This window comes from Pleurodeles waltl, chromosome 8 (genome assembly GCF_031143425.1).
Source record: "Pleurodeles waltl isolate 20211129_DDA chromosome 8, aPleWal1.hap1.20221129, whole genome shotgun sequence".
NCBI lineage: Eukaryota > Metazoa > Chordata > Amphibia > Caudata > Salamandridae > Pleurodeles > Pleurodeles waltl.
Window position 1 is genome coordinate 1,260,746,226 of NC_090447.1, and position 72,089 is coordinate 1,260,818,314.

Consider the following 72,089-nt stretch of genomic DNA (forward strand, 5'->3'; position numbering starts at 1 on the left):
AGGTGCTCCAAGAATTTCAATTCAGATGCTGAGTTGAGTAACGTATAATGGTAAGTTAGTAATGACCAATGATCGTATTATGACTGGGCATCCCAATTAGTTGTAGCAAATGCATAGGTCTCTTCACCTCAGGATGGAGCCTCCCTTAAAGATGATGGACATGCAATGAGACCTCAGGGAGACTTGATGCTCTGTATTTTGAGACAGTATTGATGAGTCTACCTGGACATATTCGGTCAATGGTGAGGGCTTGTAGTGCTATGAAAACATGTTTGGGCTGGACAGACAATGACAAAACACTCCTCCATTCTATAGTGACACCAGTAGAGAGGTTATTTACTTGAACAAATTTAAAACATAGGATGACATAGGCATCAGTATGTTAGAGGATACTTGTAAGGGGATAGAATGGCATCTTTTAAACTCCCCAATAATGAGTACAGGTAAGCAGACCATGTAATACATTGATACCTACAACATAGAAATGTTCTACAGGACGCCCAATTCGAGGAGGGTAGTTCCCCACTAGAAGACAGATTTTTTTTTTCTTTAAGTTTCAACGTTTTATTTGATCTTTTTAGTAATTATTTCTTTAGTGCAAAATCATCATTACTCAATGAAAATATCAATACAATACAGAACAAAGCATGAAATGCATTCCATATAAGTTGATCCCCATTCTATTCTATGAAGGGTATGGGAGAAAAGTGTCAGGTAGAATCCATGAAGAGTTCTCATTTTCTAGATGTGAAGGCATAACGCTTTAGTATAAGTTTCAGATCATAAGCAGCACTTCCCATAAAGAGAGGTTCAAGAATATTCAGTGGAGTATTGAGCAGCATAGTTTCAGGCAAGGGAAATAAAGTGTCTCTCATAATGGATCTGATAAGCATCAGCAAAGAGTCGGGGTCTGAAGTGGAAGGCTCTCAAGAGAAGTCTAAAAAAGATCTCTATAGTATGAAAGTGTCTCTTATGCTCTAGGAACATACAGTGATATAATTTCTTTAATATCAGCAAGTGCAACAAATTGTAGCAGTAGTCCATCATCTTGTCCAGTTAGGCAACAGTCTCATCATGGGAACAAGACAGCATCTGTCGACTAAGAAAACTAGACAAAGAGCTTCTCAAAAATAAGATACATATGTGGTAAAGATTATAATGCGACTAACAAATACATTTTGGTTACCTTCGCCCTTTGCTATAAGACAAAAAACAGCTGAAGATTAGAACATTACATTACTAGGTGAATTAATTCTCTTTCCCATACGCTTCCATTGACAAGATCTATTCATAAGAAAACATTCTGCAAAAATGCATCTAATCATATTTTTTTTGTGTTGTAATTTTTTATTACGTTTAACAGCAGGTAACATACTATGTAAAATACAGTATAACACAGCCTCACAGGGCAAGAAAATAAGCCATATGGATAAGGCTAGTAAACATCAGTTCGTGCACAATATGATCCAAAAAAGAAACGCATGAATGTCGAATGGGGTACAGCTGTAAAAACATGGCATGTACATCAATATCTGTAGAACCAAACGGTGTTGGGGAGAGAGAAAGGCGAGAGGGTCAAAAGAAAATAATAGTGAATAACAGTGAATAATAGTGATGGGGGCGACCAGCGACAGGGAACGAATCAATCAGTACTAAGAGAGGAGGGAGGGGGAGGGAAATGGGAGGTGGGGGGGAGATGGGCGGGGGATACAAACCTTTCAGAAATCTGCTGACAGAAGGTGGGGGGAAGGAGGGGGAGGATAGAAGACAGAATTTTATTAGAGGCGATAACATACATATACAAAAAGTAATTTACAACAGAATAGATACACTGAGAAAGCTCAAGGAAAAATGGATTGTGAATCTTGGGAAATTACAAGATTCACATTGAGAGGAATACTTTCAATAACCAGAAGAGGTAGCCATTAAGGCTAGGTAAAAGCAGGTTCTAATCAAAACTCTACATAGGATATACTATACAAGAACATAGATAATTAATTTTGATAGGGCTTGTTCTGACCTATGTGTCAGTGATGTTGGGGAAGGAGGCGAGACATCTAATATTGGATATATATATATATGTATATATATATATATAAAACAAGAAGAAAGAATGGAGCACTCACGGGTACTTTAGATCCAATTTATTGCGCCACAGACGCGTTTCAGCATTCTTTGCCTTTCTCAATGTGATTTGCGCAAAAATGAAAGAAAAACAGTCACCTGAGCAGCCTTTAAATAGATTACTTCATGCTTTAAGTGAAAAGACAGATGACGGACTTGCATTTTCTTCTTCAAACCTTGTCATCACGGTACCGCCATCACTCTCTGTGTTGTACTCATTATTTCAAATGTAATGCCTGTGCTTTGATATTCTGCAGTAGAGGTCACCCCTTTAAATGGGTACAGGTCATTACACAGTGCCAAGTTTACAAAAAGCCCAAAGAAATAATGCTTTCCACTTTGCCCAGCAGTTTGAGTTTTTCTTACTTGTCAATTTTCCTCTTTTGGAACATCACATGCCTCAAAGCGCCAATTTAGTAATCAGAGCCTTCACATTATAGTAATGTGTGACCTTATGTCAGTTGATATGGCATTCCTTTAGCAAGCGGTGGTTCTGGCATTGTTAATTTGAATTCCTAACCAAAGTCCACTAAATAATGACGAACTCTTGACGGGTGCATCCATTATGTGCAAGTGGCAGCACATTATTCATTTAAAACAAGAAGAATATATCCGTATATATATATTTTTGTTTAAAGTTTACACTACAATACTTTTAACGATAAGAAGTGGAATGCATGTCTATTTAAAGCCCTATGAATAGGCTGCATGCTTTGTATCAAAGATGATGTTAATTCGTATTTTTTAGTACTTGTGAAAATTAATAAAAATAAATGTTTTAAAGAACAGCGTATAGGTGTTATAAAGAAGGTGACAAACTCATGCAGTTATCAAATATTTTACAGTATCACCAGTATGGATTAATGTTTTTTGAAAGTCTGTAGCATAGAAAAGCCCATAAAAAGGCGTGGTAATATGAAGTTGACAATGAGAGTAGGGGGATCTAAACAGTTACTTAAATTCAGTACTAACTTTCCATTTTGTACCCATGTGGCAGAATAATGACCTATTTAGAAGTGGACAGTAATGGGAACCTCACCAAAACCAGCAGGATTTTCAAGCCTTATTAAGTGGTGGGGAACCTGCTCGTGTCCAATGAAGAATATTCAACCACCTCACCTCCACTATCGGAAACATTTTGGGCCTCATTAAGAGGCTGGTAGTTTTGAGACTGCCAGCTTCGCGGTGGTGGTCAGGACCACCACTGCTATGGTGGTCTGACCGCCACATTAAGACCCAGGCGGTCAGAACGCCAGGGTTCCACCATCTCTGCCTGGATTGCTGATCCCGACGGGTTGACAGCGGGTGGAGATCGCAATCAGCCAGTGGGGTGCTGCATGCAGCGCTACCCTTCTGATTATGACCCTGTTCTCTGCCAGCCATTTCATGTCGGTTTTACCACCATGAATGGCTGGCAGAGAACAGGTGTTGGGGGGTGGTGGCGGCCCCTTGCACTGCCCATGCACTTGGCATGGGCAATGCAGGAGTCCCCCTGCCAAGCACAATCGCAATGTTGACTGTCTGCTGTGCAGACAGTCAACATAGTGAAGGTGCTGGTGCACCCTGAGGCAGCAGCATTGCTGCTGGATCGGCAGCAATGCTGCCGCCAGTTTCAGTTTCCCACTAGGCTGGTGGGCGGAAACCTCAGTTTCAGCCCGCCCGCCAGCCCAACGGGAAACTCGTCATGGATCCGGCGGGGAGGAAGCCAGTGTGGTGGCAATCTCCACACTGGAAGTTTGCCGAACTGTTCAAACTGTCCGATGAACTCATATTCAGACCCTATGTCTGCAAGCCAGCTGACTCAGTACTGCCTGCACCAAGCTTCAGAAGGCCCTATTCAAGGCTGACTATTCTGTGGTCTTTTTCCATGCTGATGACTGTCCAATAAATATATGGTAATCTTGGGCAGAATAGGAGTAGCCTAAATGCACTGGGATAAAACTGAGGGTCAGAGTTACTGACTTGTCAGAACCAAAGCACTGTTTTTCAGTTTGTGTTTTTCTAATTTCTGAAAATCAAATGATTAGATCAAGCACTTTTAGGAATATTTTACAGCTTTTCAGCAGGGGATGAGTTGCAAATGAAAGGCTGCATTCAGAAATGTACGCAAAAATAGAATTACATCTATTACAGTGCTTATTCCCATTTGAGGGGTGAAATACATCAATCCAACCCTTACACAAATACAATGGGAAGGATAGGTATGCAAGTAAACCTACAAATTCACTGGTACTATAAGTGACATTATTGGCCTCATAACAAGTTTGGCGGTCTGAGGACTGCCATGTTGGCGGTCCGACCGCCAACAGGCTGGTGAAGAAGACCGCCAAATAATGACATTGGCGGTGATGCATACTGAATCCCGTCAAAGCACTGCCAGCACTACCAGTGCGGTCAGACCGCTGCTGTTGCTAGGAGCCACCATCAGTCCAGCGGAGACCATGTTTCTGCCTGACTTATTATGAGGTTGCACACTGCCAACATAACCACTGTGGTCGGACCACCACGGAACACCAGGCGGAAACAAACAGGATAAAAGGAGACACTCACCTCCAGGAAGCCATACTCATCTGGAGCCGCCATGGAACCTCTACTAGACATCATCCCACTGTTCCTTCCTGCCGAAAGACAACAGAATCATCGCTGAGAAGGACGACAACAACCGTAAGTATACACACTCACCTGTTACATTTGTAAAATACATGACTATGAACTTGCATATAACTTACCGTAGAAAGGGAAGCGAAAGGGTTACACGTAACAGTACGGTGACACCCACACTCACATACAGCAACAAATACACCAACACAGACACAGCACATGTCAATAACACACAGTTACACACTGCAACACAGAACAGGCAGAGCCGCACAAATACACATACAACATACGAACTTGTAACAACAACACCACAACCGCCCAAATATAAACATGTCAAACATTCACTACCAACACTGGCCCGGCACTTCACACACATACAACACAATGTACAACCATCTGTGATGGAACACACACAATTACACCATCAGACAACCTAGCAATCAACACACACATCACACACACAGTACACTAAACCTATCATGCCATGCACAATACTTGCAGACTCAAACAGTATAAACAGACAAAGCCACACAGCACTACAACAAACACATATTATCATTAACACAACACACCACCATGACAACAACATTTCAGCTACATATACATACCCATCACACAAAACACACCCTATCCCTGGGGGTTAAAAGCACTGCAATCAACCTCACAAACTGCTCAGACAATATCAGAAGCATCAAGCAGCACGCACACACGTATACTGGCACATAACCAATGTCAGCCAGGAATAACTTAGACCTAGGAAAGGAAATGCAGGACGAAGATATTTCCAAAAAAACAACTGATTGGTTATATTTATGGAAAATATAGTGAATTGAATAAGTCTTTTCAAGGCCATGGGCCAGTCCATTTTGCACATTAAAACAGCACCAAAGGCACTAAATGGTGCCCCTACTTGACTCCTGACTGCCAGTAACCTCCACAGGTAGGGGCATCAAGGGGGCAGGCTGGCACCTCAGGGGTTTGGGGGTTGTGGTGGAGGAGAGAGGGTTGGACTTAGGCTTGGGAGGTGGAGGTTTAGGCTTTGGCTTAAGAGGGGCGGAGTTTTTTGGGAGGGGTGGACTTCTTCTTGGCAGGGGAAGGGGGTTGGGCGCTGGCAGGGGGATAGGGGAGGCCTAGGAGGTAGAATGGATGTCCCTGGGAAGGAAAATGCTTCTCTTAGGAGTTTCATGGGGGAGGAGTAGGGAAAAGGTCAAACTCAGCAAGGAAAGTGTTTTTTGGAAATACAGGATTGTCATCAGAAGGGGGTTTGCGTGTGGAGGGTGGGAATGGTTGTATGATGTGTCAGTGTAGATGTTTTGAGTGTGTGTTTGTGGGAGGTGGGCTTGTGGGTGGTGGGTGTCTGTTTGGGTGGGTGAGTGTGGCCGTTTATGTTTTCTGGGCTGAGGGGGGGTGGAAGTGCTGGGAGATGCTGTTGTGGGTGGGTGTCTGTCTGTTGGGGTGGTGACTACAAATATGGTGGATGTACTGCTTATAGGCGTGTCAACGGTTATAGTGCCTGTGGATGTGGTGACTGGGATGGGTGTCTGAGGGTTTGCTGCGGTGCTATATGCAGATCGGATAGGTGTGGTGGCTGCATCTGTGAATGTTGGTCTAGTGTCTGCAGGTGTGTCAGGTGTTGTGTCTGTGATGCTGGGGGTGGTGGAGGTATAATTAACCAAAAGGGGAACCCTTTAACTCAACCCAGCCTAGGGTAAATAAAGCATCAACAAAACAAGCATTGGCGGGTAGAGACAGATTTAACCTAAGTTATAAGCACAGTCTTGAATTCTGTTACTATTGAGTTTATTTCTTACTCAGAATTATTTCAAAACCAATTATAATAGTCAAAAAACGATAAGGAAATTAGAAAAATGAAAAGGCTTGTATGCAATACAATGACTGAAAACACATAACAAATTGTACTTTACTAGGTATAACAATCGACCTACACAGACACAGGACTTATACAATCACAATTAATGGTATTACAGGAGGACAGAAACACAAACATAAGCCCTATACATTTAAATAGTGGTCACCGTTAACATTTCACATGTAATCCACTTCTGCATGCTAAGGTACTGGGCTTCTGCGTACACTTACTAATCTAGTGTTAAATATTGCTTTCACACTAGTGTATTCTAGTGTACCTACACTCTTTATATTCTCATCAATTATTTAATGAACCCAGTGCTCTTGCACTCTATAAAGTCAACGCGTTTCGGCCTTTCAATTTAAGGCCTCATCAGGACTGGAAAAGGGCAGAAGGAATTCTTAGTTCTTATAGCCCGCATCCGGGGAACCGAACTCGTTTAAAATCAATTCCTGTTCAGAGACGACTGAAGATGCTTCTAGTCGCCTTTCGTGACCGGCGTCTAAATTGGGAACGCTCGCGTTTAGGAACACGTGCAATTTTGAAGCCGTGTTCCGTGCAGCACTCGCTACTCGGCGGCAGGCTGCTCGCGTCCTTAACTGGCGTCTTTCCGAATACTGTCTGGTTGCCTTGGCGACCCCAAGAGGTGGCAGGGATGGTTGTGACTGTTTCTGTGTCTGCACATGGATGTTGTCTGTGTGCATGCTGGAGGCGAGTCTTGGATGGGCGGGCACGCCAACTGGGTGGGGAGTCACAGGGAGGGCGGTGATGGAATAGGGGGTGGCGGACAGAGATGGTACTGGGCTGGTCTCAGATGGGTCCGCCACCACTAGGGAGTGGCCACTGGAGGACGTTTCCGAAGAAGATGTACTGGATTCGGTCTCCCCTGTGGCACTCCCATCACCCTTTGGGCCACTAGGTCCCTCGCTGTTGGTGTTTTCATGACTGGAGGTCTCGTGGCCAGAAGCTGTGAATGTTGGTGTGGTGTCTACAGGTGTGTCAGGTGTTGTGTCTGTGATGCTGGGGTGGTGGAGGTGTCAGGGCAGGTCGTGACTGTTGCTGTGTCTGCACGTGGATGTTGTCTGTGTGTGTGTTGGTGGCGAGTCTTGTGGTGCTTATGTTTGTCTGTGCTACCCTTGGATATTGAGGTGGATGCATGGCTGTCTGTTTGTGTGCTTTCACTGGGTAAAGGAAGGGGGAATTCGCACTGGGAAGAGGAAGGTGGAGGGGGGACGGTAGACAAAGGGTAACTAGTTGCTGTCAGTGTGGAGGCCACAGCCTGAAATGATCTCTATAGGCCAACCAGTGCACCGTAAATGCCCTCCAGGAACGCATTGCTCTGTTGGATTTAAGTTGCCAGTCCCTGGATGGCATTTACGATGGTGGACTGACCCACAGAGATCGACCACAAGGGGTCAATACCCTCCTCACTGAGGGCAGCAGGGCTAATAGGGGCTGGGGCAGAGGTGCCTGTTGCGAAGGAGACACCCACCCTCCTGGATGGGCGGGCACGCCAACTGGGTGGGGAGCCACAGGGAGGGCGGTGATAAAATGGGGTGTGGCGGACAGAGATGGTACTGGGCTGGTCCCAGATGTGTCTGCCACCACTAGGGAGAGGCCACTGGAGGAGGATTCGGAAGAAGATGTACTGGTCTCGGTCTCCCCGTAGCACTCCCCTCACCCTTTGGGCAACTAGGTCCCTTGCTGTTGGTGTTCTCATGACTGGAGGTCTTGTGGCCAGAAGCTTCCCCACTCGGCTGTGCCCCATCTCCTTCGCCTGCAGGTGCTGATGCTGAAAAACAGAAAGTCTGGTATGGTCATCACATTCACAACTTAACACTTCCATCATGCAATACACATGAACCTCATTACATCCTGTTTACCAACCCCACCAGGTAGTGACAGTTATGTGGCAACATCATGTTGCAACAAAATATGAAGTTGATTCCTCAATATGAACATTGTTATACACCAGCTAAGCAATATGACACCTACAATACAAAGAATCAAGCAGACAAATCACACTGTCCATACCAAGACAAGGTGACTTTGCCACATGATATAGGTTTCCTATCCACAACCACATAGTCAGCACCAATCCAACAATAGTTTAGGAATGTATATTTGCTTATCACTATTAAAAACACATACTCAACACATCCAAATATTATACTCTGATGTAAAATACTAGGCTAGGACACATGTTGTAAAGCAAAGGCAAGCGAGTCTAGTATAGACTAGCCATAACTTCTTAATTTCACATTCTCAAAAAGCATACAACATGGACATATGGAAACCCTCAACTACTCAAATCCCCATTCATTCCAATTTTCGGTTAAGGAGTCAGAACACTTGGCACACACACATCCACCAATATTGATGCATCACTGATTGGAATTACAATGTGGACCAAGTCATCCAGCTCATTGGTTTTCTGTAAACAAACATTATCAGTCAAGTAAGGGCCAAGTAAGCTCAGACCTATATTCCACACACAACTACAAGATGTCTAAAAGACTGTACCTTACATATGGACTACTATACTGTACAGAAAGTTGACAATCAGACCTACCTATTCATGCAATTAGTCCATCAATAGGCCACTGACTGAGTGGGAACATCACTACACCCACATCAGACACGGCAAGCCTTACATCTGTTTGTGAAGGATTCTCAGAGCCAAAGCACTTGTGTTGCTAACATGGCAGGTACACCTACCATGATGCAAGCCACAAGCCTAGAAACACTTACAATGCAACTCACATGTGTATGTGAAACTTCACACCTGGAACACATAGGTGTCATTACCAACATTAGGTTACCAAACAGCCAGGGCTCAATTTCCACATCCTTCATGGCAACAGCAAGTACACATGACTATTTACACAGTTGATTCATAACTGAACCTTTCAAATGATACATGATGTTGACACATATCTGTCAAGAATTACCTGTGAATAGGCTATCATTGCCTATGGATCATGCCTAGTATAGTATGCACAAGGACAAAGCAGTGCGGCCACTTTTTACTAACAGAACATTCGGAAGGTAGTAGAATTCTTAGGGCCAGATGTAGGTAGGTTTCATGTTGTGAGTTGCAAATTGCGAGTCCCAGCGACTCGCAATTTGCAACTCGCAAAATGAAATGCAGAAAGGTGTCTCAGACACCTTCTGCGACTCGCTATGGGGTCGCAAAGACCCACCTCATGAATATTAATGAGGTGGGTCGCAGTTTGCGACCCCATAGCGAGTCTAGGCACTCACAGGGATGGTGGCCTGCTGGGGACAGCAGACCACCATGTCTGTGACTGCTTTTAAATAAAGCAGTTTTTTTTTTCTTTTTGCAGCCCGTTTTCCTTAAAGGAAAACGAGCTGCAATAAGAAAAAATAGTGAAACCATTTAGTTTTGTTTTTTTCGTTTTTTTCAGAGTAGGGAGTGGTCCATAGGACCACTGCCTGCTCTGAAAAAATATTTTTTTTTGCATTCACAAAGGGGAAGGGGTCCCATTGGGACCCCTTACCTTTTGCGAATGAGTTACCATCCACTTGAAGTGGATGGTAACTGCGAGTTGGTTTGCGACCACTTTCGTGGTCACAAATCAACTCTACATCGCGATGCGGTCGCAAATAGGAAGGGAACACCCCTTCCTATTTGCGAGTCGGAATCACATTTTTAAAATCGGTACCGACTCGCAAAATGTGACTCTGCATCGCAGAAGGCCTTTTGCGCCTCGCAAACTGCGTTTTTCGCCGTTTGCGAGGCGCAAAAAGCTACCTACATCTGGCCCTTAGCCTCTGATACCAATATATGTGTGACCATTGAAATGTTGCAACACCTCAATGTTATCCAAAATGCATGTTCTCTTCTCTGATGAGACTCCTCATATGTCTATGTACATCCCTCACGTACCAAGAGGGATAACCTTGTAGCAGGTGTGAAGGAGTTAACCTTGTAAGTTATGTGACATGTCAGACGGACATCACAGCCTCACATGCTGCTGTCACTCATCAAAAAGCATTAGAAACCTGAAGATGAGAAAAATGTGTATGACTCTAATTTGAACATGGGCAGGACTCTTGAGACATTGCAGAGGACAGAAATTAAGGAGCTACACAACTTACCACCATGATATTGGGAGGATTGACCTGTTGGTGGGTATGTGCAGTCACCACTGTAGGAAATGCAGTATAATGTTACAAATATGTCACAGTCATATGTGCACCATAAAATGATATTGTAATGAGGGGACTACATTGTTGAGTAACATACCTCCAAATACATAGGTATGTGCACACCTGAGTGCTATAGATGGCAATGTTACATCAATGTGTACACAGGAGATCTGTGACACTTTGCACTTACCACTTTCTCAGAAATGACATACTGTTCCCTAACTCAATCACCTGGTAAAGGGACAAATATAAGTTAGGCCTTTACTTACCCCTCAGTAGCTGCTGTGCTACCTTCAAACACCCAACCAACTCAGGGTAGGCCACCGCCAAAATGTGGGCCATTAGAGGGGTCATGGTCCGACAGGCAACCTGTCCTCGTTGGGAGGACATCCCCAGCAGCGCCTCTGTGGTCTTCCGGGCCCAGCGTCTCAGGTCCTCCCACTTCTTCCGACAGTGGGTCTGCACTTTCTTGGTGATGGCATGCCAGATCCTCTTCTTTTGAAGGGCGTTGACTTGCATGGATGACATAGACAAAAAAAGAATGTCATGTCCACATGTTCAATACTAAAACAGGCAGGTAAATAACTAGTTACTACAACTAACAGGACACTGACTTTCTTGAACATCCCCTTCACTGATAGATGAGCATATGCAGTCAGGCCAGAAGTGAGGTGAACACAGGTAGACAACATGGATCTCCAGCACCAGCTTTCATGTTATCACATATGACCAAACAGCAAACACATATGCAAATATGGCATTTCGGGAGGAGCCTGGTATACCAACTTCACTGCAACGGTAACAAGGTGGGTATGGGAACATACATCAAATACTCTCCACAATGTCTCAGGATTCAATCTCTGTCCCCAAACATGAGTACATGACTGGTACCTCATCCCATTCTATCGAAACTTTGGCACCCTACAGACCTTTAGGACACAATTGGTAACAATGCCCATCAGCCCTTGCTTAGTATTACAAAGTATAGTTGGGCTAAGGAACTTTTTTGTGCACATGGTGCACTTACCTGCTCCTCTGGTGCCCTATAGAGCTGTCCATACAGGGGTATGACTTCCTTCACCAGCTTCTCCAGCTCCTCTGGTGAGAAGGCAGGGTCTCTATCACCTGTAGGTTGTGGCATGATTGCTTCCAGAGGCAGTACACAGCAGCGCAAGTCATGGAGGCCTTGCTGGCAGCAATATCAGGAGTCAAGTGAGAGATGAAGTCTGAAATGGTGGTCATGTCCGCCACATAAGGCACTGTCACTGCCGGCGGACATCACCATTGGCCCAAGACCGCAAAAGGCAGCTATGTGTTCCAATGGCAATATCCACCGTGGTAGTATCCACTTACAACCATGACGACTTCCGCCGGCAGACTTTGGTCATTTCCTACTGTCCAGTACAGTAGGTCAGACAGCTTCCATTTTAAGGTCCTTATATGCTTGGAACAGTAAGAATAAAATGTGAAGTCAGAAACATATCTACGCCATAGTTGTCAGTGCTGGGTTTGTGCAACCATGTATTTGAAATCGGATTTAATACACATGTTGCAATGTTCATGATATGTTAGTAATGTATCGTTGGTGGCATATTCTGCACCCTCATGGCAATTGGATCAATGGTATTAGTGTCTATCATATGTGAAACATGGTAAGAATGTGATAATCACTGAGGCTTTATGTGAAATACGTATCTATTTCCTAATCACAATTGAAGTACGGGCATGACATTGCGGCAATAAGCCATTATTTCCCTAGTTATGTTCTGTGTACCATGCTTACCTTTTTCATATGGCATGACCAAGAATCATACATATGTGTGACATATATAGTTTAACACTTACAATGGATCCAGTGACTAATAGACATGCCTTCTTCTATTCCATCATCTAGCTACCCTTGAATGAGAAAGGGCAGACAACCTCCAGTGTACCGACCATTAGCAGACCTGAAGACCATGGAGTATTGACATGTCATCCAGATCTACCACCTGGATAGGCAGACAATCATGGATCTCTGTCTTCAGTTGGAGCTAGATCTGATGCCTGCCATTCATCATCTCAAAAGCATGTCAACCATTGTACAAGTTATGTCAGTGCTGCACTTCCTGGCCACAGGCTTCTTTCAAAATACCCTGGCCCTAACTGCAGGGATGTCACAGCCAATGTTCAGTTTGGTCTGGAAGGATGTCCTCTCAGACCTATTGAAACACCTGGACAGCTACATCTGATTTCCACAACATGAAGATTTGGCCCATGTGAAGGCTGATTTTTATACTTTGGCACACATCCCACATGTGGTAGGAGCCACTGATGGTACCCATGTGGCCTTAGTTCCCCCACATGGCAATTAACAAGTGCATCAGAACAAGGAAGAACTTCCACTCCATAAATGTCCAAGTAGTCTGTTTGGCAGACCTCTACATTTCCCAAGTATGAGCAAAGTACCCAGGTTCAGTTCATGATGCCTTCGTCATGCAGAACAGCAATATCCCCCTGCTGATGACATGACAGTACACAGGGAGGGCCTGGCTGGTTGTTAAGACATGTGATGTGTGTCAGTTTCTAGTGTCTGATGCCAAATGTAATGATGTCAAAGATTTATGTATGCACACATGTGATGATTCCTTTCAGGGGGCTTTGGCTATCCAAACCGTTCATGGTTGTTGACACCAGTGAGGTTCCCAACCAAGCCAGGGGAAGTTTGGTTCAATGAGGCCTACGGAGGGACAAGGCTTGTTGTGGAGTGGACCTTTGGGCTCCTAAAGGCTAGATTGTGTTTCATTGATAAGTCTGGTGGAGCCCTCCTCTACTTACCTGTCAAACTGTGTCAAATCATTGTTGCCTGATGCAAGCTCCACAACCTCGCCCTGAGACGTCAGATCCCATATATGCCAGATGAGGGGGAGCCAGCAGTTCCAACGGGTGAGAGTGCAGAAACGCCAAGTGAGGATGACAGTGATGATGATGAAGGAGGAGACAGCCGGTCAGATCTCATCAATCAGTACTTCAACTGGCTGTAGGTATGTGTTGTTTTGTTAAATACTTGCCTCAGTGGGTTATTGGGGGGGCTTAGGGATGTTTGAGAACGGTCTTTGTATGACAATCAGGCAGTTCATTAGTTGCTTAGCAGTACATTGCTCAGGTGTGTATGCAAGTTTGTTCTTGGAGTTGTGCTTATTGTGATGATCTCCTTTGTTAATGTTTGTCACACTACACAATCAGTGTTACTATTGTATTTAGGACATGTCTTTATTGGTCTTCATTACCATTACCTGTCTATACCTTTTGTATTACATTTATACTTTGCAGATTTCTTCACAAGGTCATCCTCATTTGGAATTGTGTCACATGCTGGTGGGATTTGCAGGTCTGACATGTAAAGTGAACATGGATAGTTCCAGGTACTGTATGGCATTTTGTTGGTGGTGTATGAGATCCATGCCCAGACTGTCAGGACAATGGGATGGTAGTGTACTGTTCCAGGCATTCGACCTGCGTGCCATGTTTACTAGGTCCAAGGGTGTCATATGTGTGGCCTTGCGTCTCTGACACATGTCATCCTGTGCAATCCAAAACCCTCAACTTTCTCATTGGTTTGATGATGATGCTATTTAACTTGTATGTAGCTGCCCCTGTGTTTCCTCATTGCAGGCCACTGTGCATGTGTGTCAAGTATGACATAGGTGAGTAACATGCCTACAGATACCTGTCCATGGTAAATAGAAGGTTCGTTGACTGGGGAAAGTTGTACTGACCTCAGTCTGTATTATGAGGTCTGGTCATTTGGGAGTTATGGTATGGGTATGTGATAAGGCTTTAGCTGATGACTAATTTAAACAATCGGGTTACCTTTTGTTATTGACAAAGACTGACATCCCTAACTTCAATACTCTGTGGGGTGCTTGTTAATCACACCTATGCTTAGGCATTAAAGTGTGAAGCTATGGGGGGGTGGAGCTTGCCTAGCCGAAAGATGGCCGTGCTTTAGCGGAGCTCCGCCAGCTACCAGAAAATCCTTTACAATCCTGCAGACCTAGCCCGAGCTCTTGAATTCCCTGGGGGAGCAACTGATGCCCGTGTGTCAGGGGAGAAGATTCTGCCGTCCAGGGGCTCCGACGAGACCCGGTGTGGGAGTCAGGCTGGGAAAATCGGAGCACGAGGGCCGGAGCGAATCGGACGAGGCACGGAAACTGTGAGACGGCGCTGGCGCCCGCACGTGGATGTGGGGCAGGAGAGATCCCGAGGGGCGTAATGGCGGGGGCGGCGACACCCGGGACAAGAACAGGGGCGCTCAGGAGGCAGCCCCGGTCGGCTCATCGTAGCTATGGGAGCCCCCGGGTGGCATTGAACGCACGTGGCAATGATCCCCTTCCAGATCGGAGGCGCAGTGGACCCGGCGAGAGAAGCAAAGGCCTAAAGGTGAGCCAGGGTGAGCAGAGAGAAACCTACCGCTGTTGCTGTCGGGGGAACTGGACCAAACAGCCCGGAATTAGTGCAGCTGCAGTAAAACTAGGAGGGACGCATCGGTGAAGGCCGGCACGGCGTACCGCGCACACACACAACAAAAGTAAGAAGGCCCCTAAGAGAGCTGATTGTGGCACGCTGATAACTGCCGGGCCGGGGGTGGATCACGGCGTCCCTGGAAACCATGACTGGTTTCAGATTGGTGGCACTGACCCTCTGGAGTAGCCTTTAGGGGTGAGAGTCCGGGTCACAGAGGACACTGACACCTACAGCAAGCAGATCACGCTGAAAAGTCATTGGCCCCTACCAACATGGGAAAACATGATAAGGCACAGCCTAAACTGCATTTCAAGAGACGTAAAACTATGAGTCAGACTGAGGAAGGAGCTGAAGCCAGACCTGAGGGGACCCCGGAGGCCCCAATTCATGATGAACAAAACCTGCGCCATATTTTAAAAGCTATGCAACAAAGTCTAACTCAAATAGACGGTAAAATCAACTCTCTATCATACCGAGTGGATAGAATGTCAGAAAGACTAGATAAGCAAACGGAGCTGTTGGACCAAGTGGAAAGGCGTGTATCAGCGGTGGAGGATGGGCACACTACACTAGCAAATGGACAGCTAAAAGTGAACACGGAACTGGATATACTTAAACACAAAATGGACGATTTGGAGTCTCGCTCTCGGCGGAACAACCTTCGCATTGTAGGGCTTGCGGAGTCCACATCGATCGTAAATATGGAGAAATTTGTTGAGAACTTGCTAATACAACTGCTGGGGCAGGACACTTTCTCAACGTTCTTCGTTGTGGAACGAGCACATAGGTCACTTGCGATCTGGCCTCCACCGGGGGCTCCACCTCGCCCAGTGATAGCGAGACTGTTGAACGATAGGGACCATGATGCTGCACTGAAACGGGCACGTGAGTTGAAAACATTGCGGTAAGAGGGAATTAATCTCTCGTTGTACCCTGACTTCACACTGCAGGTACAGGAAGCGAGGAAGCAATTTCTGCCAGGAAAGAAACAGCTAAGAACTCTGCAGCTAGATTATAGAATGTTATACCCAGCTAAACTGAGAGTAGATGTAGATGGTAACACAATATTCTTCACCGACCATAAAAAGTTGGAACAATTTGTGAACCGTAAACTAGCAGACAAAAGAAATGCTACGGGTGCTGACCCGGCAAATGACTAATCAAAGTCTAGATTTTAGTTTCTCTCTGTAGCAATTTGTTCATAACACTAGTATTGAGAAAGTATTTGCATTATAGTTGTAAATCAGTGACATGTGAATATCATCCACAATGAGAATGTTCGAGGCCTTCTGGGTCCGGAGATAAACCATACGTGTATTACGCAATGCTTGCGATGTCCCCAGAGATATAGGGAAGGCCTGTTGGAAAAGTATATTGGTAGCCAAGATAACAAAACCATTGTTAGGGCGAAGCAACATCCGCCTCCGTGTGTGTTCCACTTACGGAAATGTTGAGGTTAGTATTTAGAGGGGTAGTTCGTGGGAGGACATCAAACGTTACTATCAGATGGGCAGGTTGGGGTTTAGCCTATTGTGGGAGGGGAGTTGGGGGAGGGTAAAAGTTGCAGTAACAGTATGGTGCATACGTAGGGCAAAACAAAGCAGACAAAATGCAGACGAGTACTATATACAATCAGGCTCAGAAAAACAATTTAGAAGAATAGATGACTCCGGTATATACAACTACTGACACACAAAAAGATCAACACAAACTCAGGTTGGTCACCTGGAATGTGAGAGGTCTTAATGACGCACGCAAAACCCGGGGGTGGTGGCGTATTTGCTCAGACATAAAGTTGATATTGCAGTACTGCAAGAGACACACTTAGCCCCAGATAGTCCTATGCTCAACCCTCGCAGAATGAAAGGACAGTGTTTAGCTGCAGGATACACAACTCACTCTAGGGGCGTTTTGCTGTGGGCATCCCGTGCATCGGCCACTGAGTTCGATAGTGCGGAAATTGACCCGGGAGGGCGATATGTGATAGCAAAGTGTAAGGGTAGAGCTTTCACTTTTATATTAATTGGAATATATGGGCCGAACTATGACGACCCCCAGTTTTACAGAGATCTAGCGGCGCGGGCAGTGAAGTGGAGAGACGTTCCACAACTTTGGTGTGGAGACTTTAATTGCACATTGTCTCCTGCATTGGATAGATTGGGGGGTAGGACCAGAGGCCCAGCTGCTGCAGCACGTGCAATACTAGACATAATGGTGGTCTCGGGCTGGTAGATGTTTGGAGAGACAAGCATCCGGAAAGGGGAGGCTACACTCATTACTCATCAGCACATGACCTGTATACACGCATAGATTATTGGTTAGTCTCCCGCAGCATATCACACAGAGTGACGCCCGAGACTCCCTGGCCACGAACTTATTTGGATCACTCTCCTGTTCCAATATTATTGACAATGGGTCATGTTCCGCCGCCGCCGTTCTCCTGGAGATTCTAACCATACTCGCTGACAGACACTGTGTTCAGGGAGGAACTGGCCAGCGCAATCAAAGAATTCTTCCAATTAAATAAAGGAACAGTTGCCAGAATGGGTACAGTCTGGGAGACATTTAAGGTTTAAGGTATACATAAGAGGAATTACAATGTCCAAACACGCGGGAGTACTCCGATCAATACGGGGAAGACTACAATTACTCGAAAGGGAACTATCCCAGTTAGAACAAGAACATTGTGACACTGCAGATACAGGTACGCTGGGTCATATACATTCCAAGGTACAGGAGTATCAGGAGACAGCTCTATCGGAAAGTATGGGAAGTATGCCGTTGCCCGGACATACGGGGAGGGGGATAGACCTGGCAAAGTCCTGGCAAACTTAATCCGCCCCAGTCGCAGCACTAATCTAATTAACAAAATGACAGCAACAGATGGTAGCATACACAATGACCCCGAAGATATAGCTGCCAGATTTCGTGAATATTACCAGAATATCTCACCCACATGGTATTACCGAAACTTCCGGAGAATGACAGGGAGGCTCTGGGGGCACCATTCACTCTGGTCGAGATAGCAAAAGCGCTGGGAAGCATGGCTGAGGGCAGGGCCCCGGGTCCTGATGGCCTGACTGTATACTTCTATAAAGCATACCAAACACTAATACTTGCGCACCTAAAAGAGGTATTTGAGGAGATGATCATAGAGGGTTGCATGCCTCCATCGATGAGGGAAGCCATGATAGTTACACTGCTCAAGCCAGGGAAACAAAAAGAACAATGCTCCTCCTACAGGCCGCTATCGTTATTGAATGTTGATGTCAAAATATATGCCAAAATTTTAGCGGAACGGCTGGCCAGAGTACTGCCTCTACTGGTAAAACCTGAATATGCAGGATTCGTCCCTGGCCGCAGTCTAACCATGAACCTATGCATATTATTCGGCATAATACAGAACATTAACCCCAACATGCAAGCGATAGCAGTCTTTTTGGACGTGGAAAAAGCGTTTGATTCGGTGGAGTGGTACTTCTTATGGGCAGCACTGTGAAAATTTGGAGTTGGGGATACTTTTCTACACTTGATAGCCACATTAAACAGGGAACCCCAGGCCAGAGTTCGGGTCACTGAAGCAGTAACGGAGGCACTCAGCATCACCAGAGGTACTAGACAGAGATGCCCGCTTTCCCCGCTTATTGTATGCGCTGGTGGCGGAGCTGCTAGCTTGCGCACTGAGGGAACGACATGGACATCGGGGCTTGGACTTCAAGCACTACAAAGCAGTAATCTCAGCATATGCAGATGACACTTTGCTGTACATTAAAGATCCAAAATGTAATGCGGCACCGATGCTTCAAGAAATAGTACGATGCGGAGCATTATCCGGCCTTAAAGTCAATTGGGTCAAGTCTTTGATGTTCCCACTGACTCCCTCCACAGCGCAGATAGAGGTGGGTTTCCCAATTAGAGGGGAGACTGACTCAGTTAGGTATCTTGGTATTAAGGTGCACACCGACCCCAACATTATAGTGATGGATAACTATGACACAGCGATAACTAAACTATCAACAGATGTCGAGAAATGGATACGACTCCCACTGTCCCTGCTTGGTAGAGTGGCATTGATGAAAATGGTGGTGTTGCCGCGTTTTCTCTTTTTTGTTTCAGAATATCCTGATGGTGCTACCTAAGAAATATTTTGCCACGTTAAGATCACTCCTCATAAAACTTGTCTGGGCAGGCAAACAGCCCCGGGTGCAATGGTGTGTACTGACTTTGCCTTATGAGCTTGGTGGCCTGGGATTTGGAGGTCTATAGCGTGGCGGCTCGAGCTACAGTGGCGCAGGCTTGGCTCCACGGCCCAGGAGATAACCTATTTCTTGGGATAGAGAGGGAGCTGGCATCACCAGTTCCGTTACAGGGAAGACTATACCATACCCCAAACAGACAGTATAAAAAATTGGCATCCCTGGACTTAGTAGCAAAAGCATGGCACGAGATTAAGGATAAACAAAAGTTGGCTATGCTGTACTCCCCACATATACCAGTATATTGCTGTACTTGGTTCCCACTTTGGCGTGACAGTAAACTGATATGCGTCCTTAGTGAGCTGGGCATCAACACATTGGGGGACCTATTTGAAAACAACAGTATGAAATGTTGGGACAAAATAAGAGATGGTACCGGGGAGACTACTCCCCTACACCAATTCCAATACCACAGGGCATGACATGCACTAGCACAGTTGCTGGGCAATGACATGCAAGAACCCCCTGAGATCACATCGCTTTCTACGATCCTGCAGGGAAACTGTACGAGACGCTTGGTGTCCCGTCTGTACGCAGCAATACAGGGGACAAGAGCCCAAGAGCTCTCAAGAGCCCGTGTGGAGTGGCAAAGAGATCTGGGTGTACAGATCACAGACACGCAGTGGCGTTACTGCTGCACTAAGACACGCTCTATCTCCTTAAATGGCATGCATCGTCTCATTCACTTCAAATTCCTTAACAGAATATATTATACCCCAATCCGTTTACATAGATATGGGTTGCGTGAAAATTCAAACTGCCCCAGATGTGGGGTAGAACGAGGCGATTTCTTACATATGGCATGGGCGTGTGAAAATATGCAAACTTTTTGGAGAGCAATATTTAGAGAATTGGAAGCTATACCTAGTATACAAATAGATGCTGAACCACTCTTGGCCCTTTTGGGGTGGGATACCCATTTACCAAAATCAATTCGTAAATTGGTGGCAATGGGTCTGGTACTAGCTAAGCGTAGGGTTGCCATGAGGTGGGACCGTGGGCCGATCCCTAAAGTAGAGGAATGGCATAGAGATATGACTTATTGCAACAAGCAAACAGACACTTACAGTGAGTTACTCCCTCCCGCTAACAAACCAGCGAAATTCTGGGACATATACAGACAGTACCTTATAGGAAAAGAAACTGGAGAAGCAGAGGGAGAGTCAATTGATTGAGAAACAAAGCAAGATCATAGTTAGATATAGTTCAAGACCCCCAATGGTTTGTATACATAATTAAAATACTCTGTGCTGATAATATGCAGAAGGAGAAAATGTCCATTGAAATGATACAATATGCTGATTAAATTGTATTAGTCTGCAAACACATGATTTTACTGTACTGCTTTACTTGTTTGTATAAAAGCATAAATAAAAGGTTAAAAAAAAAGTGTGAAACTATACTGCACTGTGTGATATTTGGCATGCTGTCAACCTATGTGCAGGAAGGTCCAATAAATCAGATTAGGAGTGTGTCCAATTGGAAAATAAATTGTACTGATATATTACCAAAATTCAACAGTACATGTGAGATGTGACTTTTCACATTTGAAAACAATGTGACCATCCTGTGTAAGCAACAATTTTCATAGTTAGCTGTTTGAAATTTTGGAAACATTAGTCTCAAACATGATATGTGGTTTAGTTGCATTTATTTACAAGTGCACAGGTGAATGTAGGGGATGGGGTCAAATCATAAAGTGCAAACAGTGAAGGGTTCAGTCATGGTGAATGGAATATCAGGGTAGCTGCTACAACATTTGGAGTCGAAAGTCCAGTGTCCTTGTGCCATTGGAAAATGGAGAGTGGTTGTAACACAGGCAACAGAGTGTGTCTGTGACACACAAGGGGAACCAATGAGTAGAGGATCACTTCCTAGCCGTGGTTGAGGTCTTGGCATCTGCTCCTCCTGGATGTTTTGGTGGACATCCACGTTTACAGGGGGTTCTTCAGCTACAGAGGCAGGGCTGTCTGAGGCATGTCATTCCCCTTGCAGAGCCTCACTTCCACTGGCTGCCACAGATGTAGAAGGGTCTGATGTTACATGGCCAACGGAAGGGGTCTGCTGTTGAGGACATAACCTACACTTAGTGGTATTAATGTCTCTCAGCACCCCTGTTAGGGAGGCCATGTGGCATTGTGGGCATTGTGGGCCTCCCTGCATAACATCCTGAAGGCTGTCCCTCTGCAGCTGCTTGATCTCCCCCATCATGGCAAGTACCTGGCCCATCATGCCTTAGGACTGTTGGTAGGCTCTCAAGACTTGGGAGATGGTGTCGTGGCCAGTTGTATCTCTAGCAGCCTCAATCCACTGGTCCACACCATCCCTCCCACACACACTACCCCCACATGCATGTGCCCTTGGCACAGTATGCCTACTCATGCCCGGTCCTTCATTGTCTGGGTACTCTAGTGGTGACTCCGGTACCTGTAGTGGGGGGGGGGGGCACATGATGGTATTAATTGTCCTTGGGACACAGCTTTGGGGGCCAATGGTTGCCTAGGATGTAAAAGCAACAGGGTTCGGAGAAGTCAATCTGGGCAGGGTGAGGCTTATAGTTGTAGACTGACCAGGTTTCCCAGATGGGCTAGAGTCGTACTCATTATCCTCACATCCAGGGGTGTTCTCCTCACTGCTGTCTTCAGCCAGGGAGGAAGTGGCAGGTGTTCTCCCCCTGGTCACAATGGGTAGGTGACCTGTTGAAGAAGTGGAACAAACAGTTACAAATTGTAATGCAACTTGTGGTATCAAACTTTGACAGGTAGATGTGCTTTGAGCCATGTACAGAAAGCCTTAGCTTGATTTCCTGGTATGACAGTGACACCTGCTTTCAAATCTCTGCTACAGATGTATTTGGGAAACAGGGAATTCCTGTGACATACACCTTGCTACAGGATACCAGATTACCTTGACAGTTGGATGTCTGTTTATTGACTCATATCTTGTCTGCTGTGTAGCTATATATGGTCCACGTTACCTCCCAGTTAGCAGTGGTTTAGTACTGAGTCACCAGACAGTTGCAGATTGCGGAGTAGCAACTGACCTGTACATCAGCTTAGGGGTAACAATTCTGTTTGGCCATATATGTCAGGTTACACCTAGTACAGCATACTGCAGATCTGTGTTTTCCCCCAGGTGAGTAACTTTCAATGCGTGATGGGAGTTAAAAGGGCAATTTTAGCATAGGACAGAGCTGTTGCTGTTTGTTGGTGGTACTGTACTGGCAGATGCCTATGGGATTGCTGTCTTTGCCCTAGACTGTGAACTTGTGATTCATTCAGGTGGGTTTAGCCAATTGTGTAGTTGACATGCAAAGCTAATTTAATTATGGTACACTGTTCAGGTTTTCTTAATGGTAAGGCAGTGCCTGCTGGCAGTTGTAGTGCTGTCAATCCCTGTTCTACCCACCCTATACACAGACGGTATGCTCCTCGGTGGGTTATTTGACATGTGGTATGCCAGAGAGGGGTATTTGGACAGTTGGACACACAGGTGGAGAGTGTGTTGGCTGCTAAGACATCAAAAAGTGATCAGTGAGCATGCAAGACAGAACTTAAGGGTGACATTTTCAGAATTGTAACTTACTCGACTCAACTCCCCCCCAGGTATCCCTGTCAAGTCCTCAGGATGCAGGATGTCCAAGACCTTCTCCTCTCATGATGTGAACGTTGGGGGAGGAGACAGGGGTGCACCGGCAGTCTTGCGGATGCCAGCTGGTGCCTGCTCGCTATAGAACGTACCTTCCCCTGAGGTCGTTCCACCTCTTCCTGATGTCCTCCCTTGTACATGGGTAGCTGCCTACAGCATTTACCCTGTCAACTATATTTTGCCACATCTCCATTTTCCTGTCAATAGAGGTTTGTTAGACTTGTGCTCCAAATAGGTGTAGCTCTACTCTGATGATTTCATCCACCATGACCCTCAACTCATCATCTGTGAAGCGGGAATGTTTTTGTGGGGGCATGGTAGTGGTGGACAACTCGATAAGGAAAAGAAAAGGGTGATGAGGTGTGAATGCTGTGTAGAGTAGTGAGTGGGTGACGGTTGGTGTTTGATGTGTGGGGTACTTATTTGTGTGCTGGGTATGTTGTGCAGATGTGGGAGGAGTGGTTTCTGAAGTGTGGAGGGGTGCCTATTCTATGGTACTACATATATTTGCAACCTCTATCTGGTTCTGTGTGGCAGTCTGGTTACAAAGGATTGTGGGGTGTGTTTTATAGTGCAGTTTGTAGGTGTGTTGGATGTGTGAATGTGTGTCAGCTGTGTGGAATTCAAACTATTCAATAAGGTGTAGTGTATTGCTGTGTAGACCGCCGACTGCCACGGTTCGCACCGCCATTGGTTTAGCGCCATTGGAGAACTGATATTGGGTTTTGTGGGTTGTAATTGGTTCAGAGATTTTTGGCGGGCTGGCGGTGCTGGTTGTGAAACTTCCTCTTTCCCGCCCTCCTGAGTCCTGGTGGTGTCTGAATTTTTGCTGTCTTTCAGTGGACTTGGCTGTGTAATCCGTAATACAGTAGTCTGTATGACCACCAACATGGCGGTCTTTTGGCAGTCACCACCGCAGCGGTCTTACTGTCAGACTGCCAAACTCATAATGAAGCCCTATGTTTGTAATTCTATATCAGGACCGGAGGCGAAGATTATGCATTTTTTTTCTTTAATTTATTTTGCATTTGTTACCAAGTACGTTTTGTTAATTATAAATTACAACATTTCCCAATAAACACAGGGAAATCAAATTGCAACAGATTAACCATATAGTCCACAAATCACTGTAACCAGTCCTGTATATTTTCCTCTGTATACTTAATATCTTCCCCTTTTTTCTCTGCTCGGAGAAAAAAGGAGTTTAACCAGTAGCCTTTCTCCTCAGTGTCCTGTATTACTGGATATTTTTGACAGTTTCAAAGCTACTGGTCTGGCGGTTTGGTGACACGTGGTATGTTCCCAAATTGCTACACTTAAGCAAGTCGGGTACTACATCCGCGTTCAGGGACTGAGCGTTCTGTGGCAACCTGTCCTGGGCGTTTGCCAGACAGTACAAGCGCCCAGGTAGAGTGTGCCGTGAGAAGTTCTATCACTAGGTGTCATGAGCCGTGAGAGTGTTTAAGGCAGCCCATCTCTAATCACCCTTCCCTGATCACAGAACACTGTTGAGGCAGTGAGGAGACCCGACTGGGCTGTAACTAAAGAACAAATCTGGTTCTACGTTGCACCAGTGAGCAGGGAATCTCATAGAGGTTCAAGGGTGTTTTTCTAAGCTTCAACCTGCCTCAAATAAATTATACAAACTTATAACATAAAATACACATAGTAAGGGCACACAAACATTTAATGCTTTCAGGTCCAGGGGTACTCCTACTATTATTGGGGTGAAGAGGAGGAATGCCTCTCCTCAGGGCAGGGCCTCCAAGGTGACTTCAGGAAATCACTCTCCCAAGCGATTACAAAGGCACTGAATCCCTCCACACAGAAAATTTCTTCTATTCTGGTTGAGGAATCAAATGTACACGTTTCTAGCACTTCTGAGGGGGTTGTCCGTAACCACCCAGTGCTTTACCAATGTACTGCGCCCAGTCACAGAACACCTGTGAACAAGGGCTATAAGCTTATTAAATAGAGTGTCCAGGTTTGCATTCCCATGAGGGAGGACAGGCATTAACACTTGGCATCTGTGGCCTTACTTCCCTCCAGAGTCGGTGGCTGCGCACAAACACTGACAGGCTTGCTCATGGGGGTATTTTAGGATGTCAAGAATTGCATTTAGGTATGTGTGCGCCACATCCAATCTTCGAGGCACGAACAATTTACTTTTGTATTTCACATATCTGTTTGTGCTATACATGGAAATCTAGGACTATGGACACCTCACTAATACTGGGAGGGAATCTTGCAATGACACTTGGGGCTTAACTAGCATATGGTGTAACATCTGTTTACTAGAGCTAAAGGCAGCAGTGCGAGTGGGGTTCTTTACAGTGCACTTCTGGGTATAAAGCGCCAACTCCTGGATGCCTGACACACGCACACTGCATATGGTTTTAAAAGATAACAGTCCCTTGTGTTTATGATGTCACTTTTTTAGACTGCCTGCTGAAGCCTTCTACAGATGCAGAAAATGGCAACATAGATTGCTAGTTATCATTTGTCGCACACTAACTTCACTGGTGATTGAAAGTGAAAAATTACACATTTCAAATTGGGAAAAAAGCTGCCCATACCAGTAGAACTTGTGACCAAGTTTGCACCACAGAAATCACAGTGACAGGTTGCTGACCTGGAAGAGGGACTTCAAGAGTTGCAAGACCTCACACATAGAAGACTGAGGGCCTGATTACAACTTTGGCGGAGGGGGTTAATCCGTCTCAAATGTGACAGATATCGCGCCCGCTGTATTACGAGTCCATTATATCCTATGGAACTTGTAATACAACGGGCGGGATATCCGTCACATTTGGGATGGAATAACCCCCTCCGCCAAAGTTGTAATCAGGCCCTGACTTCTTTAGGATTGCCGTAATGCTGTGGCTGATCTCGCTGACAAAGTTTGTGTCGCACGCCCACTCTCCAAAATGTCTCCCAGCCCACCATCCCACCAGCCATTGAACACAAAAATGATATGATACAGCCATCCATGCAAATGAGCAACATGGTTAAACAAATTGACAAATCCAATAGTTTGCATAAGTGCTACCTTTTGGCTTTGCCAATGCTTGGCTTTACATCAGGGCACTCCGGTGCATACAAGTGGGGTTGATTCCTTCTTGTTTTGGTCCTATTAAGGAGTATGTGCAAGATTGATTGCTGTTTTTGGCCCCGTTATGACATCTGAGTTGGTGCACTTCTGGGATCTATTTTAATGCCCTGCAGCCCTTAACTTTCATGGGAATTATTAACTTATATGGGGGTTTCCACCTGTGATGCCCCATGTGAATGCTTTCTTATTTTCTCACACACATTGGTGCGCAATTTAGTTGGACTGTTTCCAGGCACATTCAGGTGTCCCTACAATTTTTGGTCCCGATGAGACTCCACATTGTATAGGGGGTCGAAACATCATTGACAGTTACAAACGAACCAGCTTGTCGGTCTCTTTGATTTATACAAATTAAGCGGACCGCAAAATGGCGCAGTGAAATCTAACAGATTCCACTGTGCCATTTTTAGCAGCTCTTTTGAATGCCTGCACAGAGCAGGTGTTAAAAGGGGGCACACCGTTGTTTTCAATGGGCCCCTGTGTACTCTGTAGGATTAGCGCCAAAACTTTGCAGCTAATCCTGCACAGTACATCAATGGCATCAAATATTTTGATGCTATTGCCCCGTATTGGATATGGCGCACACATTGTGGTGGTAGGGGGCGCTAAAGGGCGCAAGAAAAGTGGCGCTGCATTGGATGCAGCACCACTTTTCTTACATTTGTGCCAAAGTGTGCTGCTGCGTCTTGCTGAAAATGGGCATTAGGTCGACAGTGAGATATATAATTTTACTGGGGGGTACAAGATCCAAGAATGTGGCAGAACTAGCAACGTATTTGTGGTACTTCTTACTGGAGAAGCAGATCCTGGTGATAGTGGTGTATCTGCCAAGCAAGCAAAATAATGTGATAGAGTGGAACACTAGATTCAACTAAGAATCCAGCGATTAAAAACTAAACTACAAAGTCTTTGTGGTGCTGATGTCGAGATTAGATTCTTGCAGGACAGAACTTGTCACATCCAGGGTCAACAACCAGCTTCTGGAATACTTCAGTTGAAGACCAGATCCAAAGGCAACAGCAGTGGGCACTTTCCTGCAGAACTGGTCAGAAACTCAGAACTATGCCTTCTCCCCTTCGCTATGGTTGCCACGGTCTCAGCTCAGGCGAAAAGAGGTGGATATAATTTGGGTGACTCCCATTGGAGATCACAGGCATGGTTCCCAAGTCTACTGGAGCTATCATGGAAGACCCGGATAGTGTTCCCAGAAGTATCACATATTCTGGCAGGCTGCAGAGTCCTCTCAAGTTGATGGTGTGGAGGATTTCAGGGATGCTAGACAAACCAAGGAATTTCAGATGACTCAGCAGACTTTATCCAGCAAGCCTGGGTTGAAAGCATGATCAAATGGTGCCTGTCAGCCTGGAGGAAATGGTGTTGTTTGTGTGTGAAGAAACATTTGGAACTTTTGGGGGCAGGAATGTTTATATCCAGGGCCTGGTCAGTGGGGTGCAAATGGGGCAGCTGCACTGGGCACTGACCTGGAGGGGGAGCATTGACCTCAGTGGTGGGCGCTGTGTTGAGCAATTACTTTTGATTTTTAAATATCTGCTGCAGAGTTCCTTGTGTGTGCAGCTTGCAGGCAGCAAAGTGTCAAGATAACTCTTGTGATTAATGTTCCTGGTAGCGGGAGAGAGAGTTTTTTCTTGTGGCAGTTTTGACTCACCATAAAGTAGTGCAGATGATTAATAAGTCTACTTCAAAGAACAGATCTGTATTTTAAATGGATAGCTGATTGGATTAGTAAAGCCAGTCTTCACCTGTGCTTTAAAACAAATTAAATGTATGTGAGAGGGGAGCTATGGAGAGATGAGGGGCACTTTTGCTGGGTGGTAGTTAGGGAATCCGAGAAGAAGGTCATGGGAAGGAGACTCAAAAAAGATTGTTGTACTGGGCATCACCAGCACTAAAGCCAGGTCTGTCTACATCCTTTCTGTCCGAAAAGGTGGTGACAGACTTGATTTATGGAACACTTAGTACCTTCAGATTGGTGATCTCTTCAGAACAGTGTTTAGTGAAAGTGACCGCAGTGGAGGAACATCCTTGGGTGTGTAAACTTATGACAGTGTTAAGGTTATTCAAACCTTTCAAATCTAGGAATTCTAGTCTGAAGGACATGAGTGAGGTTCTAAATCTGCTGTTGTCTTGGCAAGACAATAACTTCCTATCCAGAAAGGAGTTATCAGTGAAATTAGCTATATTGCTATGTCTGGTGTCATGTCATAAAGTCTTCGATGTTAGAGCACTGGATACTTTTGGACGTATGCTTACACGGGTTGAGGTCACTTTCACCATTGACAGGAGGACCAAGACAAATAACCAGGTCTATTTCATATCCATCTTTTGAAGACAAGCAGATGCTGTCTGTGGTTCGATGTGTAAAGGCCTATGAGAATCTGACAGCATAGGTAATACCACTGAGTGAGAGGCAATTCCTGATTGTCCTGAGAAAAGGTTCAAGGCCATTTAGTCTCCATCAATTTTCAGATGAGTAAGATGGCTAGTGCAGGAGGTAGGTGTAAAATAGTCAGGTTTTAGAGCGTACCCAACAAGAGTTGCTATGCTGTCCAAAGCAGCCGCAGTGGGAGGCAACTAAAGGGCATTATGAATGCTGCAGATGCGTTGTTGGACTCTAGGGCTTCAAGTAGACTTGGTCCCTCTGGGTTTCAGACCTGCTATTAATTAAAAACGGACAATGAAGTGGGTCTCTATCATGCCCTATGTTTGCATCCTTAACCCTGATCGATTTTAAAAACTGATGTAAAAAATGTTAAGGTAATACATGTCTGCGATTTGATTCCTGTTTATATTTCAAGTGTATTGTTTAATCTTGCATTCCCTAAGTGTGAGCTATTTCCAGGAAGTTGTGTTTCTGTATTTTTTTCATGCAGCTTATTACTCTTACATAGTGCATACTTTTAACTGAATTGCCTACAGATCTTCATAATGGGCCATGAATGAGAACTCTAGAGCTCAGGCTGAAAGCAGAGTGATTTTAACGGAGTGTCTGTCAGTGGGTTGTAAGGTGTTAAGAATACATGGTTATCCAATCCCTGGCCTCTCTGTTGAGTGCACAGAGCAATAGGTATGCATTCCAGTTGCAATTGTGATTCTGTGCAAACACGTGTGAAGGAGGTATACAGTTGTCAAAATACTGGCAAGGCGAAAGTAAAAGAAAATACAGGACCTGATTCAGGAAGGTACCTCTTACCTGTAGTAAAGTCACGAGTGGGGTCTCTCTGCACTTGATGGGGACAGCAGTTCTTGGTGCTCCACACTCGTAACTTTACTACACCTAAGTACCTTTGTGAATCGGGCCCACAGTGCCCACAGTTGAGTAGGAGTTAAATGTGTTGTGGCTGGTGAAATAAAGAAATGCGAGGAAGTGAATTCAGGAAAGAGTGAAAAGAGGGTGCTGAATAGGAAAGAGGTGAGGTGTAAGATATACAAATGAATGAATGAGACACTCTGAAGACCACCATCCCTTACACAGACCTTAGTGATTTTTAATTCACTATTTCACCATTTCTGAAATGAAACGTTTGTAAGATTAACTATTTACAACAAAATCAATGTTACTAAAGTATCTTAAACAACTAACAACCATTGACAAACCCAATAGTCATGACTTGTGTAAGGGCTTAATTGAGTCCCTAAACCGTTTTAATTGAATATTCCGAAACTTCAAAAAGATCCAGGCATCTTTTACATCATGGAATGTCTATCTTTATGTTTTTACAAATGTGATTGTACATTAGGTTATATATTGGTTTGTTAGTATTCTATCTCATAATGTATTTGTCCGATATGTGGTAAAGTATTTCCCTCTGAGGTAAGAAGAAATGTGAAAAACACAGCATTCTTCGACAGTGTTTCTATCTTTGACTCTGGAAACCACTTTGTAGCATAGACTTTTAACCTCATTATGTTTAGCCACTAGATGGCAGTATTATCCTGAATAACATAATGCGGGTTTTTTGTTACCGGCACTCTTAAGGTCCAGATGAAGACTGAGGTGTGAGTCACAAACTGATTTCTGAATTACAGTGTGAACACTATTATTCCTTCTGAGTGACCTGGAAAAAGGTACAGTAAAGTAGCATTCCCACCCTCGTTTGCAATTTTCAAAAAAGTGTATCAGTAATTTGCAAATGCCCCTGCAGTTGCAAAGTATTGAGAATTTGGACTCTCAAATACATTATCGTTGAAGCTACCCATGAGATATAGCTTCCACTACGGGAACGGACAGCTGTGGGGATTAAAGAAAGCAAAGGTCCATGTATCCAGTGCGTGCTATGCTAAAGGTTCTTTGAATAGGGGCAAAGTTTCAAGCGGGGCTGTTTGGAGTGTGACACCGCCAAGATAACTGCTTCCTAGCAAGGGGGTTTACGTGCCCTGAGTCGTGTCTGCTCTATCTGTGTCCTTTTTAGGGTCGAGCACACACGCGCTCCGTCCCTGTTGTAATCTCTCTTTGGGCTTTTAACCACGCCCATGTCACGCTTGTCACTTTCAGTGGTTCGTGGGCTTGCCTTAGTGAAAGGAATGCATACGTCATGGCTTTTCGGTGTCTAGCGCTCCTCGACCCCACTGGCCAACTACTGAAAACATACGAGGCGCCATGTTATCAGCATGGCTTTCGGACTACTTTATCTTTTTATTTTCCATGCAGCGCGATTGCGCTGGGTTTTACATAGCGCTATTGCGCTCGTTTTTTTAGTTTTCAATTTCAGCGTGCTGCATTTTACATAGTGCAATCACGCTTGTTTTCTTCCTTTAATTTGTGTGGCAAGAAAAGTCCAGCTAGGAGTTAACAACGCTAATAGCTCTAACTCAAGCAAATGCGAGACCCGTTGCATTGCAAATGCTTGTTTCTCATTGTAGGAAAATACCCTCTTTTTGGCATGTCACCCTCAATTTCTGCCTGATGTCAGTATCTTTTTGACTGTGTCACTTGGATCCTGCTAGTCAGGACCACAGGCCTTATGGTTTATGATCGGCTCGTCAGTGTGTTTCACTATTTCCTAAATTGTCACTGGAGTCCTGCTGATCAGAACTCCAGTGCTCATGCTCTCTCTCTTTCTAAAGTTGTCACTATAGTTTAGTGACTCCATATTTCACTCCAAATTGGCACACTGGACTAACCATATAAGTCCCTAGTATATGGTACCTAGGTACCCAGGGCATTGCGGTTCCAGGAAATCCTTATGGGCTGCAGAATTTCTTTTGCCACCCATAAGGAGACCATACAAACACTTCTTCAGGACTGCCATTGGAGCTTGCGTGAAATCGTGCATGCACGATTTCACAGCCACATTCACTGCACGAGGTCACTTATAAGTCACCTGTATGTCAGGTCTTCCAACCCTGAAGGCTGGGTGCAAAGTACCTGTGTGTGAGGGCACCCCTGCACTAGCAGAGGTGCCCCCATGTCATCCAGGCCCATTTTCCCATAGTTCGTGAGTGCAGGGATGCCATTATAAGTGTGCATGACAATTTGGGCAATACATAAATGTAGCTTCACAATGGCAACTCCGAATATGGCCATGTAAGGTGTCTAACAACCGGGAATTGTATCCCAATACTGATTCCAGTATTGGTTGCACAATCCCATGAACTCTGGGGGCTCCACCTAGGCCCCCCATACCTGCCATATCAGTCTTCTGAGGTTTTCACTGCAGCCCCAGCAGCCGCCACCTCACAGACAGGCTTCTGCCCTCCTGGGGCTTGAGCAGCTCAATCCCAGGAAGGACGAACAATGCATTTCCTTTAGGAGAGGGGTGTTACACCCTCTCTCTTGGGAAATAGGTGTTACAGGCATGGTAGGTGTATCCTCCCAGAGCCTCTGGAAATGCTTTGAAGGGCACAGATGGTGCCCTCCTTGCATAATCCAGTCAACACCGGTTCAGAGACCCCCAGTCCCTGCTCTGGCGTGAAACTGGACAAAGGAAAGGGGAGTGACCACTCCCCTGTCCATCACCACCCCAGGGGTGGTGCCCAGAGCTCCTCCAGAGTGTCCCTGGGTTCTGCCATCTTGTTTTCAGGAAGGTCAGGGAACTCTGGGAGCATCTGAGTGGCCAGTGCGAACAGGTGATGTCAGAGACCCCTCCTGATAGGTGCTTTCCTGGTTAGGTGCCCAATCCCCCTCTCAGGGCTATTTAGGGTCTCTCCTCTGGGTGTTTCTTCAGATTCAGATTGCAAGACTCCAGCAGGAATCCTCTGCATCCTTTACTTCATCTTCTACCGACGGATCAACCGCTGACTGCTCCAGGAACTCTACAAACCTGCAACAAAGAAGCTAAGACGACGTTTGCAAACATTGTATCTTCAGCTCCTGCCAGCAACTGCAACAGTTTCAGGTCGTGAATCCTCCAAAGACTGCCTGTCTTCAGCCTGCACCAGAAGAACCGAAGGAATCGCCTGTGGAGTGACGGGGTCACTTCCCTGCTTCAGCAGGCACTGGTCTTCAGCGATGACCAGTGGTTTGGACCCCCTCTCCAGATGGCAGCCATGGACCCAGCAACACGGGTGGTGGACTAAAGTGACTCTGGCACTCCCACTGTCCAGCTGTCCAACTTTGGAGGAGGTAAGAGCTTGCCTCCCCACGCAAGACAGTACCCCTGTGCACCGCATGACTTGCAGTTGCTAAGGCTTGTGAGCGACCTTCCAAGAAGTTCTTCATGCACAGCACAGCGTAGGCTCCCAGCACTCCATATTGTGACACACAGGTTCCTGAGTGGTTGTCCGGTGGCGTGGGAATCCTTTGTGTTGTGGACCTCCATTTGCACCTCCTTTGACCCCATGCTATGGGACTCCTGTGCGCGCTGCCTGGTCTTCTGAGGGCTCTCGGAGTTGCTGAGAGCTCTCTCTGTCTTCCCCTCCTCGGTAAAGGCCACCAGGTCCCTCTTGGTCCTGGGAAGTGCCATTTTCCGCTAACCGCGAGCTTTGCATTTACCAAGGCTTGTTGGAAAATCTAGCTATGGAAACCAGATTGCATTCATCCATCCGCCGTGGGATATCTTCTGCACCAACCAGGAACCTGCATCTGTCTTCTTTGGTGCAATGCTGACTTTGTCTTGTTACTGGTGGTTCCACTTTTGCACCTTCATTCTGTTTGCCATGGACTCTTCAGTGCTTCTTGGACTTGATACCCTTCTTCCACAGGTCTTCAGGTCCAGGAATCAATTGTTGGTGTCTTGCAGTTTCTTCTGGTTCTTGCATTACCTTCTATCATAACTTCTAGTGTGTTTTAGGAAACTTGCTGTGTTTTACTCCTGCTTTCCTCGGCTCTGAGGTGGGGTAGTTTACTTACCTTTGGTGTTTTCTTACACTCCCAGTGCCTCTCTACACACTACACCTGCCTAGGTGGGAAACCGACTTTTGCATTCCACTATTTTAGTATATGGTTTGTGTTCCCCATTGGCCCATTGCAACCTATGGTGATTTCCACTATTTGCACTGTTTTCCTACTGTGAAGGTACCTGTTTCTGGTTACCAGCAGGGTCGGATTGGAACTCAAAATTGGTACGTGCACCCAAAAGAAAGTGGCCCACATTTTTGGATCACCACCTTTCATGAATCACTGTGTCATTAACATCAGAGAGTAATTTAGGGCAGAAATGTGTGGTAAATTATTCTTTTAAAATTTTTGAAGGCCAGTAGCATCATCCAAGACAGGAAACACTTATTCCACTACATATCACCCTCCAAGGTCGGCCTTTGCTCAAAAAGCGCCCTGGGCCAAATCAAATTTGGGGCCTGTATGTTCCTCCCTCATCGATTTCCACCCTCCCCTCACAATTCAATTTCTACCTTTTCTTAGTGATGTATTTAACACTACCTTCATTAAAAGATCCCTAGCAGCGGATTTTCTGCACCAAGATCAAGGGTAGGAAAGGGAGCATTATTGGGTTATGAAAAGTCTATGTCCTGCCACCTTCAATGCACCTGACCTTGTCTTCAACACTATTACTGTAGATGATCTTAATTTGGGGTGTTTTGTGTTCACTGGCCAGTCAAATCCCAGCTGGTCACCTTGGCAGTGACCAACCTCTGAACACACAATTCCTCCCCCTACCGAATCACCTGTTTATATGTGAGAAGTTTTTTGGAGGGGGCGAGAGAATGTTAAGTTTTACATAGTTAATGAACAGGAGCTGCTGGCTGAAATAACAAAAATAATTATAATAATAATTAGGTGAGCTCATTGTGTGCCTCTCTAAACCTGGACGCCCTGGGCCTGATCCCAGCTCACCTGTGCCCAATGCTAGCCCTGTCTCCATCCCCTCTTTGCTTCATCATTCATCCCCTCTTTGCTTCATCATTCACTGTTCAGTCCTTTTGTCCCTTTGCCATCTCCCTTTCTCTTCACTTTTGCTTCCCATTCTTCACTCGCTGTCTATACCAATCTATCATTCAAAGCTTTTCTCAATGCTATCTTTCCTCTTCCCTCACTGTCTCTCTGCTCAGCTCCCTCTGTCTTTCATTTCCTTTTTTCTCTCCCATTTCCCTTGTCACTCCAGGAAGGAGGGTGAATGAGACTGTTTCTGTTTTATAACAGCAACACTGCCAAAATTGTGTTTTATTTTTATCTGTTTCTATTCAGATTTTTTTTTATTGCAAAGTTATTTTAAAACGTCTGCAGTTCTTGGTGTGTATTTCTCTCACTCCATTGCACAGTATTTGGATGAACCTACCAATCTCAAGCAGAGAAAAGTGGCAGCAGGCACCTGTGGCTTGATGAGCCAATCGTTGTGACCTTCTGTGGGGGGCAGACGCCTCCTCATCACACCCAATCCCTATTTATTGTGCTTCTCATAGGCTTGCTGCCACCTTTTGATCCCGGTAATGGAAGAAGGCACCTCATGATGTGCGTCCTGCAAACAACAACTAATGGGCCTCATATGTATCTTACTCAGACTACCTCTCACCTTTAGCTGCAGCAGTCTATTTGTTAGAGAAATCAGCCCTGGTATGTGGTTCTGCTTTATCCACAGACAGAAAATGGCTCACTAGGTGGCCTCTGCCACCAGCGCCTCGGCAGTGCCCGAGTGCCCGCCCTGCCAGTCCGACCCTGGTTACCAGTGTATATATTGTGTGATTTACTTACCTCCTAAGGGAGTATAGCCTAGAAAGCATTTTTGGCATTGTGTGACTAAAACAAAGTACCTTTATTTTTGTGTGTAAGGACTGTGTGACTCCAGTGGCATTGCAGGAGCTTTGAATGTCTCCTAGTTCAGCCTTGGCTGTTCTGCTTACAGCTACCTCTAGCCAGCCTGGCTTCTAGACACTGACTACATTTCACTGATAAGAGATAACTGGACCTGGTATAAGGTGTAAGTACCTTTGGTACCCACTACAAACCAGGCCAGCCTCCTACACTCAAATGCTGAGTTCTCTGAGAGGATTTAACTTGTTCACTTTTTGGATAAGAAACTTAAATATTGAGGGCCCGATTCACCAAGGCAAAGTTAGACTTTTGGTCTAAGGTTAGACCCAAAGTCTAACTTTACACTATTCAGAAAGGTAATATATGATTAATATCCTTACATCCTGTTTTGTAAGCCATATTGTGGCTGGTTTACAAAAGAAGTAACAGTTCTGTACCCACAGAAGTACTCCTTGAATGGATGCAAATTTCCTACTTTTTGGAATTCACAAACATTGGCAGTAGTAGGCTTGGAAAGCTGCACTAGTGTCACATTTCCAGGTATTCTACTGGCAAACACCGGGAAGACAATGGAACCAGTGCTTGCAAATAGTGTCTAAACACTAGCAATCACTCAGAGTGGCATTCCAAATCATTGTTTTTCGCCTACTGTGCACATGCTCGACAGATGGCCTGATTTAGGATTTGGGAGATGGAGTGGCAAATAACTTTACAACTGCCACTCTGCTTTACTCTGCCTACTGAATTTATAGATGTCAGCCAGCCCTTCGGACATTCTATATAGTGACAAGAACGGCTGTCTTGGCAGTTCCTGTCAATGTGGGAAAAGTTTTACGGCTCAGTCAAACATGATGGCTGCTAGTCAAACCCTTCCAAAGTTTTGTATTTTTCAAAAACAAACTACCAACGCGGTATTAAGCTACAGACCCGGTGGCTTCTTTGAGAACTTAGCTTACAATTGTAGGAGTCTGGCCTGGCTTATAGTGGGTACCTTGTGGTACTTACACCTTGTGCCAGGTCCAGTTATACCTTATTAGTAGATTAGAGGTGTTCTAGCAGCTTAGGCTGATAGAGATAGCTATAGCAGAGCAGCTTAGGCTGAACTAGGAGACATACAAAGCTCCTACTATACCACTTATATCATATAGCACTATATCATAAGAAAACACAATACTCAGAGTTACTAAAAATAAAGGTACTTTATTTTAGTGACAATATGCCAAAAGTATCTCAGAGGATATACTCCATTAGGAGGTAAGTAATATACACAAAATATACACACAAACCAAAATCAGGTAATTAAACAGTTAGAAAAGTAGTGCAAACACTGTAGAACACAATAGAATGCAATAGGAGACAAAAGGCCTAGGGGCAACACAAACCATATACTCCAAAAGTGGAATGCGAACCACGAATGGACCCCAGGCCTAGTGTAGTGTGTAGAGGGTTGCTGGAAGTGCAAGAAAACACTAAGGGTGTCCAAGACACCCCACCCCAAGACCCTGAAAAGTAGGAGTAAAGTTACCCTACTACCAGAAAGACAGTAAAGTCGAGATAGGGGATTCTGAAAAGGCAACAAATGACTGCAAAGCACTGAAGACGGATTCCTGGACCTGAGGACCTGCAAAGGAAGGGGACCAAGTCCAAGAGTCACGCAAGTGTCCGGGGGGGCAGGAGCCCACTAAACCCCAGATGAAGGTGCAAAAGGGCTGCCTCTGGGTGGAAGAAGCTGAAGATTGTGCAACAACGGAAGGTGTCAGGAACTTCTCCTTTGGTCAGAAGATGTCCCACGGCATGCTGGTGGAAGCAGAGTTGTTTCCACGCAGAAAGACCGCAAACAAGCCTTGCTAGCTGCAAGAGTTGTGTTGAAGGTTTTGGGTGCTGCCAGGGCCCAGGAAGGACCAGGAGGGCGCCTCTTGGAGGAGGAGACAGAGGGGGCGCTCAGCAACACAGAGAGCCCACGTAAAAGCAGGCAGCGCCCGCAGAAGCACCTGAACAGGCATTCAGAAGATCTGAGCACGGAGGTTGGCTCAGCACAACAAAAGAGGGTCCCACGAAGTCGGAGTCCAACTCATCGAGTTGGGCAATACAGGACGGAGTGCTGGGGACCTGGGCTGTGCTTAGCACAAAGGAAGTCTTGCAAAAGTGCAGAGTAGCCCTAGCAGCTGCAGTTCACGCAGTACACAGGATTACTGTCTGGCGTGGGGAGGCAAGGACTTACCTCCACCAAATTTGGACAGAAGGGCCATTGGTCTGTCGGGGACACTTGGACCCAGCCCCTGTGTTCCAGGGACCACGCTCATCAGGATGAGAGGGGACCCAGAGGACCGGTGATGCAGAAGTTTGGTGCCTGCGTTTGGCAGGGGGAAGATTCCATCGACCCACAGGAGATTTCTTCTTGGCTTCCAGTGCAGGGTGAAAGCAGACAGCTCTCAGAGCAAGCACCACCAGGAAACAGTTGAGAAAGCTGGCAGGATGAGGTGCTACAATGTTGCTGGTAGTCTTCTTGCTACTTTGTTGCGGTTTTGCAGGTGTCCTGGAGCAGTCAGCGGTCGATCCTTGGCAGAAGTCGAAGAGGGAAGTGCAGAGGAACCCTGGCGAGCTCTTGCATTCGTTATCGGATGAGAAACCCAGAGGAGAGACCCTAAATAGCCCTCAGAGGAGGATTGGCTACAGAGAGAGGTAAGCACCTATCAGGAGGGGTCTCTGACATCACATGCTGGCACTGGCCACTCAGAGGTCTCCATTGTGCCCTCACACCTCTGCATTCAAGATGGCAGAGGTCTGGGACACACTGGAGGACCTCTGGGCACCTCCCCTTGGGAGGTTACTGGTCAGGGGAGTGGTCACTCCCTTTCCTTTGTCTAGTTTCGTGCCAGAGCAGGGCTGAATCCCTGAACCAGTGTAGACTGGCTTATGCAAGGAGGGCACCATCTGTGCCCTTCAAAGCATTTCCAGAGGCCAGGGGAGGCTACTCCTCTCAGGCCCTTAACACCTATTTCCAAAGGGGGAGGGTGTAACACCCTCTCTCAGAGGAAATCCTTTGTTCTGCCTTTCTTTGACTGGGCTGCCAGGCCCCAGGGGGGCAGAAATCTGTCTGAGGGTTGGCAGCAGCAGTAGCTGCAGAGAAAACCGAAGAGTGTTAGTTTGGCAGTACCCGGGCTCTATGCTGGAGCCCCGGGGATGCATGAAATTGTCCCCCCAATACCAGAATGGTATTGGGGTGACAATTCCATGATCCTAGACATGTTACATGGCCATGTTCGGAGTTACCATTGTGAAGCTACACATAGGTATTGACCTATATGTAGTTCACGTGTGTGATGGTGTCCCGCACTCACAAAGTCCGGGGAATTTGCCATGAACAATGTGTGGGTACCTTGGCTAGTGCCAGGGTGCCCTCACACTAAGTAAATTTGCACGTAACCTTCACTAAGTGAGGGTTAGACATATAGGTGCCTTATAAGTTACTTAAGCGCAGTGTAAAATGGCTGTGAAATAACGTGGACGTTATTTCACTCAGGCTGCAGTGGCAGTCCTGTGTAAGAATTGTCTGCGATCTCCTGGAACCCCAATACCCTGGGTACCTAGGTACCATATACTAGGGGATTATAAGGGTGTTCCAGTGTGCCAATCAGAATTGGTAAAATTAGTCACTAGCCTGCAGTGACAATTTTAAAAGCAGAGAGAGCATAAACACTGAGGTTCTTGTTAGCAGAGCCTCTGTGATACAGTTAGGCACCACACAGAGAACACATATAGGCCCCAAACCTATGAGCACTGGGGTCCTGGCTAGCAGGATCCCAGTGACACAAATCAAACACACTGACAACATAGGGTTTTCACTATGAGCTCTAGGCCCTGGCTAGCAGGATCCCAGTGAGACAGTAAAAACACCCTGACATATATTCATAAACAGGCCAAAAGTGGGGGTAACGAGGCTAGAAAGAGGCTACCTTCCTACAACAATGCCAATAAAGGGGCACTGCTCTCATCCCCCAGAGATGGACTGCAAAAGGGTCCCAAATGGAGCACCTTAGCACTAGCTTCAAAGCTCTCCTCCCCCTGCTGTCTGGTAGACTTTGGTCGGACCATGGGGAACAGCCCTGTGCAGCACTTGTGGCCAATGAAAAATGCCAGGTAGCAGACCTGCCAAGGAGGACCTGCAGGGTGTGAGTGATTCTTCTTCTCTCCCCTTTTGGCCTTAATACTGGTGCTGGTACTCCTTTTTTTCCTCCCTGGGCCTGTGGGCCTGGTGCACTTTGGGCTGCTCGTGCCCCCTGTCGCATAGCCCAGGGGTGAGGCATGCCCAGTGAGAGACTGGGAACTACCCAGTTTTGCACGTTGCACTAGAAGAGGCTGGAATCCTTAGCAACCTTTTGAATTGGCTACTCCTTTGGTGCAACGTTGCCACATAGTTAAATACAATGCCTGATCACCATCCTCCTGCCACCCAAACCTGCCCCCTGGTACCTCCAGACTGCTCATACCCCCACTGTAATCCAGAACATTGAAGCAGGACGAGGCAGATCAGGAGCAAGGGTCACATCAGGTGCCAGGTTATCACTAAAGAATTACATCTCTGTATTACATACTGCATATCAAGCGCCGCACTTTGCATGAGCACAACACATAGCATACGAAATGTGCATGACAGCTAATGGCCATTTCAGCCCTTGCGATGGCTGCTGAGACCATGGCTTCACCAGAACCCTCCTTCAAGAAAGTCCCCCACCACAATCAGTAATCCTGGCCACCCTCGTAACTGCAATCATGGACTCCAGAGCTGCACTGGAAGCCAAAGTAGATGCTTTAACTATATACTTTACTACATTCAGAGAAAATCAAAAGATGTTAATGGAGAAAGGGCCCCATTCTTACCCTTAATACTCATTCCCAAGACTTATCACAACACACTGTCATGACCACACAAACTTGCCAAGTCAAATCAAAGAAGTGCATGAGAAAAGCAAAGAGATATCCTCAGTGGAGACAGCAAAGCCCAAACTGGAAGAAGGTTTGCAGAGTAATCTTGCGCTTATTTCAAAGGAAGAATCAAGAAGAGAAGATCCAAGATGGCCGCTGTGAGTCCTGAAGGTTAGTTACAGTTCTAGTCTTGCAATCGGTTGGTTGCTAGGTTACGAGCTCTCCAGCTGGAAGCCTTGCACTTCAACTGAGGTCTGACAGGAATCAGCTCTGTGGAGAGAGAGCGCGCTTCAGAACAGAAACTCCTGTGAGGTAAAATTACATTTGAAGATTATATTACAGAAAACGGATAAATATTGTCAAGGTTTATTCTAAGAGTTTGATAGTAGACCGTTCCCGTGGAAGTCGGCAAGGCTACAGAGTTAATGTATGAATTAACCTTATGTTTACAAGGTTCTTGTTTAAGATATTAAAGTCAAAGAAAAAACGAACTTTAAAAGAGCAAGTATCTACAAATGTCAAGGTTATAAACAAAGGCCAAGTTTAAAGGAGAAACGAACTGTTAACAAATAAGCATTTACAAATTCAATGGTAATAAACCAAAATAGAGTTTAAAAGAGAAACGAACTTAAATAAACAAGCATTTGCAACTACAAGTTATCGACAGATGTCGAAGTAAGGAAGGAGAAACTAACTGTAATAAACAAGCATTTACAAATACAAGTTATCAACAAATGTCGAAGTAAGAAAGGAGAAACGAACTTTAATAAACAAGCATTTACAAATACAAGTATTGACAGAAGTCACAATAAGACAGGAGAAATTAAATAACATCAGCTGATTTGAAGAACGCATTATCACCAACTATATATATATATATAGCAACATAAAACCAATCTCTAACAAAGGCTGAGAAGTTCTTCCAGAATCAGTAATACGCATTTTTTTAAGAAGAGCTATCATTTATAGAGAGAAGCAAGGCTACAGAGAACTCAGGGTGAGTGAAGAAATAATAGAATTAAAGAGAATTAAGTGTTGAGAGTAGAAAGTGAAAAACTGATGTTGTATGTCCCTAGTAATTGCGACTGTGACTCTTGCAGGTGCTGTATCCAATCTTAGATGTGAAGAGGCAGACTGAGTACTGGCGTTCATCATCTCTGTGGCAGTCTCTCTACCATCCCATTCCCCTTTCCCCCTCCGGGGTACTCAGCACGAAGGATTAATATTCGTTGTGAGTAGCTCGGGTCGGGACTGAGGAGTTATCGTCTGCTTCTGAGGAAATCGAATTGAAGTATCCTGACAGATTGAAGTAACATCACCCTAATTTTAGGGAAAAAACAGATTTCCTCCTGAGAAGAATGGCAGGAGGAATTGATATAAAAGCATTAGCCACCGTTTTGGAAGGGTTACAGAAACAATTAAATAACACCATAGAAGAAACAGTCCAAATAAAACAGCGAATAAATGAGTTAGGGAACACCGCTAAATCAAATGAATCTGTGTTTTCACAAATCCCTAGCCCTTCACAGTCTGCAGGTATATCCACTCAAGTAATTCATGCGGTTTCCCCTATTATTCCTTTGGCTCAACCCGAGCGCTTCGGTGGGGATCCAAATAAGGCGCAGATTTTTCTGACCCAATGCTCATTGCATTTTTTATGTAGACCAGTCATTTTTTCCAAAGACCAGTCCAAAGTGGCATTTATATTGTCTTATCTGACAGGAGATGCGGCCGCATGGTCCATGCCAATAATTTCCAGAAATGATCCTGTTTTATATAATTTCCAAAATTTCAAGGAAGAGTTCTTAAGAATATTTGATCGGCGAACTGCAGCTCAAGCCACTGACAATGAACTACTGGAAATCAGGCAAGGTAATAAAGATCTAGTAGCCTATCTGGCTCATTTCAATAAACTCATTGTAGAGACTGCCTGGCTGGAGTCAAAAAGAGCCGCCATATTTTATCGTGGACTGAGAGATGAATTGAAAGATGCCTTAGCACAAGTTCCAAATAGACCCACCGAAATTACGGAGTTAATTGATCTTGTGTTACAGATTGACCACCGGTTAACTGAACGAAGAGCAGAAAAGAGAAGAGAGTATCGACCATTTCCCCCGAGAATTGATCGTGTAAGAAATGATCATACGAGAGCCGGAGAAGGGATAACGATAGAAGAACCAATGCAAATTGGTTCCATCCGAGGTCCTTTATCTAAGGAAGAAAAAGAGAAAAGAAGAGTGAATCAACTATGTTTATATTGCGGTGCATCTGGGCATTTTGTTAAAAACTGTCCCAAGAAACCCAAAGCTCTTCAGTCGGGAAAAGGCCAGCTTCATCAGTAGAGGGAGTTGCCCTGATGAAAGCAGAACCCAAGACAACTCCTTTAGATCAACGAGTGGCGAATACCTTACAAACCGCAGCGCCACATTTGGTACAAACAGTATCAGTTAAGACCCTTGAGAAGGAAATTCAAGGGATCTCAGTTATGATAGACTCTGGAGCTACGGGCAACTTCTGTGATATCAAATACGCTCGTAAAATGGGTATTCGATTTATCAAGAAATCTACTTTGGAAGTAGTAAGAGCTGTGGATGGAACCAATCTTTCTTCAGGACCCATTTCCCATGAGACTGAACCAATTCAGATGCAAGGTTTTGGTGGACATCAGGAGCAGATAATCTTTAATTTGATAGATGCTCCACAATTTCAACTCATTTTGGGTCTGCCCTGGCTTACAGAACATAATCCACAAATTGATTGGAGCAAAAGAACGATCAAGATGAATTCCTATTACTGCAGAGAGAATTGCTTTCATGATGGAGTGGAAGTGTCCACCACGTCCGAAGCGGCCTGTTTATCATCACACTCTTCAATGATCTGTGCACTAAAGACAGCAGAAATCCCAAAAGAATATGAGGATTTAGTCGCCGTTTTTGATGAAAAGGAGGCTGAGAAATTGCCACCACATCGACCCTACGACTGCAAAATTGAACTGGAGCCAGGTGCGATATTGCCATGTAGCAGAATATACGCATTGACCGAAGCAGATAATCAACATTTAAAGGAGTATTTGGATCAATATCTTGCTAATGGTTTTATTCGTCCTTTTGAATCTCCAGTGTCATCCCCACTATTTTTCATACCAAAGAAGGATGGGAGTCTTCGAACTTGCATTGATTATCGAGCCCTCAATCAGGTTACCATCAAGAATTGATACCCACTGCCTTTAGTGGCAGTTTTATTAGATCAAGTAAAGAATGCTAGAATCTACACCAAATTGGACCTGCGAGGAGCATATCATTTGATTCGAGTGGCTTCAGGGGATGAATGGAAATCCGCTTTTCGGACTTGATACGGATTATTTGAATATCAAGTGATGCCTTATGGGTTATGCAATGCTCCCGCTGCCTTCCAGCATTTCGTTAATGATATATTACGAGAATTCCTCGACCGGATTGCCGTGGTTTATATAGATGACATTTTAATCTTTTCCGACAATCTACAGGAGCACATTTCCCATGTTCGATCCATCCTCACAAGGTTGCAAGAAAACCATCTCTATGTAAAATTGGAGAAGTGTGCATTTCATGTGGAACGAGTTGAGTTCTTAGGATTCATTTTGTCACCAGAAGGAGTTAGTATGGATCCTGCCAAGATAAAGACAGTGCAACATTGGCCTTCTCCTTGCAATGTCAAAGAGATCCAGGTGCATATTTATACTCCGTTTGCGCCGGAATTGCGTCGTTTTTTTTTACGCAATTTCGACGCAAAACTAACTCCATATTTATACTTTGGCGTTAGACGCGTCTAGCGCCAAAGTCCATGGAGTTAGCGTCATTTTTTAGCGTGGACACCTACTTTGCGTTAATTATATGCAAGGTAGGCGTTCCCGTCTAAAAAATCGACTCCGAGGCATGTGCGTCGGATTTATACTCCCGGGCAAAAATCAAGCCCGGGAGTGGGCGGGTCAAAAAAAATGACGTACGGCCGCTTTTGCGCCGTTTTTTAGCGCCTGCAAAAGGCAGGCGTTAAGGGACCTGTGGGCTCTGAAGGAGCCCAGAGGTGCCCTCCCATGCCCCCAGGGACCCCCCCTGTCACCCTTGCCCACCCCAGGAGGACACCCAAGGCTGGAGGGACCCATCCCAGGGACATTAAGGTAATTTCAGGTAAGTTTTTTTTTAAAAAAATGTTGTGGCATAGGGGGGCCTGATTTGTGCCCCCCTACATGCCACTATGCCCAATGACCATGCCCAGGGGACAGAAGTCCCCTGGGCATGGCCATTAGCGCAGTTTTGCATCAAAAAGTATAAATATGGGCCCCAGAGTTTCTTGGGGTTCGCTAATTTTTATCGAAGATTCATATCCAATTTTTCTCAAACAGTTACACTCATTACTCGATTGTTGAAGAAAGGAGTGAAGTTTGAGTGGACAAAAGAAGCTGAAAATGCTTTTAATTTTTTGAAGAATTCCTTCGTCTCAGCTCCAATCTTGCTCCACCCCAGCCAGATGAGCCATATTATGTGGAGGCAGATGCTTCAGATGTTGCCATAGGAGGTATCCTTTCCCAGCGTCAAAAAGATACAGGTCAATTACATCCAGTGGCCTATTTCTCTCGAAAATTAACACCACCAGAGATAAATTATTCAATTGCGGATAAGGAGCTATTGGCAGTCAAAGAAACTTTTCGTGAGTGGAGGCATTACATTTTGGGAGCTAAGCATAAAGTGACCGTTTACACGGACCACCAAAATTTACAGTTTTTAAAATCAGCTCGAACTCAAACAGCTAGACAACTGCGTTGGTCCCTATATTTTGCAGACTTTGATTTTGTTATCACTTTCAGACCAGGAAAAGTAAATGGGAAGGCAGATGCTCTATCTCGAATTGATACCGGTGCAGTTAAAGAGCCTCCAGAAAAAGAATTGATTATTCCACAAGAGAAGTTCATATCTGCCATATTGTATGAAAATTTAACCAAAGAAATTCAAGAAAACTTAACATTCGAAGGAATGCTGAAGTGGTCCAAAGAAGGCCAAGGAAGAGAAATCAAGAAAGGTTTGCCATACTTTAAAGGTGCACTGTATGTTCTGACTGTGGAGCTGCAAGAAAAAATTCTTCAGGCTTATTATGACGATCAATTGGCTGGACACAAAGGAATTCAAAAGACTCAAAATCTAATACAACGAGAATTTTGGTGGCCAAAAATGAAAACTCAGATAAGACAATATGTGTCAACTTGTGACAAATGTCAAAGAGGGAAATCAAATAGAACAGCTTCACAAGGTCTGTTAAGACCTTTGCCCACTGCACCCCATGCCTGGCATACTGTTACTATGGATCTTATAGTGGACCTCCCTAGTAGCCAAGGTTTTAACACTATCCTAGTTTTTGTAGACACTTTCACTAAAATGGCGCATTTCATTCCTTTGAAAGAAATCCCTCGAGCCCCACAGGTTGCACAGTTGTTTACACAACACATAGTACGCGCCCATGGTATCCCAAAAATTCTAGTTTCAGACAGGGGGTCCCAATTTGTTTCTCGCTTTTGGAAGGCCTTTAGTAAAAGATTAGGAATTGATTCTCGTTACTCTACCAGTTACCATCCTGAAACCGATGGGCAAACAGAGAGAGTGAATCAAGAGTTAGAACAGTATTTAAGACTCAATTTATTCGATAAAGAGAAGGAATGGCCCGAGTTGATGTGGGCAGCTGAATTCGCTTACAATAATGCTGTTCATTCCACCACTGGGTTCACCCCCTTTTATCTGAACCATGGTAGACATCTTAATGTAATGTTGGGTAAAGAAGATGATTCAGTGCTTGCAGTAGAAGAGATGGTGAGGGATTTGCAGACCACGTTAGTTAGGGCTAGAAAAAACATCATTCAAGCAAAAGACTCATATAAGACTCAGGCTGATAGAAAAAGAAGAGAGAGCCCCATTTATTCGAAAGGAGACAAAGGGCCTCATTCCGACCCTGGCGGTCTGTGACCGCCAGGGCGGAGGGCAGCGGAAGCACCGCCAACAGGCTGGCGGTGCTTCCTGGGCTATTCTGACCGCTGCGGTAAAGCTGCGGTCAGAAAAGGGGAACCGGCGGTTTCCTGCCGGTTTTCCCCTGGCCCAGTGAATCCTCCATGGCGGCGCTGCTTGCAGCGCCGCCATGGGGATTCCGACCCCCTTCCCGCCAGCCTGTTTCTGGTGGTTTTCACCGCCAGAACCAGGATGGTGGGAAAGGGTGTCGTGGGGCCCCTGGGGGCCCCTGCATTGCCCATGCCCCTGGCATGGGCTGTGCAGGGGCCCCCTAACAGGGCGCCATACAGATTTTCACTGTCTGCTTTGCAGACAGTGAAAATCGCGACAGGTGCCACTGCACCCGTCGCACCCCTGCAACTCCGCCGGCTCCATTCGGAGCCGGCTTCCTCGTTGCAGGGGCTTTCCCGCTGGGCCGGCGGGCGGCCTTTTGGCGGTCGCCCGCCGGCCCAGCGGGAAAGTTGGAATGGCCGCCGCGGTCTTGTGACCGCGGGGCGGTCATTCGGCGGTAACCGCATGACCGCCAAAGTTTGGTTATCCACTCGTCATTTACGTCTCAAAGGAAATCGCAAATTTCAGCCACGATTTATAGGCCCATTCAGAGTTGACAAGATGATCAATCCAGTAGCAGTTAAATTGCAGTTGCCAGCTCATCTAAAGATACATCCTGTTTTCCATGTCTCCTTGTTAAAGAACAGTCCTCCAAATTTACGTCAAAACTCCCCTCCAATTCCTATCCAGATTAGCTCTGCAGAAGAGTATGAGGTCAATCAAATCTTAGATTCCAAAATCCGTAATGGCCAGCTTTATTATCTAATTGATTGGAAAGGTTATGGTCCAGAGGAACGATCCTGGGAGCCGCACGAGTATGTACATGCTTCAAGATTAGTGAGAAACTTTCATAGAACCTACCCAAGCAAACCTAAATTGGAGAACTGTTCCTTGAGGGGGAGTACTGTCATGACCACACAAACTTGCCAAGTCAAATCAAAGAAGTGCATGAGAAAAGCAAAGAGATATCCTCAGTGGAGACAGCAAAGCCCAAACTGGAAGAAGGTTTGCAGAGTAATCTTGCGCTTATTTCAAAGGAAGAATCAAGAAGAGAAGATCCAAGATGGCCGCTGTGAGTCCTGAAGGTTAGTTACAGTTCTAGTCTTGCAATCGGTTGGTTGCTAGGTTACGAGCTCTCCAGCTGGAAGCCTTGCACTTCAACTGAGGTCTGACAGGAATCAGCTGTGTGGAGAAAGAGCGTGCTTCAGAACAGAATCTCCTGTGAGGTAAAATTACATTTGAAGATTATATTACAGAAAACGAATAAATATTGTCAAGGTTTATTCGAAGAGTTTGATAGTAGACCGTTCCTGTGGAAGTCGGCAAGGGTACAGAGTTAATGTATGAATTAACCTTATGTTTACAAGGTTCTTGTTTAAGATATTAAAGTCTAAGAAAAAACGAACTTTAAAAGAGCAAGTATCTACAAATGTCAAGGTTATAAACAAAGGCCAAGTTTAAAGGAGAAACGAACTGTTAACAAATAAGCATTTACAAATCCAATGGTAATAAACCAAAATAGAGTTTAAAAGAGAAACGAACTTAAATAAACAAGCAAGTTATCGACAGATGTCGAAGTAAGGAAGGAGAAACTAACTGTAATAAACAAGCATTTACAAATACAAGTTATCATCAAATGTCGAAGTAAGAAAGGAGAAACGAACTTTAATAAACAAGCATTTACAAATACAAGTATTGACAGAAGTCACAATAAGACAGGAGAAATTAAATAACATCAGCTGATTTGAAGAACGCATTATCACCAACTATATATATATATATATATAGCAACATAAAACCAATCTCTAACAAAGGTTGAGAAGTTCTTCCAGAATCAGTAATACGCATTTTTTTTAAGAAGAGCTATCATTTATAGAGAGAAGCAAGGCTACAGAGAACTCAGGGTGAGTGAAGAAATAATAGAATTAAAGAGAATTAAGTGTTGAGAGTAGAAAGTGAAAAACTGATGTTGTATGTCCCTAGTAATTGCGACTGTGACTCTTGCAGGTGCTGTATCCAATCTTAGATGTGAAGAGGCAGACTGAGTACTGGCGTTCATCATCTCTGTGGCAGTCTCTCTACCATCCCATTCCCCTTTCCCCCTCCGGGGTACTCAGCACGAAGGATTAATATTCGTTGTGAGTAGCTCGGGTCGGGACTGAGGAGTTATCTTCTGCTTCTGAGGAAATCGAATTGAAGTATCCTGACACACACCCAGCATGTGCTGTGTGCTACAACACCTTAAGATATTGGAAGACAGATTTGAGGATGCAGAAGAGTGTCCTGCCACTATAATAGATATTATTGGCCTCCCAGAACGGACCCCCCCCAAACAGTACCACTACACAACAACCAAACATACACAACATCGAACCCACAAGCAAGTGGCACACATACAGACACAACCACATCACTTACGCCAGCTCCCTCCACCTCAACCAGCCAATCGCATTGCACACACACATACACGTACTGAATCACATACACAACTGGTAGCACAACATCACAGCACAACATCACAAAATCCCCTTGCAATGTGCACACATGGACATATTTGATGGGTGTGAATGTAACTTCACAGTGGTGCCAGCATTTATTTGGCAATGAATACAGACACCATAATGATGGTTGTGTATGTGTGCGATATGTGTCACATACCAGTGTGTCTCCATCCATGTCCCACACACATGTGTTCCTGACATATGCATGTCACAGTAATTCAAAAAATTATTGTGACATGTATATGACTGCAGAGGTCTCCAGTGCCCATATACAGTGACCACACAACGTACACAGCCAATGCTGGTTACCTATCTGTCAGTTCAGCGATTGGGGGGGGGGTTGTGATTTCTCCGTGGTCCAGTGGCAGCAACCATGGAAGGTGTGTCCAGTTGAAAAAGGAAGTGAATTTGGAAAAAGGTAGGTTTGTACCTCATTCCACTTGCCTGCCAACTCAGGTGTGGAGGTCGGACTGGCACAGTTGGCTTGGAGCTACGGCACATCCAAATGTGCTTGGCAGTGAAGGTGGCTGCAGCCCCGCCATCAGCCCCAATTCTGAAGGCCACTGTTGATGCGGCTGGAGATTCTTGGTGGAGTCAGCGGGACTCAGGCTGTCTCCCCTACGGTCCTGTCAACATCTCAATCAGGAAGGCGGACGGCCAAGGCGGTGGACTGGTTTTCCGACAAAAAAACGGCTGCAGGACTGTTACAGTCAAAATCTAAATCAGGCCCTAAGTATACATTTACAGAAAGTTTGAATTATGTTGTTTTAATGGTGTGTTAAGTATCATTAATGTTCCTTGAGAACTTTATTCATGCAATGAACATCCTGTGTTACAATATTTGATTGCACATCCTTGAGTCCTGCCTCCAATCTCGGAACCTGTTTTGCGTTTTGTCTACAGGAAGAAAGGAAGGGGCCTCTGGTCAGCTCTCTCCAGAGTGTTTAGGGGATGAGCACTCCTACCCTTTTCCTCAACTTCACAGTGGTGATGTGGTTGCACATCAAGATAAGATTTTGCATGATTCCCTGTTACTATATGTTTGCTGTTTTTGTTGGCACTATTTGCACATTTGGCACTGAATGAAAAATTGGGACAGTCTCCATTGGGGTGTCAATATGTCATAAATGCTTACAATGAGCATAAATGGCCTAGTTCAGTGTTTCCCAACCTTTTGACTTCTGTGGACCCCCACTTTATCATTACTGGAACGTGGGGACCCCCAGTAAATCATTATTAGTATCCAGGGACTCCCCTCTTAATCATTACTACAAGCCATGGACCTAATCTGTTAATATCATTTGATTTTCTCTAAGCGGTCGGGGACCCCCTGAGGAGGGTTCACGGACCATAGGTTGGTAACCACTGACCTAATTATTTCAGCATTGGAGGATTTGAATACGTATATATCTGTTTGAGTCCATTATATGATACCTCATGGAATGAACTCTTTTAGTTCTTGTTGCATCAATTCTTTACATTATAGAGACTTATAGGTCATTGATGGGTTGAAAAACACTCAAACTACAATACCTTTCTTGTAATATATATGTTTATTTAGTACACTCATTTATAATTATCATTTAACTTTATTGTTCTGTATCTTTGACACCGTTTGATGGATCTTCACAAAATATTCCCCCAAAAAGTGTACCAGTGATTCTTGTTGCGAACGGAAAGATTTGAGGTGATTCGTCAGGCAGGGACTAAGAAAAAGGCCAGGAGGTTCAAAAAAGTTGCATTTCCCATGTTAATTCCCATAGGACCTTTCAATAAGAATACAGCCCCAAACACTGGATTGCATTACACTAAATTTGGCAGAAAGCTAGCTTTCGGTACGCAGATTGTGCTTTGGCTTATTTGGTGTAAATATGCTCAGTAGTTTTTGAGATATTTTATGGTGGAGGAGTGATTTATAGTTATCTTAGGACACGAGTTATAGTTTCTTGAGATAACTCGAACTGGTGAATTTCTTTGGTTTTATATGCGTACATTCAGAACCTAACTGCTTTTGTACGAGTAAATTCAGAACCTAACTGTAACCTTTGTTTTTTAAGTGAAAATATATATATATGCATATATATATATAGAAGATATATATATATATATCCTCCATCAACCGGTCCACCGTTTGGCGCGCACATTTACGGGTGCATATGCGAGGAAAGGACCATTCCTCCACAATCTCCAACCCAAGCAATTGTCAAACAATTGATTTGTTGCACTCCAGGAGAGTTTATTACTTTATCCAAAGAATATGAAACAACACCACCAACGCGTTTCAACCTTTCGGAGTAGGTTTAATGGAGACCAGAGTGTAAAATAATGTTAAAAGTACAGACATGGAGTATATGAGTATAAGGCACTGAAAGTACTACATTTATATATGCCTTCATACATATATAGGTAGAAAGATATATGTGTTATAATCTGGATTGTATCTGGGGACTATATTGAGTATATGTACTAGATATATAAATATCAGGAAAATAAGCTCCATTTTATCAGAATAACAGTACTCATTCCCAGTGGACTTTATTATATATAAGCACGATTTAATACCCTTTATACTCACTTCGTATTGCAACCGGGGCCTTAACAATAATTTAAAACATTATATGTTTTTGTAGATATGATAATTATTATTATTATTAAGCTTTTTTGACACTTTGTATTAAGACTAAGTTTGGGTGATTTAAAATGATGGTTTGAGATTGTAGATACATCTTGGTGAATATTAGAGTTTTAGTTTCTAGAAAGACCACATGTTCCATAATGCACTTTGTTGGTAGTAGGTAACTAAAGGATAAATAGAGACTCAGGGGAAGGTATTTTTTACAAACTGTGAACAAGACCGAGAGGTAGAAACGCGTTGGTGGTGTTGTTTCATATTCTTTGGATAAAGTAATAAACTCACCTAAAAACCTTTGTTTTTTTAAGTGAATATATATATATATATATATATATATATATATATATATATATATATATAGATATATATATCCCCTTCGCTGGCAGGCTTTTTCCCCCTCCTGTGCCGAGCCTTTTTTTGGCTGTTTGGGGCAGTTCACGCTTAGGCCCTCATAACTTTTTGTTCACATAAGCTACCCACGCCAAATTTGCGTCCTTTTTTCCCAGCATCCTAGGGATTCTAGAGGTACACAGACTTTGTGGGTTCCCCTGGAGGAGACCAAGAAATTAGCCAAAATACAGTGAAAATTTAGTTTTTTTCAAAAAAATGGGAAAAAAGGGCTGCAGAAGGCAGCTCGTGATTTTTTTCCCTGAAAATGGCATCAACAAAGGGTTTGCGGTGGCAAGATCACCATCTTCCCAGCTTTCAGGAACAGGCAGACTTGAATTGGAATACCCGATGTTTCAATACAATTTTGACATTTTACTGCGACATACCCCATTTTTACTATTTTTTGTGCTTTCAGCCTCCTTCCAGTTAGTGACCAAAATGGGTGAGAAACCAATACTGGATCCCAGAAAGCTAAACATTTCTAGAAAGTAGACACAATTCTGAATTCAGCAAGGGGTCATTTGTGTACATCCTACAAGTGTTTCCTACAGAAAATAACATCTGAAATAAAAAAATATTGGAATTGAGGTGAAAAAAACAGCCATTTTTCTCCACATTTTACTCTGTAACTTTTTCCTGCGATGTCAGATTTTTTAAAGCAATATACCGTTACGTCTGCTGGACTCTTCTGGTTGCAGGGATATATAGGGCTTGTAGGTTCATCAAGAACTCTAGGTACCCAGAGCCAATAAATGAGCTGCACCTTGCAATGGGTTTTTATTCTATACCGGGTATACAGCAATTCATTTGCTGAAATAGAAAAAGTGAAAAATAGGTATCAAGAAAACCTTTGTTAACAATAACAATAGGCCGATCTGCCTAAATGGCCTAAAATAAATCCCCCCATCCCCCCACCCCCCCGGGGAGCGATCCTTGCCTACGGGGTGGCTCCCCTTGCGTGACATTGGCGCAAAAAAAAGATCCCTGGTGTCTAGTGGTTTTTAACCCTCTTGGGGGCAGATTGACCCAAAATCCACTGATGGGGCAGACATGGTCTAAATACAATTTGTCCCCCAGGGGAGCGACCCTTGCCTAATGGGTCGCTCCCCATCTCCAAAAAGCAAACAAACAAAAAAAAACAATTTTTTTTTTGCCCTGGCGCCTAGAGGTTTCTGCCCCCCCGGGGGCAGATCGTCCTAATAACAATAGGCCGATATGCCCCCAGGGAGGGCCGAAATAGCCTTAAACAAATTTGCCCCCCCAACCCCTGGGGAGCGACCCTTGCCTATGGGGTCGCTCCCCTTGCGTGACATTGGCGCAAAAAAAAAGATCCCCGGTTCCTAGAGGTTTCTGCCCCCTTTGGGGCAGATTGACCTAAAATCGGCCGATCTGCCCCCAAAGGGGGCAGAAGTGGCCTAAATACAATTTGCCCCTCCAGGGGAGTAACCCTTGCCTAAGGGGTCATTCCCCATCTGTAAAACAACAACAAAAATCCCTGGTGCCTAGTTGTTTCTGCCCCACAAATATGCAAAGATCACTCTTCAAACAATACCTCCACAATGGGGATGGGAAGGAGGCTACGCTGGGACACATATCACTTTGCATATGCCCCTTACACATTTGCACAGGAATTGACCCTACTTGTATTTCAGGGACAAGCAATACTAGACCCAAGTGGCATGCCTATCTGCACAATGTAGAAGTGCAAGTCAACAATGCACACACAACCCCAACTGCATAGGACATACCTCTACATGAAGTAGCTGCAAGGTACACACAGCTAAATGGGCACATGCACAGTCAAATGCAAACAAACATAGCACAACTGAACACATTCCATGTCATTACAAACAAAACTCAAGCTGCCATACATTAGATGATTCCATAATCCATATCAGGGGCACTAGTCTAACTCCCATAAATGCTCACATTGGACAACACAAGATGAAATATTTACCATAACAAACAGTACACAATGCCATGGCACCACTGTTGCATTTACACCCACATATCCATACATTCAACACATATCCTTGACTTGGGGGGCACCAGCACTGCCCACAAAGTCAGCTACTGCAAACAACAGCAAATGGATCAGAAAGCATACAATTGTACACACGTCACTCAGGAACAACATGAAGGTAGAAGAGGAATTACAGGACAAATGTATACCCCCTAAAAAACAACTGTTTGGGTTTATTAACTGTATTTTTTTCAAAGTCCAAGGCCTTTGGCCAGTCCATATGTCCCTGCACAGGCACATCATGGTGCTGTCACTTGACTCATAACTGCCAGGGAACCTCCACAGGAAGGGGCATCAAGTGGGCAGGCAGGTACCTCAGGGATCATCTTTGGGGGTGTGGATTTGGGAAGGGTGGGTTGTCTTGGGTTTGGGAGGGGTGGACTGCTTCTTGAAAGGGGTGGGCTTCTTGGTGGGAGGGGTAAGGGTGCTTGCAGTGGGGGGCAGGTATGACTAGGGAAGAGTTTTGAAGTGGAAGGGAGGGGTTAGAAGGTGGGTCTGGCCTCTTGGGTTTGGGACAGGGGTTGGAGGGAACAGGGGAAAGGTCAAGGTCCAACATAAAAACTTTCTTAGGTACACAGGGATGGTCAGCAGAAGGGATGGGGATTTGGAGGTTGAGGGAGTGGTTGTCTGCTATGTTGTTGTGGATGTCATGGTTGCGTGCTTATGAGAGGTATGCTTGTGTATGGGTGGTGTCTGTTGCCTGGGTGAGTGTGTGCGTTTGTGTGTCTTGGGGGGCTGGGAGGTGGAGGTTCTGGGGGATGGAGTGGTAGATGTCTTTGTGTCTTTTGGGGTGATGTATGCGGGTATGCTGATATTGGTGGATGTCTGTTTGTCTGGTGGGGTGGTGTCTGTGGGTATACTGGGTGTGGTGGGTGTGTCACTTACTGTTGTCGTGGTGCCTTTGAGTATGCTTGATGTTGTGTGTGTTACAGTAGGGGTGGTGGGGGTGTCTGGGGAAGTGGTGACTGATGTGACTGTTGTTTGCTTGCATGGTGGTGTGTCTGTGTGTGTTGCTCTTGTGTGTGGAGGTGGGTGTGTGCGGATTGGTCTGTGTGCTTTGGGTAGGTAGGGAAAGGGGGGATTTGGATTGGGAAGAGGAAGGTGGAGGGGGGACGGGAGCTGGGTGGTGACTAGCTGCCGTCAATGTGGAGGCCAGAGCCTGCAAAGATCTCTGTAGGCCAGACACTGCACCATGAATGTCTTCCAGGAATGCATTTGTCTTCTGGAGTTGGGTTGCCAATCCCTGGATGGCATTCACAATGGCTGCCTGACCAACAGAGTTAGTTCTCAGGAGGTCAGTAATATTCTTCCTGAGGGCAATAGAGGTAACAGGGGCTGGGGCAAAGGTGCCTGCGGCAAAGGAGAAGCTCACCCACTTGGGTGAGCAGGCAGGGCCAACTAGATGGGGAGATCAGGCAACTAGACACTATCGGCAACACTGAACACATGCACTTCCTCATCCACATCAACAACAACTCCACCCTCAGAGGTACACTAATCTACAGACCACCCGGACCACGCCCCGCCTTCTGCGACACCATTGCCCACAGCATCAGCCCGTACGCCCTCACCTCCACAGACTACATCATCCTCTGTGATTTCAACTTTCACTTAGAAAACCCACACGACCACAACACCACCTCCCTCATAGACAACCTCAACAACCTCAGACTCAAACAACTGGTCACCGCACCCACCCACTCAGCAGGACACACGCTGGATGCAATTTTCACCTCAAGCCAACACATAGCCTACACCCACACCAACGAACTCCTCTGGACTGACCACCGCTGCGTCCACTTCTCCTTCACCAAACCCCCCACACACTACCATCAACACACCACACCCTACCCCATGTGGGACAAGATCCCCACAGAACGACTAAACTCCCAACTGGCCCACAATCCCCCCCACACCAACGACCCCAACGCAGGAGCATACAACCTCTCCAAATGGATCACTAGTTGCGCAGACACACTAGCACCCCTCAGAAAACACATCACCACCCGCAACATCAAGAACGCCCCATGGTTCACCCCTGAACTCCAAGACTCCAAGCGCAAATGCCGCCAAGCTGAGAAAATATGGAGACTAGAACCCTCCTCAACCAACTTCTCCACCCTCAAAACCACCATTCGCACCCATCACCAACTCATACGTTCCGCCAAAAGAGATCACTACAAGACACGCCTTGACAATAACTCCCAAAATAGCAAAGAACTCTTCACCAATATCAATGAACTTGCCAAACCCAAAGCCAGCAACATAGCCCCCACACACACACAGCCCCTATGTGACGCCCTTTCCAACCACTTCCTCCACAAAATCCTGGACATCCACAACAGCTTCATATCACACCCACCCACCACACATACCCCTCACTGAGCCAACTCATCCCCCACCCAAGACCCCCCACCACACTATCCACATAGACCCCTACCACACACAAAGAAACCAAAAAAAACATGAACTCCATTCACTCCGGTTCCCCCTCCGACCCCTGTCCACACCGCATCTACAACAAAGCTAGCCCTACCATCGTCCCCATACTCTACAACATAATCAACCGCCACCTACCTAGACCCCTGGAAGCACACGGAAATCACTGCTCTCCTAAAAAAAAACAAGCCGGCCCAGAGATCCTCTACAACTACCGCCCCATCTCCCTCCTCCCTTTCCCCGCCAAGGTTGCAGAGAAATTAGTCAACACCCGCCTATCCCACTTCCTCGAAGCAACCAACACCCTTGACCCCTCACAATCTGGGTTCCGCAAGAACCACAGCACAGAAACCGCCCTCATTGCATGCACTGATTACATCAGGACCAAAGTCGACAAAGGCGAGACCGTTGCACTCATCCTCCTAGACCTCTCTGCAGCTTTTGACACCGTCTGCCACCACACACTCCACACACGCCTCCACTACATAGGAATCCACCACAAAGCCTTAGACTGGCTCACCTCATTCCTCACCGAACGAACCCAGAGAGTCCGCCTTCCACCCTTCCACTCCAACACTACCAAGATCACTTGCGGAGTCCCCCAAGGGTCCTCCCTCAGCCCCACACTCTTCAACATCTACATGATCCCCCTAGCCAACATTCTCCGAGCACACGGAATCACTATCCTCTCCTATGCAGACGACACCCAACTCATCCTTTCCCTCACCCGCAACCCCACCACCGCCAAAACCAACCTACACGCCGCTCTCTTGGCACCGCCAACTGGATGACCACTAACCACCTCAAGCTCAACTCAAACAAAACCGAAATCATCATCTTCGGCCCCAACAAAACCACATGGGACTGCAGGTGGCCCACCGCCCTAGGTCCCATACCCACCCACGCAACCCACGCACGCAACCTCGGCATCATCCTCGACCCCTCCCTCTCCATGACACAGCAAATAAATGCTCTAACCTCCTCCTGCTTCCACACACTCCGTACTCTAAAAAAATCCTTCAAATGGATCCCCCCAGAAACCAGAAAGACAGTCACCCACGCACTCATCAGCAGCAGACTGGACTACAGCAACGCCCTCTATGCCGGCACCACACTCAAACTCAAACGCAAACTCCAAAGAATCCAGAACACAGGTGCGCGCCTCGTCCTTGGCCTCCCCCGCCACGAACGAATCTCACCACACCTCAAATATCTTCACTGGCTCCCCATAGACAAGAGAATCACATTCAAAATCCTCATCCACGCACACAAATCCCTCCACAACACCGGCCCAACCTACCTCAATGAAAGGGTAAACTTCCACATTCCCACACGCAACCTCCGATCAGCCGACCTCGCCTAGCCACAGTCCCCCGCATCCAGCACACCACTACAGGAGGCAGGTCTTTCTCCTACCTCACCCCCAAAACCTGAAACTCCCACCCCACCGACCTTCGCAAAACCAAAGACCTACTGGTCTTCAGAAAGAACCTCAAGTCTTGGCTGTTCGACCAGTGACCCTCCCTGGCAGCCACCACTTCCCCCCAGTTCCCCCCCCCAGCGCCTTGAGACCCTCACGGGTGAGTAGCGTGCTCTACAAATTTCTTTGATTGATTTTTTGATTGAACAGGGAGGAAGGTGCTAGATCAGGGGGTGACAGACAAAGCTGATCCAGGGGTATGCCCTGATGGGTCCGCCACCACTAGGGAGTGTCCTCTGGCGGAAGAATGCTATGACGAAGAGGATGTTCTGGTCTATGCCTTGACACTCCCCTTGACCTCCAAGCCACTGTGTCCCGTTTGCCCTTAGTGTCTTGACCTGAGGTCCAGTGGCCAGATGCATCCCCACTTGGCTGTGCCCCGCCTCCTTTGCTGTGTCGGTGATGATGCTGCAAATACAAAGAAAAATATGGCCATCACATGTCCATGATCACACTTGAACAACAGCTCTGATTAGCAAATATTACCATGATGTCAAGTAGGCCCCCAGCAACAAACTCCACCTAAGCGTCCCATACATGTGCCATATCATAGGCATGCATGCCATCTAAATTGTCAACAGTTGCCCACAGGAAATTCATGATCTCAGACAACTACAATTGCCTGGCCGAAGTTGTGCAATCACAGTAACCATTCAACAAGTAGGAGACCTCATCACCCTCAAAGCTTTGTCCCATGGAGCAGACCTCAGTTAACTGTTGTCATACAGTAGTTGGCCTTTGCCAACTGCATTCCCACAGATTCCACACAAGGTCATGCACACATCTGTCACCTACATATTGACCCAACAATAAAAATGAAGAAATAATGCTTCAAAATCCTGTTGTGTTGATGAGAAAAGTACAATAGCCTTCAGAAAGTGACATGGAAATACTCATGTCACACTGGAAGCAGTTCCACTATGCACACTTCAACAAGCAATATTTGTCCCAATAGAGTCATGGAGGTAGTACTAATGTTGCTCAGATAGGCCACACGTGGCATGGAAACAGATACTGTAGACATCATGTGCAATATAGTAGGAAGAGATGTCCCCAAAATCCACAACACAATGAATCAGCAAGCCCCAGTGAAATCACCACTAATGTCTGGCACCACTTACAATGACATATCCTGAGTGCATCAATAGATGCCATCAGTCCCTTGGGTGTTGGAGAGGCTCAGAGATTTGCAAGTACTTGTTGAAGGCCCTCAACATGTTTCCCAGTTGAAAGATACATCATTGTTTCCATTTTGGTCATGCAGACCCAGAAGTCTGTCTGTGAATGACTGCTTATACCCAAACACTTGTGATTTCAACATAACTGCAAGTCATTCCATGATGCATGCCATGAGTCAGGTTACAAACCTTACCCATTACACATGTGCAGTGCACTTTGCTACATACTGCCACATAAATGGCATAGAAATGCACAGTGTGGCTCAAAACTCTAGGCCTACCTGTCATGTCCCTTGTTGCTACTTCAGTTGTACATGCCAAATGACATGCTATGATGCCTGAGGGAATGTGTCAGCCAATAAACAATGGTGACACATTCCTGTATGTAGCACAACATCAAATGTACCCCCATTGTAAATGGCTTATCCCACACGCAGATTGCCGTGCACATATATGTGAGGGAATACAGACATCATCCCATCAGCACAGGTAGGCCACGCATGAAACAGCAGCTTACAAAAATGTTGCTAATAAGAGAGACACATGATGACATTAGGCACAAGGAATGCTTGAAACAGTGATGGTGCATAAATCATGTCAATGAACAGTCCCCACTTACCAAGGGGAAGTGTTGATCTGTAGCTGCACCCAAAGTACAATGTAGGCTCTGTCACATGTATGATGGCCATCTTCACATTACAGACTGCAGTGAGGCACCAACACCCGTCATACTCTGAAGGCAACTAGCCTCAGGGTGGCAGATTCCAATATACTCAGTTGTGTCATAGGTCCCTGGGCCAATAGGTAAGGCACATCAGTATACAACACATGCCATGGCTAAACAAATAATCACTTATCTACTGTGTGACACGTGGCTCATCCCTAATTGTCAGGGGGAGCTGTCAGAACCTAACACATTCACTTGGCAATGTGACAGGCAGGGATATGCCCTGTACTCACCCCCTTGTAGTTGCTATTCTGTCCTCAAATGCCCATCAAGGTCTGGGTAGGCCACTGCCAGAATGCAGGCCATTAGGTGGGTCATGGTCCACTGGGCACCCGGCCCATGTTGGGAGGACAGCCCCAGCTGGACCTCTGTGATTATCCAGGCTCAGCTTCTCAGGTCCTCCCACCTTTTCCTGCAGTGGGCGCTCCGCCGGCTGTGGACTCCCAGGGTCTGCACCTTCCAGGCGATGGCTCTTCGTAATGCTTTCTTTTGATGGGTGTTGACCTGCATGGAGGCAAAAGACAAATCAAGAGAATATTATCACAAGTTTCATCACAAATTATTGTCAGATACATGTCAGTAACATCAAGCTAGGATTTTACTATTTGTCAATACTCCCCAAGTGAGAAACACACAAGCCAATAAGTACAGGGACATAAATACAGAAATATATATTTCCATCTGCAGACTAACCCACTACCCTGCTCAGGGCCTACAATGACTAAGTAAGTACACTGACATCAGGTAGCCCATGCTCTAGCAACCTGTACTGTGATGTGAGCCCCATCTGCTTCTGAAGGATAAAGTCCTTAGGCATGAATGGACCAACACATTCACACTCTGTGAGAATAACTCACTGCATGCAGTCCCTAAAGGCAACTGCCAGAGTACAAACTCCAAAGTTACTCATGAGTAACAATCAAGGGGCTAGCATGATGGGTACAGAAAATGTCTTCCTGGTCCATGTGTGGACACAGGGACTAATAAATGCAGACTCATGTCACTTTAGGGGGTGGGGTGATGTGCTATGCACCTGTACCACAGAACACTCCTTTTGACATATGTGTCCATCCTACAGAGATTGCATCCAACAAACAAAGGCATGCATTGTACAGTTTCTGCTATGTGACCAAGCTACTGACTCACATATCATGGCCTCCCAGGAATCAACTTACTGTCTGCGCTGTGGGACTATCAGTTATGCAATATACATGTAAAGGACAAATATGCACATATAGACGAGATTAATGATTTACCTCTGTACCTATTCCCAATCTAGTCAAAGGACTAAGGCATTCTGGGCAGGTTTTGCCACCAGAGCCTCATATTGGCCACATTACAGGATCTGCTGGTGTACAGGGAGTGGGCACAGTGCCACAGTTGCTTAGCCACAGTGACTCTCCCATAGCCTAGACTAGGTCACATACTGGGAGATACATATGACAGGCCCTGGTCTCTGTAGGCTGAGCTGACAGAACCTACATGACACTCCATTCCAATCACTTCAATGCTTGACATTCAGATGGCCAACAGCAATTTGGCATGTGGTGTGTGTGGCAACCTGAAGGGAAGAGTGACTCATAACATGCCTTGCGTACAACAGTTTAGTAAGGTCAGATGTGGGTTTAAAGATCTGTGGTACTATACACATTGCTCACATGACTCTCAACTGACTCACACAATATTCATACACAGCTCATGCTGTCATGCACAAAAATGTTGTCTGAAATTTACAACAATCATGAGAAAGGAGATGTCAGTGGATGGCAGTAATCTCTCCTCGCCTAGTTATATGCATCCAACACACATTTGCTCCAGGACTCCAAAAACCTCACACAACACAGTGTGACTGAACCTAACATATGCACTGGCCACCAATATGTGCACATTGTCCATCCTATTGATGCCACACAGACTGCAAGAACATGCACAGGAGTAGTCAAACTGGCACACATGGGCACATTCAAGCCTTTGAGGAGGGAAAGGATGGTGAAGTACAGAGAAAATTGTGCACTTGAGGGACTTACCTGCTCCTCTGGTGAGCCATAGAGCTGTCCATACAGTGGTAAACCCCTGTAACTAGTATCTAGAGCTCCTCTGGAAAGAAGGCAGGGGCCCTATCACCAGCTGGACGTGACATGATTGCTCCCAGAGGTGGCACACAGCAGCTCAGGTCTTGGAGATCTTGCTGGCAGTAGTATCAGGAGTCAAGTGAGTGAATCTGCAGAATATAGCAGAGACACCCACCATGTACGCAGTCGTCCCTGCTGGCAAACACAGCCACTGGCCAGCGAACGCCACTGTCAACGTTAGCCTATGGCTGTATTCACTGCGGTTGCAACCACCTACCGCCATCACAACTTCCACCAGCACTCGTGGGTGGTTCATAATGTCCAATGGAGTAGGTTAGCCAGCTGCCATTTTGACCGCCTGAAATGCTGTATTGGGCTATATAAACTGCGTCACATGTGTGAAAATTGATTTTTGACCTCACAAACATGCTTATTCTGTCTTGTCATGTAGACCCTACTACTCAAACACCATTGTAGTATGTTGCAGGGCACAGATGGTATTTAACAGTGAGGCACAGTCCACCACCGCCAACAGTAATTTTGGAGGTAGGGATATTCAATCACATTTTGAGTGGCAATTGTGCTGCACATCATTAAGTTTGGTCTATCTACATGTTGTGACCACATGCGTGGAAAACTAAGGTAGCCACATGTGACCCTGGTGCTCTTTCCAGCTGTAATGTGTACTGGTTGCCATGTCTATCTATTCAGAAATGCCTTGCCAAATTATATCATTTACATTCATCATGTTACTGCTGTGGACACAATAACTAATATTAGAAATCATGTCTTGCCATACATAGGTACTAAGGGAGAGGGAGGATGCAACAGTCACCTGTCTACCATCCACTGCCAGACCTTCAGGCCATGGAAAAATAACACATCATCCTGCTCTACCGTTTGAATAGGCAAACAATAGTGGACTTATGTTGTTAATTGGAGCCAGATTTGATGCCAGCTATTAGTTATCCAACCAGGATACCACCCATTGTACAAGTTATGTCAGTATTGCACTTCCTAGCAACAGGGTTCTTCCAACATACAGTGGCCCTATCTGCTGCTATGTCCCTACCTATGTTCGGTCTGGTGCTGAAGAATGTCCTCTCAGCAATGTTGAATCACCTGGACAGCTATATCCAGTTTCCCCGACGTGAGAATTTAGCCCATGTGAAGGCTGACCTTTATGGTTTTGCATGCATCCCACATATGGTGGGGGCCATTGATGGCACACATGTTGGCTTTGTCCCACCAGAGGCCAATGAACAAGTATACCACAACAGAAAGAACTTCAATTCCATCAACGTGCAAGTTGTCTGTTTGGCGAATCTCTACGTTTCAAAGGTCTGTGCTCGTTATCCAGGTTCAGCCCATGATTCCTTCATAATGCAGAGCAGCACCATACCCTAGGTCGTGTCACAACTGTACCCAGAGAGGGCCTGGCTGGTTGGTAGGTCACATCTGTCCTGTTTTTCTGTGTGCAATGTCTGGTGCTACAATCATGAACTGAGTAACTCATTGTTGCACATATGTCCCATTACTTAACAGGAGACTCCACGTATCCAAACCATCCTTGGTTGTTGATACCAAGCAAGAATCCAATGATGCCAGGGAAAGTCCGCTTCAATGAGCCCCATGGAAGAACAAGGCGGGTAGTCGAGCAGGTTCTTAGGCCACTGAAAGCCAAATATAGGTGTCTAACAGGACTGGTGGAGCTCTTCCTCTACTCACCCGGAAAAGGGATCAGATCACTGTGGTATGCGGCATGCTCCACACCATTGCCCTGCAGAAGAATATCCCTGACATCCCAGAGGAGGGGGAGCCTGCAGTGCCACTGGGTGAACCCCCTGAAATGCCAAGTAAGGATGACAGGGGTGAAGAGGAAAAAGCTGACTTGCGGGAGGATCTTATCAACAGCTACTTTTCACGAGCGTAAGTATTTCATGTGATGTAATGACTATGACTATAAAATGAATTATAGTTTTGAGAACTTGTGTAATTGAATGTTTTAGCAACAACTAGAGAGCTGATACTCTGCAATATTCAGACAAAGGGTGCTTGAAGAGTTAGTCTTTGACATATCCACACCTAGATGATGCAGCTTTGTTTGTGTCAGTCTCATTGCAATGTAATATCATTTCCAGATGCTTGCTATGTGGTTTGTGTAATAGGTATGTTTTCGTCACAACTCCATCGTACCACCTCTGGGGAACGCTGTACATGGATCATCTGTAGCCTGAGAATCATCATTAAAACTCATCCAGAGTCCCTTTCTGGCTCCTACGTCCTTCCCATTTCGATATTGTTTGCTTCTGAAAACCGTCATTTGTTTCCATGGACTTCAAGACCCATAATGCATTTTAAAGTAGCCAATAAGCCTGGAATCTGCTGTCCATTGCTTCCTGTTTGAATAGTCCTGTTGTTCCTCTGTGCTGGATTCTCTCCTCCAGGACTTATGAGAGACTGGGATCGCACACACCTGTGATCAGTCATGTGCAACTCAGCCATGTGACTCCACCCTGGGCTTGCTGCTGCCTGAAACTGCTTATAAGCAGCCATTTGCCGAAACTCCATATTAGTGCATGGAAGTTTGTTCCTTGGTGTACTGGACTTCTTGTTTGTTTGTTTCCAAGTTCTGTCCCTGCATGCCCCAGCACTGTTTGCTGTGCCCTGTTACTGTGCAGCCTAGTACACATTTTCCCAGCCCTGTTTGCTGTGTCCTGTTCGTGTGCAGCCTGCTACAGATTTTTCATAGTCCTGTTTGCTGTGCCCTGTTCCTGTGCTGCCTGCTACAGATTTCTACAGCCCTGCTTCAATTTGCTTTTTCTTTAGTCTCACATTTCGTACTCTCTGTGCAGCCCTTGGGCTGCTCCCTTTCTAATGGTTCGTAGTTTGTTCCTTCTGTTCCTGATATTATTTTCCAATTACTTATTCCTTTTGTTACTACCTTAAGTCCTGTAACTTAACCTTTGTGTCTTAGATTTTGCCTAGTTTCCGTTCTCTTTCTCTATACAGTGTCAACTTCTCTTGAAGTTCAAGTCTCTAGCATGTTACAGTTTTCTAGAATAGATATGTAGTCATCAACTGCGAGCATGGCATTCACCTTTCACATTGGCTAAACACTTTTATTGTATGATCTGTATGTAACTGTATATGCTTTATCATTCAGGCCACAGTGCCTGTGCCACAACACTGACATATGTTTGAGACAGACCACCAGATGCACGGTCATTGGATAATGATGGGCGTGTGATCAGGGACGTTTGTGCTACCATCTGTCTGTATCTTGGATTATGTGATGTTAGATTACTTTGGTGTGAAAGGGGATAAGGCTCAAGCTGATGACATCATCCTCTTTAATGTTTGCCTATTCTAAAGGACAATGGGCCATATGTACGAACACTTTTTCCCATAGACACAGAATGGGTAAAAACCTTTGCTACATCTGGCCCAATGTCTGATAAAACCCTTCCTTCCGTGGTCTCGGGGGATATACCCTGGAATATGTACTTTGACTCCGTATGAGTCACACATTCTTGGGTCACAAAGGTCCAGACATATGGGCAGCCTATGTGCTGTACATTGGAATAAAATGCTTCTTGTGACCAGACACTTATACTGATGGGTTTGTGTTTAATGGTTGTAATCCTTCAAAGAACCATGTGTACCTGTGACATATCTCTCCTTGCACAAGTAGGTAATGTCTTCATTATATAGTTCACATGGTCTTACACCTCTATGTAGCAAAATATTGAAATTAAGCAAGCAGACAATGTGTTTATGATGGATGAATTTTACAGTGCTGATGTAGTAAATAAAATTTGGAGAGTAAAAAGTAATAAAGTGAAAGGTTCAGTCATGGTGAATGAAATCACTGGAGTAGATGCCACACCACTGGGAATCCAAAGTCCAGAGTACTCCTCCCATTGGAACTGGTGGGTAGATCAGGAACAGTCAAAAGAGTGAATGTTTGGCACACAAAGGAGTTCCTTTAGGAAAAGATCACTTGTAGGAGTGGTGGGTGTGTTGCCATCCGCATTGCCTGGATTCTTTGCCGGACATCCCTGCTTGCGTAGTGGGGGGGTGGGTGTCTGGGTCTGGTTCCTCTGGAAGGGCCTCCCTCCCAATGGCTGACACTGGTGAAGAAGGGCCTGGTGTTGATCCACCAAAGGAAGGGGTAGACTGGTGTTGTAGAGCCCTGCTCAGGTGGTGTCAATATATTTTATCACCCCTGTTAGGGAGGCCATGTTGGTATTGTGAGCCTCCCACTGTGCATGCATATCCCTATGGATGTTCCTCTGTAGTTGCTTTATTTCCTGGAACTCGGTCAAGACCTGGCCCTTCACGCCTTGGGACTCTCGATACACCCACAAGGTGTGGTTGGTGGTGTCCTGGCCAGGAGCAGCCTCAGTGGCCACACCCTGCTGGCCCACAGCATCCCTCCCAAGCACCCTAACTCCCTTAGCCCTGTGCCCTTACCACAGGATGCCCTCTCCCACTGGGTTCTGGACCCTCATTGTTGGACGTATTGCATTGCAACTCAGAATCCAGGACTTTGGGGCATGAGATGGTAGACAGTGTGCTTGGAACACAGGTTGGGGGACGAATGGTTGCCTTTGATGTAATAGTGCCTCCTGGAAGGTGCAGTCCGGTCACTCTCTCTGTACTACACACACTTGACAAATGGTATCCTCTCAGGTAAGTGAACTTTAATTGAGAGGTCATTAGTAGATAGATATGGGCAAGTGAACCTTGTTTTTGTGTTTGGAGTTAGGGACACAAGGCCTATTGACTTTTTGGATTCCAGTCACTCCCTCTACTCCCCACACCTCCACCATACAAATGCTATCCTCCCAGATCAGTAAAAATCATTTGAGAGTTAAGACACAAGGGCATTTGGGCAGAACACTGGGCTTGTGTTTGGAGTTGGAGAGACAGAGCCTCCTGACTTTGACAGCCATGACACTCCCTCTACTACATACACCTGATAAATGTCACCCCCCCCCCAGGTAAGTACACTTCATGTGTGATTTCCCAAACATGAGTCTTTGGAGAAGAGGACACTGAACTGGTGGTTGGAGTGATAGTAAGAGCGCCTCCTGGGAGTTGCAGTCATGTAACTCTATGTACTACACATACTACACAAATGGTTTCCTCCCAGATGAGTACACTTCAATTGAGAGTTAAGGCATAGGGGTCTGTAACCGTGTGGGTGTGGAGGAACCACTCCAGACTGCGTTATAGTCTTAAAAACAAAGGACTTTTATTGAAGATTTTGAATGTGGCGTAAAACAGGTAAGTTTGTTTCAGTCTTGAGTTGCTGGGTTTTTAGGTGGTGGGATGTTCTTGAGGTTTGGTCTTTACTCGTCTCTTTCTGTCTCTCTTGTTCACAGGTCATTTCCCGGGAAGCGCATGTGGAGAGAAGAGAATAATAGCTGTAAGTGACCGTGATACTGGTATCTCTTGTTTCTTTATAATGTCTTTGTGGTCCCTGTCTTACTGTTCTTGACAAGGTTACATTTCTCACATTAGCTCAGATTAGCACGTACTTTTCCTTCTGTTTCTTAATGATCTAATTCCTATTCTTTCTGTCTTTATACGTTTTCTTTCAGCGCTCAACCGTTCCTGTGCTCGGGTTTTGGCTGGACCCTTAAAAGTGACGGTGGTCTATGGTGCCGGAAGGTAAGTTTTTGTGTCTCTCCCTTGTCCTTATTCGTTTCTCTCTCTCTCCTTCCCTTTTCCCCAGTGCTCGTGCATTTATGTTTTCTCGGTGTTTGTCTGTCCCCCTCCCTTCTCCCAGTGTTACCTTTTTCCCCCCTTCCCCTCCCTTCTCACTCCACTCCTTTATCTCTTTTGTACTTGCACTCATTCAGGGACGTAGTCCCACGCACCTGAATGGCCACGCTTCTCCTGGAGCGTGGCGGGATGCTGCGTTTCGTCCTCCCGGTCGCCTGGAACAGGGTTGTCTGGCAATCGTCTTCCAGTTTCTCCTCCGGTACCCGGACGGTACCGCCGGTGGGCTCCGCTCCTCATCTTCCTCCTTCCAACCTCCGAACGCTGCAAGTGCTGACAGCGGCACATTTGACCTTCTGGCGTCCCGCCACTGCGGATCTACCAACCAATCACGGGCAGAGTGACCAGGAAGCTTTGGAGTAACAGGGGCAGAGTCAGCACAAGTGAGAGCCATGTGTGGGTGAACTGGTTCCAGCCCGTCACATACACTCCCCCTCGAGAGCGGCCTGTCGAGGCGCTCCAAAGCCGGATAACGTGAAAGGAAATCCGCGGCCACCATATGTTTGATCCGAAAGGAGAATGGCTGTAAGGAAAGGAACCAGCGGAGAACACGGGAGTTAGTGTCCTTATGATGGGCAAGCCAGGTCAGAGGAGCGTGATCAGTAATCAGGGTAAAAGTCCTGCCCGACAGGTAATATCTGAGAGGTTCAATCGCCCATTTAATCGCCAAACACTCCTTCTCTATAGCTGGATAATGGCATTCCCGCGGTAGAAGTTTCCTGCTGATGTACAACACTGGGTGGAGGGAATCATCATCCTGCGGTTGGGATAACACTTCCCCAAGCCCCACGTCGGAGGCATCAGTCAATAACACAAAAGGTTTACCAAAATCAGGACAACATAGCACAGGATCAGATGTGAGAGCGGTTTTTAGCTGATCAAAACTACGTACTGCAGTCACAGAGGGGGTCCAAGGGTGTTGGGACAGGAGTTTTTCAGCATATTAGTAAGAGGTTCCGCAATTGTGGAGAAATGAGGAATAAAGCGCCGTTAATAGCCAGTCAAACCCAGGAAAGCACTCATGTCCTTTTTTCTCTTGGGAAATTCCATTTTAAAGATGGCCTCTACTTTTTCTACTTGTGGGCTAATCCTACCGTTCCCCACAATATAGCCCAGATACTTGATACTAGTTTGTCCGAGTTTACATTTGTCAGGATTGGCGGTTAAGTGGGCCTTTGGTAGAGCATGCAATATGGTACCTAGATGTGTCATGTGCTCCTCCCAGGTCTTGCTATATATAACAATGTCATCGAGATAGGCAGCAGCATATTGCTGAAAAGGTCGTAGGATTTCGTCCATGAGCCTTTGGAAGGTGGCGGGGGCCCCATGGAACCTAAAAGGGAGGACAGTAAAGTGATATAATCCCGAAGGGGTAGCAAATGCTGTTTTTTCTTTGTCTTCCCTTCTTAAGGGTATCTGCCAATAAACCTTCGTGAGATCGAGGGTGGATAGGTATTTGGCTTGGCCTAATCTCTCAATCAGTTCATCGATTCTAGGCATGGGATAAGCATCAAAATAGGTTAAGTTGTTGACACCCCTATAATCTACACAAAACCGAGTACTGCCATCTGGCTTGGGTACCAATACGACTGGCGAGCACCAAGGGCTGGTTGACGGCTCTATGATACCCGCTGCCAACATGGTTTGGACTTCTTCTTCAATTATCTTTTGCTTTGCTTCAGGGATGCAGTATGGCCGCTGTCGTGAGACAGTATTTGTTTTCAAGCGGATGGAATGTTGGACTAGGGTGGTTCTACCCAGATATTTAGAAAAGACATCTTGATTGTGCTGTACTAAACGGGTTAGTTGGTTGTGATACCCTTTAGTAAGATCGGGATTGATCCATGGTTGTACCTGGTTGGACCGAACCTGGGGAGTTATCTTGGGATACGGGATGTCGTCAGTAATCTCGGAGTTGATAAAGTGAACAGAATTGTCTCCTGTGGGTTCTAGCCATTTCTTAAGTAGATTGATGTGATATATTTGCTCCCTACCACTTCCTTGGGGAATGGCCAGCTTATAGGTGGTGGGGTTGATCTGTGCTATCACTTCAAACGGTCCCTGCCATTTGGCCAATAACTTATTGTCATTGCTAGGGAGTAAGACTAGAGCTTTGTCTCCTACTGATAAGGTGCGAACAGTACTTCGGGTATCATATCTTTGCTTCTGCTTATCCTGTGCTTCCTGTAGGGCCGTATGGGCTTCTTCCCATACTGTATGAAGATTGTCTCTTAAATCCCTGGTGTAGGTTAAGAGGTCTTTTACTTCCTCTTCTGTGTCCTCCCACTGTTCTGCTAACATTTCTAACAGTGTGCGTGGCTGTCGGCCAAACAACATCTCAAAAGGACTATGGCCTAGGGATGCTTGTACATGGGTACGGATAGCATATAAAACCAATGGTAGTTTCTTTTCCCAGTCCTTCCCAGCTTCAGATATACTTTTTCTGAGTAAGGATTTAATGGTTTTGTTGTATCTTTCTACTAGCCCATCTGTTTGCGGATGATATACTGAGGTACGGATCTGTTTCACCCCCAGTAGTCGACATACTTCTGCCATTAATCTGGACATAAAAGGAGTCCCTTGGTCAGTCAATATCTCTTTTGGGAAACCCACCCTGGAAAAGAACTCTATCATAGCCTGAGAGATAGCTTTAGTGTGTATACTGGGAAGGGGTATGGCCTCGGGATATTGTGTAGCATAATCCACCAAGACTAACACATACTGTCTACCCCGAGTGGAAGGGGTAAGGGGACCGATAAGGTCCATTCCAACCCGGGTAAAAGGAATATCAATAATGGGAAGAGGTTGAAGGGGAACGGGTTTTTGTGGAGAGGGGATGTACAACTGGCATTTGGGACACTCAGAACAATGCTTACGTATCTCGCCATAAACCCCTGGCCAATAAAATCATCTAAGGACCGCTTCTTCTGTTTTCTCCCTTCCCAAGTGCCCTTCCCCATTATCCCCATGTGCTAGTTGCAACACTTGTTGACGGTGACTTCTAGGTACTACTAATTGTAGGTCATTTCCTCTTGTGGGCGTGGGATTTCTATATAGGAGATTATTACGAATCAAGAATCGGGGACCTACCCCTTGTGCTGTCCCGGACTCGGCCTGCTGCCATGCTTGTTTTAAGGTAGGATCCTCATTTTGATTTTGTCGGAAATCTCTGGTGATTGTGCAAACCTTCCCAATTCCAGTAGAACCGTCTTGGGATGGGCAGTTCTGTGTATAGGAACGTCGTTGCTCTCTTTTTTGTCTCCTGCTGAGGGCAATTCGTACCTGTTTGGGTTCCTCTGAGACCATTCCACTAGGTGCTTCCATCCACCAATTTCTCAGAAGGTGCTCTTGTCCGGCTTTCTCTAACAAGGAGGAAAAATCCTCATAATCTGTCCAGAGGATTATATCCTCATCGAGGATGGGGAGCAACCCTACCCAGAGGGTCTCACTCTGTTCTCTCCATTTCAACTGTATTGTCGCCATGGGGTAAAACCGTTGATCACCATGTACACAGGTAATGAGGACCTGAGCCTCTGTATCTTCCTGCCCTGGCAATACTAAATCGGCCCTGATCACGCTCTGGCTACATCCAGAATCGATTAGAGCCATCCTTTCTACTTCATTGATGATGAGAGGGAGGGTATATTTGGGTTTCTCCCCTCCAGCCCAGAATACTCTTCCCTTGGACAGGCCTATCTCCATGGGCTCCTCTATGTCTTTTTTTTTAGGGCAATGCCGGGCAATATGGCCCCACTCTGAACAGTGAAAACACTGGGGACCATGGCTTGTGTATCCAGAGGGACCCGGACCAGCTGGTTGTGATCGGTCAGTTCCGGGATTCCCTACAGGCCGCGGCAGATGCATTCTAGGTATGGCCGGTCGGGCCGGAGGTGGAGGGGCCCGACTAACGGTAGCCCGGAAGTCCAAGCCTCTATGATAAGCGCAGGCAAGCTCTATGGCTGTTTCATTCGTGAGTCCAGGATGTTGTCGTACCCAGTTCCGGGTGGTAGGTGGTAGAGCATCTAAGTACTGTTCCAAGACTATGATGTCAAACATGTCTTCTCTTGTGTTCTCTGTGGGATGTAACCACCTCCCGGCTGCATGTTGGACTCAATAATATAAGGTATGGGGGTTCTCCTGATGCTGCCATTTCATTTGTCTAAACCTGGTGTGATAACTCTCACTATCCAAACCTACTCTTTCTAAAATGGTTTTCTTAAGGTCTTTGTATGGAAGAGTACCACTCGGGTTAATAGCTTGATATGTTGTTTGTAAATGGCCGGTGAGTTGGGGGGCAATATACTGACCCCATTTATCCTCTGGCCAGTTAGCAGTGCTGGCCACCCTTTCAAAGTTTGTGAAGAAAGAGTCGGGGTCTTCCTGCTCCTGATATCG